Source organism: Trachemys scripta, chromosome 10 (assembly GCF_013100865.1).
Source record: "Trachemys scripta elegans isolate TJP31775 chromosome 10, CAS_Tse_1.0, whole genome shotgun sequence".
Lineage (NCBI taxonomy): Eukaryota > Metazoa > Chordata > Testudines > Emydidae > Trachemys > Trachemys scripta.
This window is the reverse complement of record NC_048307.1, coordinates 37,779,682-37,844,793: the sequence shown is the minus strand read 5'-3', so window position 1 is coordinate 37,844,793 and position 65,112 is coordinate 37,779,682. Positions and strand designations below refer to the sequence as shown.

Genomic DNA, 65,112 nt, shown 5'->3' with positions numbered 1-65,112 from the left:
GGGAGACTGCCACCCGTAAGTGGGGTGGCAGGGGGGACGCAGGCCCGCCCACTCCACTGCGTCCCAGCCCGGGGCTCTAACAGCGGCAGGCAGCCTGCTGCTGCATCAGTGGGGATCCTGGCCGCAACACACTGACATCGGCTCTGGGAACCGACTAGGTTCGGCTGCCCCTGGGCTACTTCCTACCTCCCCCTCTCGCAGTACCTGCATCTGGTCGGTGTCCTCCACGGAATCAAGCACCATGGGCTCCTCAGGGTACTCGGCGAGCGATAGGCTTGGCAGCTCCTCTGGGTCGCTTCCCTCCAGTAGGCTTAACAGCTTCTCCGGGGTCTGTTCGTCCTCAGGCCTTGGCTGGTATGGCCAGTCCTCAGGTCGGTCACAGGCTGCAGAGGTCTCCCGAGCAGGAGGTAGGCCCCCAGCGTCTGGCTTCTCTGGCGGCCAGGCAGCTTCTGAGCACTGGGATGCAGCTTTTATACTTCCGGTCCTGCGTTTTGACCTTTCTGAGGCGGGCGCAGGCTCCAGTGGCTCTGCCCACTTTGGCATCCAGAGAGGCTCGTCCCCCTCTGGGGCGGCTGGGAGCCAGGCTGCCTCACTACAGTCCTCAATGCATCAGGTTTATTTTTTGTTAGGTTCTCTAATAATTATTTTGTTGTTGAGTTTTGTTATTAATACATTTGTATTGTTAGTTACGTTTTCTTGTATTGTTAATTCCACTTTCCTCTATGCATCCTGGTTCTACTTCCCCAAGCTCTGAAGGGTAGTTCATGGGACCCCATAATCTGTACAACTAAATTTTAGTTTAAGTAGCAGCAATTTCATCACATTCTCTGTTACTCCCTTCCAGTTCTAGGAGATGGGATGGGATATCTTCCAAATCAGTTTAACCTTGCATGACAATTGTGGTACTCCTACAAATCTTATTTGTTGTGTGTTCCTAAGGGTTAGGGTTGACTTTTATTGTTTGATGGCTATTGCAGCATCAAACTTGGGCCTCATTTTGTTTGTCAATGTACCCAATTATTGTAATAGTGATGGTTTTATTGTATTCCCAAATATTATGATTGAGATTGTTTGCATTTGTGTTTATGTTATATCTGATGTTTAGTCAATTGTAAGGGTTTTAATTATATTCACCTGGTTATGATTGTTTGGTTTGTTTGCAACAGATCACCTGTGGCCTACAATGACAACAACTACTGTAATGATTATAGATCAAGGGGTGGAATGCTATAGGAGCAGCAGTGATCTGTATGCTATGTATAACTTGTATGCTCAAAAGGTCTGTTACACTTCCCCCCATTTTTGTCTCTTCTCCTTCTTTGAATACCTGTGAAGTGGCTTTCCCCCTCTCCCTGCCTCCTGGAATGCTTGTGGGATGAATGGGCTGCTTGAACAGCAGGAAGATCAGAAGAGCTCCCAGATAGACAAAGTGTCTGGAACTCTAATTAGGCAGCGATCACATACCCAGTGCTTGGACACTGTCCGAGGTGGAGTGTGACCAACCAGACGTGGCCAAGTCATCTCTAGTTGCAGGCCATGAGGAGCAGGTCCTTAAAAGGGGAAGGGGACATGTGCTCAGGAGTGCACTCACAAGATTGTACCTCCCGTAAAGGCCCTTCGCCCGGACTGCCTGGGCTGTGGTTTGCCACGTTGCATTCCATTGTGCCTCGGGATGACTTACCTTCATCTCACCGTCCATCGCTGCGCTGTGGGTCATTAGTCCTCCCTAAGCTTACTAGCTGGCCCAATTTCAGGTAACATTACCCTGCATTCTCCACCCGTAATGTTACCCAAAATTTGGCCAGCTGGTAAGGTTAGGGAGGACTAATGACCCACCAGAGTTTGACAGAAAGCAGCACGTTTATTATACTGATAGCTGAGCTCAAAAGAAGTGGGGATGTCTTCTCGCTCGGGCTGCTTTGCCTTTTTTTCCACCTTGCCCCACAGTGGCATACTTAGCAGCGGCGTCCTTTTCTCCCTGCAGTGGGTTTCTAGCCTACCAGTTTTTACGCAGACTCGAGCTGGACCAGCTCAAGAGACTACCGGGGGGCACCAGGGGACCCACTCTTGGGTCAAATCCTCCACTAAGCTGCCTGCATTCTCCACCAGTAATGTTACCTGAAATTGGGCCAGCTAGTAAGCTTAGGGAAGACTAATGACCCACCAGAGTTTGGCAGAAAGCAGCATATTTATTATACTGATAGCTAAGCTCAAAAGAAGGAAGGAGGGTTACACTCACACTCGCATACACTCCCAGGACAGGCATGGCACTGGAGATGTCAGGATCCTTCAAGATAAGTGTCCCACAGCACAGCAATGGACGGTGCAATGAAGGTAAGTCTTCCTGAGGCATGATGGAATGCAATGCGGTGAACCACAGGCCAGGTGGTCCGGGCGAAGGGCCTTTACGGGAGGTACAATCTTGTGAGTGCACTCCTGAGCACATGGCCCTTCCCCTTTTAAGGACCTGCTCCTCATGGCCTGCAACTAGAGATGACTTGGCCACGTCTGGTTGGTCACACTCCACCTCAGACAGTGTCCATGCAGTGTCCATGCATTGGTGTGTGATCGCTGCCTAAGACACCTTGTCTACCTGGGAACTCTTCTGATCTGCCAGCTGTTCAAGCAGCCCATTCATACCTCAAGCATTCCAGGAGGGAGGGGGAGGGGGAAAGCCACTTGGGAAATGTCAGCCTTCTTGGGAAAAGAGGGAAAGACCTTGGCTGACATGCCGGGTCTGTTGGGCTTTGATCCAAGAGCCCCACGCCTGGGGGCTGCTCCCTCACCTGATGAGTGGGCAAAGGCTTTGGGGCAAGCATTAGAAAAGGTCGTGCAGCCCCACCCTGAATCAAGCTCCTATCTTAAACTTATTTATTTTCTGGGGGTCTCACCCCAATACCTGGGGAAAACGGGTTTGAACCCTGGCTGGAACACACCACTGAAATGCTGCAGGAGGGAGCAGTACCTGATGCTGAAAAGAGATGGCGTTTGGTAGAGTGCCTCAGGAGTCCATCACTAGATGTAATTTTCACCCTGAAGCTCAGTAATTCTGGAGTCAGGGTGAAGGACTGTCTAGAGGCCCTTGATCACACCTTTGGGAAAACTGAGGGCTCGGAGGATATTTATTGCAAGTTCCTTAATGCCAGACAACAAAAGGGTTAAAAGGTTTCTGCCTATATACAGAGGTTGGAGAAATTATTACAGAGAGACATCATAAGGGGAGCAGTGACTGTTGAGCAAATGGACCGGACTAAATTGGCTCGGATTGTGAGAAGAGTTCAATATCAGAACCCAATCCTACTCCACCTTCAATTAAGGGAACAACAAGAAAATCTACCGAGTTACTCTTGGCTTATAAAAGAGGTCTGAGAGGAGGAGGAGAGGCAGGCAGCTGGTGAGGTTTGGGAGGTTCAGTCACACCAGACAACTGGCACAGCATCCATGCAAACAACCAAGCCATTGATGGTGAATCTCCAAGAGGAACTTACCCAACGAGTGCAGGTCCTGACCCAGAAGGTGGCTGAACTAGAGAATACAATCGATCCAGCAAAGACTTCAAGGTACAAGGAACCCCCGGCTGCCATGATCCTGAAGTCTACATCTGAAAGCAACAAGGGAGAGGACAGTCCTTCTTCTGCTACAGGTGTGGCCAGGGTGGACACACTGCTGCAAGGTGTCAGAATGAAGAGAATCCCACTCTAGTATATCAAAAGCTGTCTGATAGTGAAACTCACTACCCAATCCACAAGCTGGAGTTCTTGGCCTTGAAATGGGCCATCACTGAGAAATTTCGAGACTACTTGTATGGTACTCAGTTTCAAGTGTGGACAGACAACAATCCACTGACTTATGTGTTAACAAGTGCTAGGCTGGATGTTACAGGGCAGAGACGGGTGGCCGCCTTGGCATGCTATGAGTTCAGCATTCAGTACCGATCAGGGAGAAGCAATGTAGATACGGTTACATTGTCCTGGCATCCACAGGCATCGGAAGTTGCTGTGATACTTATGGATGGAGTGAGAGCTATTTGCAATGTGAGTTGTCGAGAGCCAGAGGCCTATGAGAGGCTTCATGGGTGTGTTGCAGAAGCTCTGGGTCTGCCCCCTGAAAGCATGCCATGTGAATTATAGTGTTGGACCAATCTCCGTTGCCCATGCTCAATGCGGCTGACTGGCAAGAAGCCCAACTGCAAGATACTGAAATTCATGATACACTACTTGCCAAAAGGCAGGGGTGAAGCCCCGCTGCGATTATCCCACCTAACCCCGAGTATAAACTACTATTGAGAGAATGAAACAAACCAAAACTGATTCAGGGTACAGAGTACAGAGCCCTGGCCATGAGGGCCCTGCATGATGACTTTGGACATTTAGGAACTTATTTGTAGTAGGTTCTGTTGGCCCCAGATGGCGGAAGACATTCGTAGGAAATGTGAGACATGCACTCGATGTGTTCAGTGGAAAACTCTGCCCACTAGAGCTGCATATCTGAAAAATATCACCAGCAGCAAACGTTTGGCGCTGGTATGCATTGACTTCCTGTCTTTAGAAGTGGACAAGAGGAATGTTGGGAACATTTTAGTAGTGACTGACCATTTTACATGGTATGTGCAGGCATATCCCACACGTGACCAGAGGGTCACCACTGTTGCTTGAGTGCTGTGGGAGAAATATTATTCAGTGTATTGGTTCCCAGCTTGGATACACTCCGACCAGGGGCGGGACTTTGAGAGTCACCTTCTGAAGGAGGTGCTGAGGATAGCAGGAATTTAAAAGTCTACAACAATGCCTTATCACCTGCAAGGTGATCCTCAGCCAGAGAGGTTTAACTCCGTTAGATACGTTGGGGACTTTATGGCCAGAGCAGAAAGCACTGGAGACAGCATGTTGCGTTTCTGGTGCATGCCTACAATGCCACAAAGAACAATGCTACAGGAGTCACTCCATATCTCTTGATGTTTGGGTGAGAAGCAAGATTACCCACTGATTTGAGTTTTGGCATATCAGAGGATGGAGATAGCCATGAGACTCATCAGCAGTATGTATCCCAACAAAGAGAAAAGCTGCAGGATGCTTATCGCTTAGCTATGTCTGCAGCTCAGAAAAACTCAGACTGTAACAAGCATTGGTATGATGTTAGGGTGCCTTCGCAGGAGCTCCAGTGGGAGAATAAAATTCTGCTGTGAAATTTGGGTATTGCTGGCAAACACAAGATAGCCAACAGATGGAAAGCAATACCTTACCTGGTGGTGAAAAAACTGGGAGATCTGCCAGTCTACAAGATTAAACCCGAAGTGGGGTCAGGGCAAATAAAGACAGTACATAGAAACTTTTAGTCCCTGTGGGGGAGTTGGTAGGCCCCCCTTACGAAGTGGACCACAACATGGCAACTGGGCAGAACAAATGTGCTAGACCAAAGCCACCATCTAACATGGACAGTGGGCCTCCTGCGGCTAACCTACCCCTACTCAGCACATCTGAGAGTGAGTCTGAGGAGGAAAACACTACCATGGTGTATCCTAGAATGGAAACGAGATTTCAGTCTCGATCAGCTGAACCGAGGGAGAGCGCCACTTCTTTAGCCCTAAACCCCATGGCGGAAGTATTTAGGCCCATTGCTGGCACACCTGTGCCACCAATGAGACCGCCCTGCAATGATACATTTAGGTTATTGGACAGTGAAGACATACAGGTGGAAAGTGTCCCGGATACCTTGGGCCTTCCACTATTAGAATCAGAGATGCAGGGGTCTATGCCAGTAGCCGAGGGATCCTCAAAGGAACCCGTATCATCTCTTGCCCAAGAAGATGTCCCCCCTGCCCCTGCAATGCCCACTCTCAATAGGCAGGACAGGGTTATAAGGCCAGTAAGCCAGTTAACTTATGATGTACCTGGGGTGGCTAGTGAAGAACCAATAAAACTTAGTTCACAAGCTTGTGGAAGCCATAATGGGTTTCCTGAGGCCCTTTGGGGGAAAATAATGAATTTGATATAATATGGAGTGTGATTTATCGGGATGACAAATTCTTGGCTGGGGGGAGGATGTAAGCAGAGTCTGAATGAGCTCTCCCATGACATCTAGTGGTGAGCTGTGAAAAAAGACTTCAGAAGCTGATATAGTTTGCATGGACACACCCTCCATGCCTATGTGCTCAGCATGATAGGATTGCTTGCCCAAATGATCACTTGTGGCTGGTGTTGGATCCCCAGTCTCCTTGTTACTGGGGCAGGAGTAATAAAGGGTTATCCTTATTGTGTGAACCAAGGGCAGCAGAACTGTACCTGGCATACCCTGATGGAGGGACTCACCCTCAATGGAATGGCACTCGCTAGGCAGGGAACATGGGTTCCAAAGCCCCATGAGTTGAGAGAGGGTGGGGGTAGGTACCAGTACTCGGTGGTGCGGGCCCTGCTTAAGGATTCTAGACAACATGTGACCCATCCTCTCTCCATGGTACAATAAAAGAGCTAATTTAGATTCAATTGAGAGTCTAATTACATGCTGCAGAGCTGAAATCACTGATCCCTAGGTCTAAGTATTAGACCTACTTTGGGACAGTGTCTCTATTGCAAGAGACTGCGCGGTGTGCACCAGCAGTGAGGCTTCTTCCCCCCCCCACCCCCGCCACTAACAGCTGAAATCACTGAAAGTTATGTTAAGTGGGGGGGCCCTGAAAACATCTTGGTGAATGGCCAGCCAGGCATCTAGTGGAGAGGTGTGGTAACAGATGGCTTGATGATCAACAGATGGCTCAGGCAGTGGTGCTATAAGGAGGGCTTTGGGATGTATGGCCACTAGGAAGCATTCATGGACAGAGGACTGTTCTCTCGGAATGGACTTCACCTGAGTAGGGAGGGAAATAGACTTCTAGGATGAAGGCTGGCACAACTGATTAAGAGAGCTTTAAACTAGGAATTTGGGGGAGTTGGATGGGAAATGTCCAGGTAATCTCACGCCGGATATTAACATTGAGAGGGAAGAAAATGAAGTAAGAAAGGATACAGCCATGGGTAGGAGAATGAACATAAGGAAGAAGGGTAGTGTAGATACCAGTCTAATAGGTGATACTGACAGTAGAATGTCTGTGCCTAATCGGGTAAAGAATGTGAGAGAAGCCAAACAGCAAAAATTAAGCTGTTTGTACACTAATGTGAGGAGCCTAGGTAACAAAATGGAGGAACTAGAGCTATTGGTGCAGGAAGTGAAATCAGATATTATAGGGATAATAGAAACATGGTGGAATAGTAGTCATGACTGGAGTACAGGTATTGAAGGGTATGTGCTGTTTAGGAAAGACAGAAATAAAGGCAAAGGTGGTGGAGTAGTATTGTATATCAATGATGAGGTAGACTGTAAAGAAATAAGAAGTGATGGAATGGATAAGACAAAGTCTGTCTGGGCAAAAATCACATTGGGGAAGAAAGCTACTAGAGCCTCCCCTGGGATAGTGCTTGGGGTGTGCTATAGACTGCCGGGATCCAATTTGGATATGGATAGAGACCTCTTTAATGTTTGTAATGAAATAAATACTAATGGGAATTGTGTGATCATGGGAGACTTTAACTTCCCAGATATAGACTGGAGGACAAGTGCTAGTAGTAATAATAGGGCTCAGATTTTCCTGGATGCGATAGCTGATGGATTCCTTCACCAAGTAGTTGCTGAACCAACAAGAGGGGATGCCATTTTAGATTTGGTTTTAGTGAGTAGTGAGGACCTCATAGAAGAAATGATTATAGGGAACAACCTTGGTTTGAGCGATCATGAGCTAATTCAGTTCAAACTAAATGGAAGGATGAACAAAAATAGACCTGTGACTAGGGTTTTTGATTTCAAAAGGACTAACTTTAAAAAATTAAAGAAATTAGTTGGGGAAGTGGATTGGACTGAAGAACTTGTGGATCTAAAGGTGGAGGAGGCCTGGATTTACTTCAGGTCAAGGTTGCAGAAACTATCAGAAGCCTGGATACTAAGAAAGGGGAAAAAACTCATAGGCAGGAGTTGTAGACCAAGCTGGATGAGCAAGCATCTCAGAGAGGCGATTAAGAAAAAGCAGAAAGCCTACAAGGAGTGGAAGATGGGAGGGATCAGCAAGGAAAGCTACCTTATTGAGGTCAGAACATGTAGGGATAAAGTGAGAAAGGCCAAAAGCCACGTAGATTTGGACCTTGCAAAGGGAATTAAAACCAATAGTAAAAGGTTCTATAGCCATATAAATAAGAAGAAAACAAAGAAAGAAGAAGTGGGACTGCTAAACACTGAGGATGGAGTGGAGGTTAAGGATAATTTAGGCATGGCCCAATATCTAAACAAATATTTTGCCTCAGTCTTTAATGAGGCTAATGAGGAGCTTAGGGATAATGGTAGGATGACAAATGGGAATGAGGATATGGAGGTAGATATTACCACATCTGAGGTAGAAGCCAAACTCGAACAGCTTAATGGGACTAAATCGGGGGGCCCAGATAATCTTCATCCAAGAATATTAAAGGAACTGGCACATGAAATTGCAAGCCCATTAGCAAGAATTTTTAATGAATCTGTAAACTTGGGTGTTGTACCGTATCACTGGAGAATTGCTAACATAGTTCCTATTTTTAAGAAAGGGAAAAAAGGTGATCCGGGTAACTACAGGCCTGTTAGTTTGACATCTGTAGTATGCAAGGTCTTGGAAAAAATTTTTAAGGAGAAAGTAGTTAAGGACATTGAGGTCTATGGTAATTGGGACAAAATACAACATGGTTTTACAAAAGGTAGATCGTGCCAAACCAACCTGATCTCCTTCTTTGAGAAGGTAACAGATTTTTTAAACAAAGGAAACGCAGTGGATCTAATTTACCTCGATTTCAGTAAGGCATTTGATACGGTTCCACATGGGGAATTATTAGCTAAATTGGAAAAGATGGGGATCAATATGAAAATTGAAAGGTGGATAAAGAACTGGTTAAAGGGGAGACTACAATGGGTCATACTGAAAGGAGAACTGTCAGGCTGGAAGGAAGTTACTAGTGGAGTTCCTCAGGGATCAGTTTTGGGACCAATCTTATTTAATCTTTTTATTACTGACCTTGGTGTGACGAACTGGGACTGTTCTTACTGTGGTCTTTAAATGCTGACAGGGGAGTGTGGCTAGGATAGTCTGCACTGGGGGATGGGAGACTGACCAACGGAGAATACCTGAGCATGTAACATGAGAACCAAGGAAGGGGTTAGAGGCCAGGTGACACCTTTGCCCGGGAAACTGAACAAAGGCTGTGGGAGGGGTCGCTGAAGAGAGGGTTTTCGGGAGCTGGCTGGTGATATGGCTGGGAGGGAGACGGGGCTCTGACCTCCCAAGGGAGCTGGGGTGCCTTGGGACCCCAAAATGGACCTAACTAAGGGGGGTCCTGTTGTCTGTGCCTGCAAGACCTGTCTTGGACTTCTATTCCTGTTGTCTAAATAAACCTTCTGCTTAACTGGCTGGCTGAGTTGGTGAATCGCAGGAAGCTGGGGGTGCAGGGCCTTGTGTCCCCGCCACACTCTGTGACACTTGGCACAAAAAGTGGGAATGTGCTAATAAAGTTTGCGGATGACACGAAGCTGTGAGGTATTGCCAATACAGAGAGGGATCGGGATATCCTACAGGAAGATCTGGATGACCTTGTAAACTGGAGTAATTGTAATAGGATGAAATTTAATAGTGAAAAGTGTAAGGTCATGCATTTAGAGATTAATAACAAGAATTTTTGTTATAAACTGGGGACTCATCACTTGGAAGTAACAGAGGAGGAGAAGGACCTCGGAGTATTCGTTGATCACAGGATGACTATGACAATGTGATATGGCTGTGAAAAAAGCTAATGCGGTCTTGGGATGCATCAGGCGAGGTATTTCCAGTAGAGATAAGGAGATGTTAGTACCGTTATACAAGGCAATGGTGAGACCTCATCTGGAATACTGTGTGCAGTTCTGGTCTCCCATGTTTAAGAAGGATGAATTCAAACTGGAACAGGTACAGAGAAGGACTACTAGGATGATCCAAGGAATGGAAAAACTGTCTTATGAAAGGAGACTCAAAGAGCTTGGCTTGTTTAACCTAACCAAAAGAAGGCTGAGGGGAGATATGATTGCTCTCTATAAATATATCAGAGGGATAAATACCAGGGAGGGAGAGGAATTATTTAAGCTCAGTACCAATATGGACACAAGAACAAATGGATATAAACTGGCCATCAGGAAGTTTAGAATTGAAATTAGATGAAGGTTTCTAACCATATGAGGAGTGAAGTTCTGGAATAGCCTTCCAAGGGGAACAGTGGAGGCAAAAGACATATCTGGCTTCAAGACTAAGCTTGATAAGTTTATGGAAGGGATGGTATGATGGGATAGCCTAATTCTGGCAATTAATTGATCTTAGACTATTAGCGGTAAATATGCCCAATGGTCTGTGATGGGATGTTAGATGGGGTGGGATCTGAGTTACTACAGAGAATTCTTTCCTGGGTGTCTGGCTGGTGAGTCTTTCCCACAGGCTCAGGGTTTAGCTGATCGCCATATTTGGGGTCGGGAAAGAATTTTCCTCCAGGGCAGATTGGCAGAGGCCCTGGGGGTTTTTCGCCTTCCTCTGCAGCGTGGGGCACGGGTCATTTGCTGGAGGAGTCTCTGCACCTTGAAGTCTTTAAACCACAAGTTGAGAACTTCAGTATCTCAGACATAGGTCAGGGGTTTGTTACAGGAATGGGTGGGTGAGATTCTGTGGCCTGTGTTGTGCAGGAGGTCAGACTAGAAGATCATAATGGTCCCTTCTGACCTTAAAGTCTATGAGTCTATAAGTGGCCAGAAGGGTGGCGGGTGATGAGGACCAGAGCAGTGCCCTGCAGAGGTGCGGCAATCAGCTGTTGGGGTGACGAGCGAGTGCCCGAGCAGTTGAGTGTGTAAGGTGCTTCCTTACGGACCCCCCGCTCCACACAGGGTGGGAGGTGAACTCTGCGGATGAACCTCTGAACTCTGGGGCTGCACTGGCCAAGGACAGCAACTGTGAGTGGGGTACAGAGAAGGGATGGGCACGTTAAAGGGATTTTTGGGCTTCTGGACTTAAAATCCTGAGGGGAAAAGGACACTGCCCAACTTACTTGGGGGTGGGTCTTTTGCTCATGGTTTGTGTTTATGAATCCTAGTTGCGGTGTTTTCCCAAATTAATGCTGAGTTACTTACCGCCTTTTATTAAAAGTTTTTGCTACACTCAGACTCTGTGTTTGCGAGAGGGGAAGGATTAACCAGATCAGCTACAACATCACCGGCTCATTCACCTGCACGTCCACTAATGTTATATATGCCATCATATGCCAGCAATGCCCCTCTGCTATGTACATTGGCCAAACTGGACAGTCACTACGCAAGAGGATAAATGGACACAAGTCAGATATCAGGAATGGCAATATACAAAAACCTGTAGGAGAACACTTCAACCTCCCTGGCCACACAATAGCAGATGTAAAGGTTGCCATCTTACAGCAAAAAAACTTCAGGACCAGACTCCAAAGAGAAACTGCTGAGCTCCAGTTCATTTGCAAATTTGACACCATCAGATCAGGATTAAACAAAGACTGTGAATGGCTATCCAACTACAGAAACAGTTTCTCCTCCCTTGGTGTTCACACCTCAACTGCTAGCAGAGTACCTCACCCTCCCTGATTGAACTAACCTCGTTATCTCCACACTGATATATACCTGCCTCTAGAGATTTCCATTACTTGCATCTGAAGAAGTGAGGTTCTTACCCACGAAAGCTTATGCTCCCTATACTTCTGTTAGTCTCAAAGGTGCCACAGGACCCTCTGTTGCTTTTTACAGATTCAGACTAACACGGCTACCCCTCTGATACATGAGTATGACACTCACCACTATTCCCTTCTTTGGATAGGTGCTGGAAGTACAGGTGCTGGGGTACTGCCTCACCCACTGGCTTGAAGTAGTAATAACAACCCAAATACATGGTTCCCACCAAGAGCACCCCTACTATAAAAATTGTCCTAGCACCACTGCATATGTGGACAAGCTATTCCTTGCCACAGCTCAGCTGAACCTATTACTGTCTTGTAAAATCAAAATGGGCTTTCTCAAGTCATTCAGTAAGAGGCCCCTTCCCTGTTAGTACTGACCCTGTGCTCCAGGATAGTGGTAGGGGCACTATACAGCTGGAGATACCAACTTTATCCACTTGCACAGAACTTTTCAGCTATATTTGTTGATGTGCTTTACAAAGGTAGGTAAGTCTCATACCTATTTTACTGATGGGGAAACTGAATGATGGAAACATTGCCCAAGCTCATTTTGATTTTACATTTTAGCACTGTGCCATGTTATTGGGTCAGTACTCAATAGTGCTACTTCCTGACTCACCAACTTCCCCTCCTGCATCATCTGAATTGTCTGTGGAGGTCTGCAGACCAGTTTCTGACACAGCAAGCCCCTGCTTATGTTATGAGCACTAAGGAGATTGCCACCTAAAGCGAAGTGTCTGCAGAAACCCCAAATGAACAAGACTACACAATGTTATTAGAGCATCATGTATGCAGTCAGACAGATTACATCTTTACATAGAACATTAGTGTCGCCAGATGAAACATTCCCTCCCCTTTTCTAGGGATAGGCCCTCAAAGTTATCTTTTGCTATGCCTCAAGAGTATCAGAAGATCAGTCTCTCTGGTGAGCTTGGCATCCTTTCTCTTTTCTTCACTGCAGCCTTGCCTTCCCATCCAAGGACATAGCAGGTGTGATTCTCCACTGCTTTGCACTTTGTGCTGCCATTTGGAGATGCCAAGTGAGAATGAAACACTACCAATCTGAACTGGCAGTGTTGTACACTCACTTTGCATAGATGTAAATGACAATACAAGACAGTGGAGAGGCCTTGAACAATTTTGCATTGTGTAGCATGGGTGTCTGCAGGTGTAAGTCATAGTACACAGATCCTACTTTCCTTGCGCAACATTTCTTATGGCATCTGTGATTCTGATCAGGTCTTTTATTAACTCTCTTCTTTTAAGCCCCTTGTCCAAATCCACTTCTCTGTCCACTATAGACACATTTAGCTTCCCATGTGACTGAATATTCATCTTATCCTTTCCCTTGTGCTTCCCCACCACTCACCCCTGCAATGTTGTCAGCTCTTCCTCATGTTCTCCTCTTGACAGGAGGCCTTGATTGTGCAAAGACTTGCTTGTCATGCTTAACTTTAAGCATTTGAGCATTCCTTTTTAAAGTTAAGAGTGTGAAGCTTTTTAGGACTGGGGCCCTAGATTGTAAGCTCTTCAGGACAGGGAATGGATTTTGATTTGTTCTGTGCAGTGGCATGCACTTCTATGGTCCTATAGTAATAATAAATAAAATAGTAGTAATAATTAACAATAATTAACTGCTACATCTATAGCTAACTGCAGCTACTCTGTTAATGATCAGATTGGGTGCCATGGGAGATACCATGGACACAGTGGCATCAATTAGTGTGTGTATTATATATTTTACTTTTGTAGCTATGTTCTTGATGGTGTAGGCTCCTGTGTCCACTGATGAGGGAATGCTGTCTTTAGCAGAACCAATGGTAAGCAATGTTGTCTAGAGGTTGGAAGAAAGTGGGGTGGGGAAACTGGTAGTCAGGGCTCCTAGGTTCTAGTCCTCTGTCACTGACTCACTTTATGACCTGGAGCAAGATGCTTAAGGTCTCAGCTTCCCCATCTGCAAAACGGGGTAATAATAGCATGCTGTCAGAACTGGCTGGTGCTTGTAAAGTGCTGTGCTCTGAGATCATCAGGTGGTGGAAGGTGTTGTGTAAGGGCAAGGTATCATTGCCTGCCCTGCGCCCCAGCACTTACACCCAAATTAGACAGCAAGCCCCAGGCGCTGCAGAAGGAAAGGTGTGCTGGTGGGTGGGTGCGCTTTACTCCCATCTCTCGCTATGAGCGGAGGGGAGGGCAGATTACCCCAGAGCTGCCCACTGAAGGGCTTCTTGCACCTCCCTCTGCTGCATGTGGCACTGGCGACAGGCCAGCGGCTGGGTTAGCGAGCCTTCGGGACCGAGCCAGTCTGACGAGCCCCGCGTTTCTGGCGTGGGAACGGTGGAAGAGCCCTGGGGAAGCTCTGTCCCTGAAAGCGTTAAAGCTGCGCTCCTCCCCTCGCAGTACAACCCTCTCCGGGGACCTTCCCAGCAGCCTTTGCTGGCTCTCCCCCGGCCAAACAAAGAGCGCAGGAGCTTTCAAACTGCTGCAGCTCCACGCCGAGTTGGGTACCGGAGAGGGGCCGGCGGGGGCCTCGCTAGTGGAGCCCAGCCGGGCTGGCAGCGGCTCAACGTGGCCTGGATCGTTCCCACTCGCCGTACGTAGACACGGGGATCGGACTCGTGGTGCGTGTGCTTCCCTGGTCGAATGGGGCGCGGCTAGGGTAATGGGGAGGCGTCTCCAAGTCACGGGCACTGGCCAGGGAACTGCCTGCCTTGCTGGCCGCGCCTCGGGCTGTGTGCCATCTAACGGTGGTATTCCTGCGCGCTGGCTGGGACCTCTGGCTCCGCTCCCTGTAGCCCCGGGTGTCTCCTGAGTGCGGTTTGGTGGCTATCCGTGGGGGTCCCTGCTGCTGCCCTGGTTGTAGATAGCTGAGGGTCAGGTCTCTGCGAGCCGTGACATAGCCAGATTCACGTAGCGAGTCAGTGTCAGCGCGGGGTCAGAAATCAGAGGGGGGAGTGTGGAAGGAGCAGGAGGTGCTATTTGCTAATTCGGCCTCTGTGGCTTCATACCCATCACTTCATCTCTCTGTCTCGCTTGTCCTAGCCATAAAATATGAGCAACAATACTGACTGCTACCTTCTTCATAGAGGTGGACAGAGGGTGGTGCTGTTAAGATTTGTCAGTGCACAGTCAACAGGTGGAACTTGGATGTTCTGAAGGCAAAAACTATAACTGGATTCAAAAAAGAATTAGATAAGTTCATGGAGGATAGGTCCGTCAATGGCTATTAACTAAGATGGTGAGGGTTGCTACCCTATGCTCTGGTTGTCCCCCCATCCATTCCCTGCATCTGGGATGGGTCACTAGAGGATTGTCCTGTTCTGTTCATTCCCTTTGAAGCATCTGGTATTGGCCACTGTCAGAAGACAGGATACTGGGCTAGATGGACCACTGGTCTGACCCAGTGTGGTGGTTCTTATGTTCTTAATGTTTGTAGAGTGCCATAGAAGTGTGAACTATGACTGTGTCATGTGACCAGGTGCTTTGTTTCTATGTCTGTCTTTTTAGTTAGAGGGTATGCCATCACTGGCATGGAGATGCTTATAGAGAAGGGTCTCCTAAAACTATAAAGTACCTAGGTGATCAGTTAGCTAATGCTTCAATTGCACAGCATACCGAAGCACTCAAGTTTGATTGTTGTTTATTTTATTATGAAGTGGATGGTGGAAAGATGCACTTGCCCAGTACATGGCATTGTTCTATTTGACCATGCAGCACCGTGCCTGTTGCACAAAGATTGAATCCTGGTGCCATCTCATCATAAAGTGTCTCATTGCTTATGGTTTCCATTCATTGCGGGCACTTTAGGCTCTGTTTTTGTTTAAATTAAGATCAGAGGTGTGTGACTCTCTCCACGTGTGCTAATGAGGTGAGCATTTGGCTTTATGGGATGTGATCGCCTGTCATGCTGGCAGTAAACAAACTGCAAGGTGGGGAGGATTTTACCTATGTGCTCTGGAAGCTGGAAACCTTTCATCTTAATTGCATGTGTAATAATGAGACCAAATTGTCACTGGAGGGAATTGAGATGACATATTTGCAACGACTGCACACCTGGGTATTAAACACGTAGGTTTGAAACTGTAGACAAGAATTTTTTCTTGGTTTCCCTCTCCCCTCATTGTTCCCTTCCGAAAATAACATAGACGCTGTCAACTTGGTGAAAAATCAGAATTTACCTTGAAGTTGTAGCGTATTTTTATCTTGTAGACTCTGATCCTCTGGATTTTGATCCACCTACACCATCATGGTTTAAAACTGATCCTTGCAACACAGTCTTGCTGCTAGTTCAAAAACAAACAAACCTGTAACTTCTAGTACTGTACATGGGTGAGAGTGCATCAGCATCAGTTTGTTTGTGTAGGATCTGGGGGCTTAAAAATGTGCAGTGATGCATGGTTTTTCAGTGACATTTATAAAGCATGCCCTGCCTCTGTATGAATATGCTTGCTAAATATTAAACCTCTTTATCCCAACACAAGGAACAAGAATTACATTTTCTTTAGACATTTGCAGGACACACAATAAGTCAGAGGTGTGGGGTGTGTGGTTTTATTTTTAAATTCTCCAAGCTGCTTCAGAATCACGTGCTGGTGGGGGAAACTAGGAGGCTTAAAGCTATAGTAGCATTTTTAAGATAGGTCAGTAGTAGGTAGTCATTCTCCCTAGGGCACTCTTGGGGCTTGTCTTCACTACCCGCCTGGATCGGCGGGTAGAAATCGATCTCTCGGGGATCAAATTATCGTGTCTCGTTGGGACACGACAATCGATCCCCGAATCAATGCGCGTACTCCACCAGCACAGGTAGGAGTAAGCGCCGTCGATGGGGGAGCCGCGGCAGTTGATTTGCCGCTGTCCTCACAGCGGGGTAAGTCGGCTCGGATACGTTGAATTCAGCTCCGTTATTCGCGTAGCTGAATTTGCATATCTTAAATCAATTCCCCTCCAACCCCCCCCAGTGTAGACCTAGCCTCAGTCAGACAGACATAGTGGATATGCTGGATCGCTGGGACTTTTGGCCCATAACCTCTTGTGTCTCAGGAAATCAACTTCTTTTGGCAGGAATTTTGCTTTCTTTCTAACCTGTGATGTTAGATGGCCTAACTTTAAGATCAGTGGTTCTTACTGAGCAAACAACATTTTTCACACTTGTGTAAAAGCATACAAGGTAAAGATCATAACACTTAAAAATACATAACACACCTTTTTTCTGTAGTCTCAAGATGTATCTCACCTTCTGTTTAAGGATCTTAGTGCTTCAAAACCAAACTATTTTAGCCAAACTTCTTTGAAATAGGGAAGTACTATCCTCCATTGTACAGACTGTGCAAATGAAGCACGGAGAAATTGACTTGTGTAGACATAGATCTTGCTGGGCATGAGTAAACTTGCATATAGCTTGATTTGAGTGCAAGATTGTAAATAAGGGTGTGACAGGCTGTGTGCTGGAGATTTTCAGGCTAATTGAGATAAATGGGAACAGTGTGAATTGATACACATGAAATGTAGATAAGGTAAAAACATAAGTTATTAGTCCTTACATGATGTGCAAAGCGATTGGTCCTTACATGATCCATATGATGTCCAAACCAATTAGATTCAAAAAGTATAGATGTTAGTAGCTAGGAAAAACATATATAAACTGTGTAGTGTGGGGTCTAATTTGGAATTGTGGCATCACCCTGTACCTAACCCTGCTCAGCAAGGGAACAGAGCTGTTACATGCCTAATAAAGTAACCTTAGTGATGATCTGGAGTCGAGGTGAGTGTTTGGATCACAGAGAACTGGATGGAGCATTCTCCCAGAACTGGATGAGGTGTTCTGGGTAAGCCAAGTGGAAAAGATTTTGGAGGGAATCCTAACAACTTGTCAAAGGCTAGAGAGAGAGAGATACTGTGGCAGAGTCAGGAATGGAACCTATCTTTCTTCCAAGTATTGTGCCTTAGCCAGAAGTCTCTTCTTCCTCTGACATACTGAAGACTGACAGAAAAGTGATATTGTTTGTTATGATGCTCTCCCTTAGCAGAGAGTGAGTCAGCATGGCTCAGATAATGGCACCATCTTCATTCAACCAGCCAACTGCTCTTCTGATAACCAATTTCTCTCTTGTAACAAACCTGCTCCTAGGCCTTTTCCTAAAGCAGCTACCTGAATAACTAATTCTGCAGAGAAAATCAGGACTCTGTAACACACAATGTTTGCACAGACTTCTCTTTAGGGTTGGATGGTTTCCATTTTGTTAGCTCTTTGTCTCCACAGTATGACTTGACTAAAAACTAGCAGTGGAGAACTGTGCTAAAGAATTGCCAGGGCCACGCTACCAAACCCAGAAAGGATTTCATGTCTGTTCTGTAGAGTCTGTACTTGCAAATGTTCTTGACTAGCTTGGACTGTTTTTCATGTATAGTTTCACCAAGATTTGGTTTAGGACATTGTGGCACTGACAGGCCAGCTCAAGCCAAAGGGAATTCACTTGTGTATGAATATCAAAGAAATGTTAAGTGTAATAATATGCATAGACTAATTCACTCGTGTTAATTGAGATAAAAGGAGATGTCAATTGTATTGTTTTCGCCTATCTATATCTTGTTGTTTGCTATCATATTACAATTACACTAGGTATATCCTGTAATTAGATAATTAGATCAAAGTGTGTGGTAGTGAACATCAGAAGGTATTTGATGTATAAATGTCATGAAAACTAATGAAGGATTGTTGTTTGCTATTAAAAACATTTGCATTTATGTATAATTCTGTAACTAAAATTACTCCTCAAAGAAATCTTGTGAAATATTAATGAAGGACTTAATGGCTGTACCAGGAAATGCTAATTTCAAAGCAAGGAGCCAGGTAGTGAGTAAAAACACTTGTCAGAGTGTTATCTGCGGAAATAAGATATAAATACGGATTTAAAGAAATGCTCTTTCATCTCTATTTGGACTCTTACAGGGAAGATACCAAATGCAAAGTGGAGATCCCCTGAAACAACTGAGTTCCCGGAAAAGATTTTCGGGAAACTGAGGGTTTAAATGATAGCAGTTGATATAATAGACTTACAAACTTAGACTCACCTGGTAAAGTATTTTACCTGCTTTAACCTCTAACCCTCTCATTTCTTTTTCTTAGCCAATAAATATTTAGTTAATTTACTAGAGAATTGGCTGCCAGCGTTATCTTTGTTCTGAGATACAAAGTATCAATTGATCTGGGTAAGTGACTGATACTTCGGGATTGGGAGTAACCTGATTTGTTATTGACCACTGTCGGAAGACAGGATACTGGGCTAGATGGACCTTTGGTCTGATCCAGTATGGCCGTTCTTATGTGATTTTCAGTTTATGTGACCATTATCACTAAGGCCAATTTGTCTGAGTGTCAGGGTAGGTTGGAGTGCCTAAGGGGACTGTCTGTGACTCCGTGGTAAGACCGGTATAGTGATCCAGGAGTGCACATTTGTTACCGGCTTGGTGAAATCTGCTAATAGAATATACCACCAGTTTGGGGTGTCTGTCCTGTTTTCTAACCCTCTGACCTGAGATTGGCACTCACAGTTGTGAGCCACTTTAGACAGTGTGACAGACTGATATTTTATCTCTTCCTGAGCCAGTGCACCTTTCCCTGAAACACCGTCTACCCAGCTTGCTGGATCCTTTTGATTTCTTTCTCCAGATACAGCACTTAATGTTTTCCAGTCAGTACTGTAGACGAAAACATCATCCACGTAAGCTGCTAGGAAATCCCCATGCCCCTTAAAGACTATGTCCAGCAGTCTCTGAAATAGGGACAGAGCACCAAGTAACCCAAAAGGCATAATCGTAAATGGAGCTGTTACACTAGGACTTGTGCTGTTGCCCAGTGCTACCAAAGACTGAGTTGCTGTCCTGAGGTGCATTTCTATGCAAGCATGACCAGTCCACTCACCTCCATTAGTGGGAGGCTTTCCCAGGTGTGTAGTTACTCAGAAATTGATGATAATGTTTCATTTTTTAAAGTGTTTTTTCACCCTTCTGTTTGCCCTTATGGCTCCCAGTCCTGCAGATGGATGTACGTGGTGGGGATCCTTACTTCCCACATAAAAGCCTGTTAACATGGCTCTGCATGGGTACAGGGTTTTGCCTGCATGCACCTGATTGCATGATCAGGCCTTATCTATTTACAACTGAAATGCAACTCTATGGAACATAGCCAGGTAGGTGAAAGAGAGGGGTATTTTGGTCAAATACACTGTGCCAAAACTCTGCTGTTAAAAAGGGCAATGGGACCTTTAATATCCATGCAAAGTAGACAAGACCTCTGCTTTGTAGGATTTGAAAGACCCACTCAGTGTAAACTGCATGGAGTTCTACTCTGGAAACGAGAGCTGTGTCAGCCCTGCTCTTTGTGTGATCATGGTCAGGAAGTGGGCTGAGCGGCCGTTTCAGGGAATATCATATATATTTCTATATGATACTAACCTGTTTTTTCCAGCAACATATTTGATTTCTGGCTTACAATGTATGTCATTGGCCGTGATGAGATTCAGATGTCAAGGGGAGTCGGAACACTGGAATGCAAACATCGCCTAACATCAGACAAAGTGTCCTACATTTAACAGTAAATGCAATCGCTAGTCAGCGATGCTTCCCCAGCCTCCATGAATAAGTGGCATTGTCTCTAACAGTGGGACCACAAAACCAAACTGAGGGGAGATTTCTAATGGAAACTCCAGCAAATTCAGAACTTTTGGGAAGCTACCTTCTTTTTTAAAAGATTCTTTTTCTCTGTTCAAAAAGAGAAAAGCTAAGAAGTTAATGAACCTCTGGAAGGGTCATGGTGGAAGAATGTAAAGGTCTCTTTAATAAATGTGTAACTCAGTCAGTTATGTTACATAACCTTTGTGCCCCGAGCAGCCACAGCGCTGTCATCAAAAACGATGTGGAGAACTCGGCCCTTACAAATATGTAGCTTGTTTGGTAAAGGAAAGCTGGAAGCATGCAGAGGGATCAATGTAAACAAATGCTAAACAGAAAACAAGGCAGATCAGAGCTGTTAAAGTACAGACTTGAAATACCTAGGTTATTAGCTGCTGGAAATACCTAGCTGTTAAAGTGCAGACTGGAAATATCTAGCACTGGAATGGGTTACCTAGGGAGGTGGTGGAACCTCCAGCCTTAGAGGTTTTTAAGGCCTGGCTTGACAAAGCCCTGGCTGGGATGATTTAGTTGGTGTTGGTCCTGCTTTGAGCAGTGGATTGGACTAGATGACCTCCTGAGGTCTCTTCCAACACTAATATTCTATGATTCTAAGATTGAAAAAATTGGGTTTGTTTAGTCTGGAAAAGAGAAGACTGAGAGGGAACATAACTGTTTTCAAGTACATAAAAGGTTGTTACAAGGAGGAGAGAGAAAATTTGTTCTTAACCTGTGTGGATAGGACAAGAAGCAATGAGCTTAAATTGCAGCAAGGGAGGTTTAGGTTGGACATTAGGAAAAAAATTTCTAACTGTCAGGGTGGTTAAGTACTGGAATAAATTGCCTAGGGAGGTTGTGGATTTTCCATCATTGGAGATTTTTAAGAGCAGGTTGGATGAACATCTGCCAGGAATGGTCTAGATAATACTTAGTCCTGCCATAAGTGTGGGGGACTGGACTAGATGACCTCTCGAGGTCCCTTCCAGTCCTATGATTCTATGAATATCTAGTCAGGAAAGAGAACCTGTTGCTCTCCTGGGCAAGCCTGTTTTCCTCTCCTGAGCAGGAGCAGTAAAATAGCCAGAGTCTTGCTGTGCAATTTGTATAGTGCACCTACAACTAGCCAGAATAAAATGGGATCTACAATCATTCACCTCCAGTTTGTTGGTCTGAATTTTGCCCAGTTTAGTAAGGAACCAAAAAATGTTACTATCTGACAGCTTTACAGTGGCTTTTGTGACATGGATCTGTGGGGCTCGTTCCAGTATCTAGTGCACAAGAGCCCACATTCATAAACCACCATCACAGAACCAATTACTGTAGTCCTGTTAATCTTTGTACAAAGGCTAAGGTCTAATGGACCATGGAGAATGCCCTAGCCTCTCCTCCTTAGAGGCGTACTCACCTCATCCCTGGAGAATATTGATAGGGCTGTATGGAAAGAGCTTGCACTACTGTTGTCTGTGCTGCACTCTTTCTGGAAAGGACTCCAATCTCCAAGGATGTCATGTTGGCAGCTTTCACAAGCAGAAAGTCACTTGAAACTACAACCAACTGATCATGACCTTGAATATTCCTGGTCAATGGGAAATCTAAATGCTGACGTAATTACTTATTACAGGTGCTGGTAAAACAAGAGTGGTCCAAAGGTGTCTCCAAAGAATGGATGCCTGAACCATCTTAAGCTAGCCCCAGAGTGAATTCTCCATAATGTGTTGGGAGGGAGAGAGATTCCTACCCAGGTACATTTGGCTGAACAGAAGTGGAACTAATGGTAAAGGCAGGCAGCTCTCATGCACTAATGACAGGAGAGCTGGGCCCCTGAGCGGGATGGTACAAAGTGGGAAGCTTCTCCAAGGAATTAGGAAGCTGTGGAATTACCAACTCTACTGTCCCTCCTCATTGTTCCCTGTCCCTGTTCATGCAGGGAGTCTGGATAAATCCAATGCATGAGATGTTAGTGGCTCAGTCAAGACCATGAGTTATCCTGCTGTGGGGAGTTCTTGCTGATTGACTGGAGTCCAAAGGCATCTGCCAGTGTAAGAGGTGTGAGTCCTGTAACAAGGGGAGTTAACTAGATGGTGCTAGAGCATACTTCTGCGATTGGAGTTCAGGTCTTGGTTAGAAAATACTTGAACAAAGCAACTGTTCCCCTGTCTAGAGCAGGGGCTTTTGACCGTGGGGTGTGAACTGGTGTTAGGGGTTTGCAGCCATTCTGCTCTTCTCATATTGCTAAAGGGCAGGGAGGTCCGAGTTACTGGGGAGGGATCGTGGTATGGCAAAGGCTGACCGTCTCTGGTCTGAAGCTAATAACAGCATGTAAACAAATCCTTGTACCCAGAGGTACGTTTGGTCTCCCTCAGCTTTCCAGTGAACAGGACCTAGTGCATACAACAGCGTATGGATAGTTTTTAGTTGTAAACAATTCTGGATCAGAATATATTGTACATCTCTTGAATCTGGTTTATTCCTCTCGGTCTCAAAGGGGGGAGTAAAACTCAGAGGGACATGGTGACTGCTCTGAAACTAGATTCAAGGAGACTCCATTTTTCCCTGTGGCTTTCCCTGGATAGTTTGCAATAATCGCTGTGCCTTCTTGGCAGACCAAAGGAACTGCTTTAATACACACACATGCCAGTTTGGCAACAGCTCATGAAAAGAGCTGATGTTCGCTTTGTGGCTGCCACGTGAAGTAGTTGCCTTAGAAATGTCCATGATGATGAAGTAGCTTGCTAATATCTCTTGCTTGGAGAAAACCAGGTATGCCCTCTAAGCTGAGTAGTGCTACAGAAATGCTGGGGGGAGGAGGGATGATGGAAATGACTCTGAAACCAATGCTTAAAAAAACCAACCCTAGGTGCTGCTAACAACAAAGTGTCAATACATTAGTTCTGGGTCTTATCCATCCTTGCCCCTCTCCCCTCCACTTCTTGCCTTGCTCCCATGTGTCCCACCTGCTCTGGATGCCAGGCTGTCATAATGAGCCTGGGTTCTCCATCATTCAGGCAGCTAAATTACAAACAACCCTTTTTAAACAAAATAACAGCAGTAGATCTTATCAGAATTCCCTGCAGGCAACAAGCTGGCTCAGATAACACTGGCAGAATAGCCGGTTGCAGGGAAGGCAAAGCTGGGTGCCTGCTACTGCTGTTAATTGTGATAGCAGTGTACATGTAAGTGCATGCACCCCCTCATTCCCTTTCTTCCCTTCCCACTGCCAGCGCATCTGACCGCCTAGCCTCAGCAGTCTGGTTTTGTGGCCAATGTGTGGGAGATGGATTCAGGTGGGAGTCTCAGATTCATATGATCTGGGCCCTGTGGTCTGAGGAGGACCCTTGGAGCAGCAAGCAACATGTTGTGCAACTGGTCCCTGTCCCAGCAGCACCCTGTGCCTGAGCCAAAGCCCACTGAAGTCAGCGGAAATATGTCCATTGAGGATAGTGGACTTTTGAATCATTCTGAGAGGAGAAGCTGGGTGTAGGGAGCTTCTTATAACAACCCTGGGTCTCCCCAAGATGGGAGCTGGAGGCGGGGTGTGCAGGGGAGATGGCCAGCGTCTGGGAGTTGTATGGCTATCTTGGTGGTAGGGCAGTGCAATTTAATTGTGGGGTATCTTTCTTGATGTGCTTGAGGTGGGGCATACAAAGCTTGGTGGTGCGTTGGTCCAGTATAGTCTTAATCAACTCCTGCTCAGATAAAAATCCAAGCCTTGCACTCTTAATTTGAGGGCACCCAATACTGGTGACTTGGGGATTTCTCCGCACCCAATCTCACCTCACACTGCCTCTGTAGGTGAACCCCTTGCTAGAGTATTTCCTCTTCCCCTTCACTATGTGATGGTTTACTCTGCTGTTTTGGGAATTACCCCTAGAGTCCCTGCCTGAGACTGTTATGATGGGTATATGGAAGATCTACACTTGCCTTTGAACTTATATGCATCTGAGATCCTTTCTACTACAGTTGATAATTAGTTAACAGTATGTTTGTTTTCAAAGGTGAAGAATTGAACAGCTTGATAATCTAAAGGGAAGGCTCTGAAGCAGCACACAGTGATGATTTGCTCACTGAAGGTGTCTTGTGGCTTAAAGGAAAAGGGTTAAAGAGCTCCAGCATGACTCTGCCTCCCTGCTGTGACCTGCCTGAATGACCCTGCCATACTTTCCATATGGAATCCTGTCAGCTGGCAGTGCTAGTACTGAGATTTACTGGAGAGTCTGATGAGAGGAGAGCCAGGCAACCGGGTGCTAGGGGTTCTGCTGACTGTGCTCGTCTGAGCCAGGGCAGTTCCATGCCAGTGATTAATGTAAGCAGCTGCAAAAACATTGATTAGGGTTTGAGCCACAGCTGTCGGGCTGGAATTCAACTGACTTCTGAACTGGCCAGTTCCAGCAAGTAGGGTACCACATGCACTCAAGAACCAAAATCTGAACTCTGCCACTACAGCTCCTGGCTGGCATCCCAACAGCTAGTGGGGTCCCCCACTGTCTTCTCTCCCCCAGCCCCAAAAAAGGGTGTTCACATACTCAATACCAAACAGAGTGACCAAGTCCCATCTGATATGACAGGCCCGGGATGCCCAGGCTAATTGAGCTTGTTAAGGTTCTGGGATAGCACAAACAATTTTTAATAGTGATGTGACACCTGGTAAATAGCACAGGGGCTTCCTAGTGGATGGGAAACATTCCTTGCTGTTTGTAAAGGAGGTTAGAGGATCTTTTTTTTTTTTTTTTAAACAACTTTCAAAGAAGAGGCTGCACAAGGGTTCTGACTCCACTCCATCCCTTTTTTTCTTCTTTTGCTTATAGGATGAAGACAGCTAGCTGAGCCCAAGGGAGTTGATCCACAGTTTGGTATGTGAGACATATGCCAACCCTCCAACTGGGACACTAGCAAGTTGGATTTAGCCTGCCACTTACCCCCTCAGTGTGACCGGCCCAGGACATATGGGTTGCCACTCTCGTTCCAATGGGCTGGAAGTTGAATCTCTTTCCACTTTGACAAGGGAGACACTCCACTGCTGTGCCACTTCCTTCCTGTTCCTCTCCCACAAGGAGCTGCAAGCCTGAAAAGAGTGGATCCTTCTATGTCTCTGATGACCAGGACAGCATCCTGCAGCCGCTATCGGTCTGGAGCTGTGGTGACTCCAGAAAGGGCCATGGCTACTATAGGCAGCCCTGGGACACAAAACTAGCAGAGGCTTAACCTCTTCACTTGCACGGCATGCCCTCTTGTGCCACAGATACTACCTCTGATACTACCCACCAAGTGCCTTGTCTCCTTAACTGGCTTCTGGGACGGGAGTAATGTCACTAGGGTCCTCGTGGGAGGAACATGGCTCAGCTGGCTGTGCTAGCAGGAATCCCGACTAAGGATGTAGCTACAGAACACTAGCACAAAAAAACAGATTGGGAGGGGCTTTGATCCATGCCCCTTGTCCTGCCGAGTGAGCGATGGGCCGCTTGGATGACCATGCCAAGAAGCGGATAGTGGAGCTGCGCAAAGCCGGGCTGAGCTTCCGCAAAATCAAGAAGGTCCTAGAGCTGGACAATATCCGGGTGACCCCGCAAGCTGTCTACCTGTTCCTCAAGCGTAAGAATGTGGAGCCGGCACAGCCTCCAGGAGCCTCCCATTTCCAACCAGCTGGAGGCCGGGGGAGCAGGAGAACGGCCATCAACCGGACTGGCTGGGAGGATGAGCAGCTCTGGAACTTGCTGCAGGAAAATGAGACTGAACAGAACAAGCAGACGGAGCCCAGAGGCAGCAGGCAGCCAGGTCCCAGGACCCCAGCACTCCCCGGAGGAGCCACCGTGAGCTGCAAGGAGCCACACCTCAATGATAACCAAGACTGCAAGGATGGCATCAAAATAGTCAGCGTGACATCGCTGTGGAAGGATAGTGGGCAGTTTGGGAAGGTGCCTACAGTGCCCATGGGCCCATCTCCAGCGGCACAGCTATCCCCTATTAACAGTAAGGCCTGGCTTTCTCATTCGTTGTCCATTAGTCTTGGATAGGCCTCTCCACTTCTCTAAGCAGCCTGGTGAGTTGCCAAGCAGTACCAAGGGTCTCTGCTCACATCCCTGTTTTCCAAACCCAGGCAGACTGGACAGGACTCTTAGGCCCTGGAGCATAGCTGAGGTGGGGGGAAGTGCATGGTGGAGCTGGAAGGACTTAGTCCCTATAGATAGAGGGGTCTCACTTCTCTGTGGGGCTCGGGAAAGGCTGGCACTCAGTTCAAGGGTCTCACTTGAAAGTGCTTCTCTCTCTGGTTACTCTGTCAATCCATCCAGGTGACAACTGCTCTGGGATTCGGACCTCAGCTGTGGATAGCCACCCGGCTCCACTCCCATCAGCCACGGCGCAGCAGCAGCCGAACACCAGGGGCAGGATGTTCTTGTCGCCTGCCAGGAATCCAGCCTTAATTGTGAAGAAGAAGATTGTGGACAGGGCCATCCACCTCCAGAAAAAGGTACAGGGCTGGAAGAGGCAGACTGGCCGTCCTGTGGCTAGAAACCCCTTCTCCAGCCCAGCAAGACTGGGGATCTGCTCAGGCAGCGACCCATCAGGTTACAGTTAAATTGGCCTGAAAGGGCTGGTAACACTCCCTGCGTCCCCAACTGGAGAAGGCTCTGTGGGAACCCAGGCTCCAGTGCGCAGAAGGGACAAGGAGATCCTGGGCTTCTATGAGGTGCCCTCTCAAGTGACCTGCTCTGTGGAGTTGGGTGGGGAGGACACAGGGCCAGCTTGTGGGGAATGCAGCTGTCTTCATGCAGTCTGATGGACTTGGTGACTTGGGCCCAAGGCTCCCCTCCCCCTTTGCCTCAGCAAGTTGGATTTTTGCCCACTCAGGATCCTTGAGGTCTGTTTGTGGCTCTGTGTGGCCTTGGACAAATCATTTCCCTTCTCTGTGCCTCAGTTATTCCTGCTTAGCAGAAGGGGAAAGGCTGCCCTCCCCCATGCTGGGGGAAGTCCTTTGAGGGCTTCTGTCGGCAGGTGTCCTAGGTACTCTCCGACCCGCAGGCTCCACTGGTACCATTCCATAGCGTGGGTGGAAGCTTCCCCAGATGCATTCCCCCCACTTTGGACACTGTGACAAGGACTTTGTTACTGGTGGCCCCAGACCCATCCTGCACGACAACTGGCAATACCTGTGCCTCATCTAGAAAAGAAGAGCAGGAAAGAAATGAGTTTTTGGGCTGAGCACTGCCAGCCGGACCAGAGACCCATGCTCTGTGGACTTCTAAAGAACAGGTTTGGTCCCCACAATTGCTCCAGACCCTGGCCCAGATGGTAGCATCTGTTCATTCTGAGGTCTGTGCTGGAGAGGAAAGGGGAGGACTGAGGGACAGTAGCAGAGCTGAGCAGGGAGGAGAGAGACAAGGATTGCAGGAGGTGCTGCAGGGTGGCAGTGAGATGCATTGGCAGAGCTTAGGGGAGGGGAGAACCCAAGAACAAAGCTGCAGGTCAGGACTGAGCCACACTTGGACACTAATTTGCACAACTGAGCTCTAACAGGCACTCGTGAGCTCTAGGCTCACTTGCAGTGTAATAAGGAATATTGAATCCTGTGCATGGCTGATGCTTGTAATTCTCCGACATTGACCAGGCAACCATTCACAACGGGCACAGTCCATCTGATTCGACAGCTGTCCTGCCCTTCTTGGTGGGAGTGCAGCCGGCCAAACAGCCTCCCAGGGCAAACCCATCTGTCATGGCAGCCTCTATGAGCCGCAGTGCACATGTAAGTAACCTAAGATGCGCACAGTCCGTAGGCACTAGCCTATCGACTGAACAAACAGTTGCCATGGACACCAGGATGAATCACCACAATACATTCTGGCTGGCTTGTCATGCTTCCTTGGGACAAAGCCGTAAGTGGCATGGCCACCTGCTCTTAATGACTCTGAGTGGATGCTGATCTCTGCCAGGACTCAAATGTCAGGATGCAGAGATAGCATGGGGAAAACGTACAAGGCTGAGGGGGCAGATTGAGTTAACATTTACTGTCCCGATGGCAGCATTTCTGAGGTAAGTAGCAGAGTAATGAATAACAGCCAGGCAGAGGCAAAGCTGGATCTGAGAGGAGCCTGGTGTTCTTTATCTGCTCCGCTGCTAGGCCCACCCTGTTCTACTGTTGCTCAGATGGCCAGCCCAATCTGTGCCCTGCCCAGGAGTCTTGCTTTCAGAAGTGAACGTTGCTGATTGGGGAAAGAGGAGCATGTGGCTATGCTAATGAGGATCCCTACTCCAAAGTGTCCCATTAGAAGCTGTTAGTGCACCCCATTGGGTATTTGGTCCTGGCTTCCTTTCCATGGAGCACTGCCTCAGCCCCACTGTGAATCTGGCTGAAGGCCCACATCTGCACTAGAAGTTGTGGTTGCCCTCCTCCAGAAAGGTCATGTATGTAGGCTCCATGTTAGCAGATCAAGAGAGTCCCACAGCTGCTTTTCTCCCTCACCAGTGAGGCATTTCCTAGCAGGCCTGAGCATACAGTCCTTCTTGCTGCTTTCTGAAAGGCATCGTCTCTTTCAGTTTTGAACACTGCAAGACTACTACAGAGGGGCCAAGCTGAAGGTGCACTGGCACAGCTGGGTGGTGGGCAGGGCTAGAGTAGCAGTGGCAACATACAATGGTAGATAGGATTGGAGGTCAGATCAGATCACAGAGGGATGCAGCTGTCCGATGTTAGCTGGCCTCATCTCACATGCATACCTGCTAACTCTTGAATGCAGAATAAAGAGGTCTGTGCTAAGCTGGTTCTATAGGAAATGGCCCGTCACTGCATTTCTGATCTTTCTTCCAGGTCAAAGATGCCAGCACTCAAACGGGCTTGCTTAACTCTGCATGTTCTCCAGGCAATCAGAACCCTGTGTGGGGTGGGCAGATGCTGGCCCCCTCACCCATCCCCCATGCCATTGCCGAGAAGCTGGATGCTGTACACACACAGGTGCAGAAACTGACACATGCAATGCACGCGGTGCTAGAGAGGCAGTGCCGCATGGAGCGCCAGCACGAGCAGCAGCAGCGTTTCCAGCAAGAGGTGCTGATGACGCTTCAGCAGCTCAGCTCCACCGTGAGCCATGGGACAGTGCCAGGAAACGAGCCCTGTGTCCCCTTCAGCAGCATGGCTGATCCCTCGCCCCCTGTGCCAAACTTCAGCCAATTCAAGATGGAGCTTATCTGATGAAAGGCTGATGCTAACATTCATGAGCCTGGGCATAAGAGTGGCCTGGAGCTAGCTCTGGACAAAGCAGCTGGCATGGGCCACCCTAGCCAAAATATAAAGGGATCTCAATCAGGCAGCTGCAGCTGAGTGAAGAGAAGCAGGCATTAGCACTTCATAAACTGCAGCTCTAAGAGCCTGGCTAAGGCCCTGCTACTGCAAGAACAGAAGACTGGGTGGAGGAAGGCCACCAATAACACCAAGACTCAGTCTGCTTCAGCCTAGTTAATCCAGCCCTGCTGCCCCCAGGAAGAGGCATGTACCAATGGGAGGCTGAAACATGTTAAAGGAAAGCCTTAATTCTGGTCACTGTATACAGCAAATGAAATACTGGTTTAGCCCCCAAGGCCCAGGTCCAAAGGATATGGAACTCCAGCAGCTTAGAGAGGCTGGCTACAGCCAAGCACCATGTTACATAGAAGGAAAACATGGTGGCAGGCATCACTCTCTCCTTGGCAGAGCAAGCATTTAATGCTTACACAAGGAAGGGAGCGTGAGCATAGAATGTTCAGGAGCTTGGGTTTTGGATGCTTTGTGCCCTTTCTTTCAGAGTGGTATGTGGAGAGTAAAATAATCTCAGTAAAGTCTATACACCCACTGCTCTAGAAACAGACTGGGCTCTATGTGGCATGTTGGCTGTTTTTCATACACCAACCTCCCTATAAGAGTATGACTCCATGGTAATGAGACACCAGCTGCAATCACACCTATCTATAGCTAAAGTACTGGAACAGTGAAGCCAGGGCAGTGCATGCTGCAGGGTAGGCTAGCTGCAGGGATAATAAGCCAGTGTTCCAGGCAACCTTGTACCCCTACATCAGCTGCACTCATGCCCCAGGATTGATGGAGGATGGAGGATTCTCCTGCAATGACCAAAATTTATGGAATAAGGAGCAGAGGTAGGAACTGCTCATTTCATTGCACTTCAGGCCAAGTGCTAGTAAGTCCTCTCCCTGTCCCCTGATCCCAGGGAAACCAAGGATAGCTGTGGCAGTTGACCACAACTTAAACAGCCCCATTCTTCCATTGCTGCATTTGTGTTGCTGTACAATAAAAAACATCTGAGCACAACACAGGGAACATAACACGGGGTGGAGTGGGACTGTGGCATGGGGCTCATTGGGTACATAACGCAGGGTGGAGCAGGTTTGTTGGACGGGGTGGGATGGGTACATAATGTGGGGTGGACTGGGAATGTGGCATGGGGCCTGTTGGGTACGTGACGCAGGGTGGAGCGGGACTGTGGCTCGGGGCCTGTCAGGTACGTAATGGGGGGGGAGGGGGGTTAGAGAAGCAGGTCTGTGGGACGGGGCTGGGTGGGTACATAATGGATAGAGCGGGACTGTTTCTCGGGGCCTGGTGGGTATGTAACATGGGGTGGAGCGGGTCTGTTGGATGGGGCTTGGTGGGTATGTAACACGGGATGAAGCAGGAATGTGGCATGGGGCTTGGTGGATACGTAATGCGGGGTGGAGCGGGTCTGTCACATGGGACTCAGCGAGGGTGCAATGCCACTGGGAGTGGGACTGTCGCACGGGGCTGGGCGGATACATAACGGGGTGAAGCGGGACTGTGTCATGGGGCTTGGTGGGTACGTAACATGGGGTAGAGAGGGTCTGTTGGATGGGGCTCGGTGGGTACATAACACAGAGTGGAGCAGAGTTGGACATGGCTGGGCTGGTACATAACATGGGGTGGAGCAGGTCTGTGGCACGGGGGCCCTCAGGTATATAACATGGGGTGGAGCAGGTCTGTAGGATGGGGCTTGGTGGGTACGTAACACGGGGTGGAGCTGTTGAACCAATCTAGAGGAATGTCTCCATACCCCGCATCTATCATCGGGGTTTGTTGTTAGTCCCTTTAAAAAAAATAACCAACTAGGATGTGTGGGTGAAAACAACCAAGGTATTTATTAAACCATCAACAGTTCTAAACAAGGTAAACCAAAGGCAAACTAAATGAATAGGAACACATGTAAAGCAAGGACCCCCACAACAGGTGATATAAGGTAAGTAAAGGACTGACAGTATGCTGACTGTGACTGAGGGTAAGTTCCCTCCCCTAGAACGGGACCCGGGTAAGAGGATGTAGGATCAGTGGACCACTACTATATCTTGCAGCTCTGAGGACCCTCATGATGACAGGACAGCTCTGGACTTCGTCCAGGTAGGTGGAACCCACAGGTAAGGAGTGGCCCTCAGGAGCAGGCGATGACAGCTCTGCCCCAGCGATGACTCAGCTTGTACTCCCCCTGCGATGTCGTGGGTGTGTATTTGTCCTCCGTGAAAGAGTGGCAGCTGGTGTCACAGTCTCACTCTCTGCATGCAAGTGAGAATTACCCTCCCGCAATCAGATGAAAGAGCGTGGTACTCAGCGTACTCCTCTGAGACAATCTAGAGAACTGAGATGGCTGCTATGCTTTCCAACAGTTGCAGCAGCAGCACCTCCAGACTCTCCCATTCAGAAGGGTAGTTTCTTCCTTCTGCTGTGCAGGCCCTTATATGCCCTGCGCAGCATCTACTGGGCAGATCATAGGTCACATGGTTTGCTTGGTTTCCCGCCTTTCAGTAGAAAGGGCAGGAAACTACACCGGGGGTGGGGGGAGAAGGACAGCCAAGATGGATTCCCAGTTATTTGGGCATTCAAGATGGCACACCTAAGATGTTAAGCACCAAAGATTTTCCCCTACATTCCCTTCCTTGCCAGCAAGGAACCCTATATCGGGATTTCTGATGCCGACACAGGATTACATGGGGCACATTGGCACACCTAGACTTGTGCCTCCGTTTACCAAACTTATGTTGCGACCACCTGCATTGCAACACAAACAAAACAGACAAAGGATGTGCAAGCAAATGTATCTGACACTTTGTTGGGGTCGGAGAATAAAGGTCTCCACCAATTACTAATTGTGGCAAACTTCTTAACCCTTTTTAGGACTGCTTCTGTTTGATTGGACAAGTGGTGGACGATGATTAAGATAGAGCTACCCCATTCCATCACTTTATCCACATGCCTAATTAACTCAGGAGGCTCCATTAGTTGGCTAATGAGCAAAGTATAGAGGCCCAAACTGACAGGCTTGACACGATCATACATGTAAAATGAAGTCCTGATGTTTCTGGATGTCATTTGCTCTGATTGAAAATCGATATTACATCCCTTAATTGTTAACAGATAGCATAAACACAAATTTGGATACACCTTATTATTGATGACATAAAATGTGTTTACCACCAGAGACTTACAGGTACTGCGGAGACACACGCAATTGTCATTGATTACCACCACCTGAGAATGTTCTGATGTCTTGGGATGCAGCTTGTAATGACACCTGCCTTCATCTGTGCTTAGACAGATGTGCTGCCCTAGGAATACTTCCGATGGGCACAGGTACCCCTGATTATCTTCCCATAAGCATGAGCTGACATCTATCACATGATAGTCTGTCCCTTCTCGGATTACCCAGTGGGGAAGATCTGTAGGCATCATAATGGTGCCATTTGCTATGATACCAAGAGGGAGAAGCGGGTATGCCCACTGGACAGTGCCGTTCATAATTGTTAAGACTCGAGCTGTGGCCACCTTTGTGTGCGGGTCATACATAAAGTCAAGGAGCTTCCACCAGGCATGATGAACCTTGAATGGAGAGACATCCTTACGCATGATGTTCCTTAGGTCTATAGCAGGGATCGGCAACCTTTCAGAAGTGGTGTGCTGAGTCTTCATGTATTCACTTTAACTTTAGGTTTCGTGTGCCAGTAATACATTTTAATGTTTTTTAGAAGGTCTCTCTCTATAAGTCTATATATATAACTAAACTATTGTGTATGTAAAGTAAACAAGGTTTTCAAAATGTTTAAGATGCTTAATTTAAAATTAAATTAAAATGCTGATCTTACGCTGCTGGCCCACTCAGCCTGCTGCCGGCCTGGGGTTCCGTTCACCTAGGTCGGCAGTGGGCTGAGCAGGGCCTGTGGGACCCTGGCTGGCAAGGGCCAGGACCCCAGACTGGGGGTGCAGGTGGGAATGTGGGGTGTGTGTGTGCAGGAGCTCCCGTTTGGTGCTCAGGGTGGGATGTGGGGGTGTGTGCAAGAGTCAGGGCATGGGGTGTGGGGGGGGCTGGGTATGTGTGGGGCTGCAGGAGTCAGAATGGGGGCTGGAGGTGTGTGAGGGGGTGCAGGGGTCAGGGCAGAGGGCTGGGTGTGTGTGTGTGGGGGGGGTTCAGGGGTCAGGGCAGAGGGCTGGGATGCTCACGGCAGCGGGCTGGAGGGGATATGCCCCATCCCCACCTCTTCTCTGCCTCCTCCCCGGAGCAGCGAGCACACTGCGGCTCCGCTCCACCCCCCCCCCGCAAGGGCGATCCACTGATTGGCAGCAGGGAGGGGGAGGGGCAGGAAAGCACCACGCTGGGGGAAGAAGTGGGGGAGGGGGAAGCTTGGCTGCCAGCATGACCAAGCTTCTGCCTCCTGCCCCTGCAGGAGAAATTGGTGGGCGGGGGGGCTGAGTGGGATCAGGACCCCGGTAGGCAGCAGCGTGCCATCAAAAATTGGCTCACATGCCATCTTTGGCATGTGTGCCGCAGGTTGCCGCCCCCTGGTCTATAGGTAGGGTTCCCTGAAAGCTTGCCCTAAGGATACTGCTGGACACGGTTTGTATCCATCCTCGTACCTCTGTACAAGCAAGGGCCCAAGAGAGGTTACCCTGCAGACCTTCGACACCCTGCAGGATCCTGGCAGAGTCCTGTTTTTGGGCACAGTACCAGTCCTTGATGACAGTGGACAAGTCGTACCCAAGGTCACCAACCTTATTAAGAGCCTCAGAAAGTGGGTGGTTTAATGTGGCCACTTCCCAACCTAAATTGCTAACCCTAAGGGTTAGGGACCCCATTTCTATGGAGCTTACGAGCCCAAGTCCAGCTCCAACTCCTCCCATGTCTTAGCGGCAAGGTCTCACCTCCTACGACCCCAGTACCTGGGCTCTGCACCTCACACCTACGCTTCCCAGCATAGACTGCAGATCTCACAAAAGGCAAGCATTTAAGTTCTATGCTACTGACTAATACCTGCAGATTAACACTGACTCTTTTAACGGAATACTGAGGATCTGAGATGTCTTAAATTCTCGTTTACCACTACGGGTCCGATGTAACTGACCCGTGGGTGAGGTATGATGGTCACCTCGACTGAACAGCCCCATAAGGTCCCACTATGTGCCAAGTACCAGACTCACTAGAATCGGTGGTAATTGAGATGTTTCCATAGCACTTGCTTATAAATTCGTTTTGGGTCTGTGCAGAGCAGAACCCATTAACATTGTGTTATTACAAAAATGTGGCAAACTGCCACTACAATTAACCATAATACTATTAAATGAACGGTACGGAGTATGCATCCTGACCCGTAACTTAGGAAGCACAAACTGAGCACTCGAGATACGAATAGTAAGGAGCCCCTCCTGGATGCTTGATGACAAATTAATAGAAAAAACAGATGCACTTTGCTGGGCTGGTGGTAAAAGGCCCACCAGAGCATCTGACTAAGGGATTGGTAACCTCCTAGACACATGCCTTTGGGATCTGATTTACTTGTTCCAATGGCCCTGTAGCCTGAACAGATGTAAGATAAGACCCTGGGGCTTGCCCCATGATAGAATCATAGAAATCTTCTGTCTCCAAGACCCACAGCAAAACGCTTTTGGGGCCATCCACATACCCCAAAACAGTTAGTGGCTTCACCTCCTTAGTCTGACGATGGCCATGAAAATTCTTATAAACTTTTGACTTTCTAATTTAGGTGTTAAGGATGCCATCCCCTAGTCACAATAAAAGTGATCCCCCATTTTAACGAAAAACACCCCCTGTATATTATTTACAATGGTTACAAGAAGTATAAGTGCATGCCGATAGAAGAGATGGTGATGGTGGGATTCCTATGCACAAACACAGGGAAAGACATAATTAGGATGTATCAGATTTGGCAGTACCTTTCCAGGATTTCATCTGGCTAGAATGAAACCATTTAGTTTTCTTTCCTCATTTCCCTGGAATTTCCAGTTGGTACACGCAAGGGCTAGTCTTATTGATGGTAAGGGCTGGGCCTACCCACTGTGGACTAAGAGCATGGCCTTGGTCTGAGTAGTATTTATACATAACTCAGTCCCCGATCTCCTACTCTATTAGCTTTATGTGCTCTACCTGCTTATCCATCCCATGTGCATTGGATTTTAGTCGCACGGCTACCTGGTGGTGTATAGGGGTTGGCCTCCTACCCACCAGAGTTCCGGAATCCCCATTGCTCTTCTGGTCATGGCTTCATGTGGTGTGAAACCATGACTTGTTACCATTGATCTCACTGCCATGAGGATCAAGGGGAGCTTAATGTCCCATTCTTTGCCTTGATGGTCAATGATCTTCCTCAGAGTGGTCTTAAGGGTTCAATTAGTGCATTCAACGATCCCCGAGTTCTGAGGATGACCGGCTATTTGGAACCTCTGCCTGATCCCAAAAGCCCGGTAAAGAACCTTGGTCATCTCACCTACAAAGTGAGGTCCCTGGTCTGAGTTGACTACAGGGAGACCGAACTGGGTGAAGGTCTCATTTAAGAGGACCTTGGCAGTGGTGGCAGCAGTGCAATTCCGGGTAGGATAAGCCTCAACCCATTTAGTAAAGACATCTATAGCCACTAGACAGTATCGATTCCCACACCGGTGCGAGGAAGAGGTCCAATGAAGTCTATCTGCAACCGGCACCATGGGCCCTTGGACAGGTGATGCTGTAGTGGGCCTTTTACAACACGGCTATCCACATTGTTCTCAGCACAACTTAGGCAGGACTGGATGTGCATAGCCACGTCTCTATTTAAGTCCGGCCACCAGGCCACACGGACGATCCTATCCGCAGTCTTGTCTGCACCAAAATGACCCTGTTATGTGCAAGGGTCACCATTTCCTTACAGAGGCACGATGGAAGTACCGAGACCAGGAGGGCCTCTTTGGAGTTCTTCCTTAAGGCCATGATCAGACGATGTCTGTCCTTAAATATAGAGTAGCCTTTATAGTTCTCCTTCTGCAGAAGGCTTTGCACATCCAGATCCTGCTGTTGCAGCTCCTTGATGTCTACCTGTGGATTTAGATCAACACCTGGCTGCTGTATTTTCATCACAGGCAAGGACGGTGTTAGGGTCCACAGATGCTCTTCCCCCAGGAGTGCCGCTTCTTTAGCCAGAGTGTCAGCCTGATGGTTCAACCTAGAGGCTTTGGTGGAGTCTTTACGGTGAGCCTTTACTTTACACAGGACTGTGTCTCCCTCGCAGTTGGTAGCCAGCTCCCATGCATGTCTCAAGTACGCTGTGTACTTATTTGGCTTTCCGTCGGCAGATCTCATGCTCCAGGCATCCAGGATGTAAGTTCTCGCACCACCCATTCTGAGTTGGAACAGATGCACAGGTGCTTGCTCCTGTCCTCCTCATATAGTACTGGTACTATTGCCACCACTTCCACAGCTTGTGCCGAATGGGGCTTGACAGTTTCTTGCAGCACTTGCTGGGAAGAGGGCTGAAAAGCAGCATACCCAGTCCTTGGGTGGCCATCCTGGTATTAGCTACTTCCATCCACGGACCAGATGGTTAAACCCTGCTCCTTTGCTTTACTGAAGCTGGGTTCGATGGTGACACAATGACTGGGTCTGGTGCTGGAAGCGGGCACTCATGGTCCTGGCCTTCAGTCAGCAATGCATACAGTAGTATGCTCAACTGGGGTGATCTCTGCACTGTGATGTCTCTATTCAGGAGGTTGAGGGTCCAGTTGTCCAAACAAGGGGATGACACCTGCCTCGTTCACCCGACCAGAGAGGAGGTACCTTACTGGGGTGTAGGAAGTCCTGAGGATGACGGGGAACATCCCCACCAGGTACTCCCAGTGGCCAAGTGCCCAAACTAAGGCGAGTACCTCCCACTTGCAAGCACTGAACTGCCTCTCAACTTCACTCATGACTCTGGAGCCATAAGCCAACAGCTGCAGCCCAGTCCCCTGATCCTGCAAGAGGACTGTGCTGATGCCACTATCAGATGTTCCTAGTTGCAAATAGGAGGGACAGTCAGGTTTAGGGTAGGCTAAGGCTTTGGCCAGAGCCTGCTTCAGCATGGTGAAAGCCTGCTGATGGCTTTCCTCCCATTGCCATTCCTGCCCCTTCCGAAGTAACTGCTATAGTGGCTTAGCTATCTCTGCGTACATAGTTCAGCTTATCAGTAAGAAGGAGCAAAGCTTGTGCCCATGGAAAGCAACAGTTTAGTGAGGAAAGCAGGACCCGGCCCAGACAAGCAAGCAGGAATATTTCAGTAGCACAAACGGCACTGACAATTGTAAACAATTGATAAGCTTATATGGTTAATGCCCGCTGTAACGGCGCCCTCCTGGCTCCTCCACAAAACTCAGTCATAGACCACCTCAAGTGTTTGCACCAGTGCTCTTTTATTCCTTTGTGCTAGTTCCCACCACCAGCTATATAAACTTTCTTCAGGCCAACATCCTGCAGGACTGCTAGCTTTCCCTACCAGCAGGGACCTAGAGCCATATGCTCCTCCCCTTCCTGAGTCTGCCCCCCCTGCCAGCTGTATATGGCTGGCTGGCTAATTAGGCCCACAGGTGCTGATGCTCAGGTAATCAGGGCATGGTCTCCCCTGCCAGCCCCAACTAATCCCCTTAATTGAAGAGGGGCTAACAGGAACCTGGCCAGGCTCTCCTGTGATTGGAGAGCTGGACTTGAATGCGACTTTGGTGACGTGGTTATGAAGGGCGGTAAACGCAGATGCAGCAGCCAGGACCACTTTGAGTAGTAGCTCCTTGGCCTGTTGAACCCGTGTGTTGTCTAGGTATAGGTTGTTATACCACCGAGGAGCCGCTGTCATTTTAGCGAACACACGGCCGGGGAGGTGCACATCACCTAGGGTAAATGAGTTAGTAATCTGAAGGCACATGGAAGCATTTGCCTGGCACTGTAATGGTCTGTACATGTAATAAGATGCAGCGGTGATGAAACACCACTGAGTAGAGAATACTTGTACAGCAACTTCACCATCTGCAAGAGGAAGGACATTCACAACAACAGAAGAGGACGAGGTCATAGGGCGAAGGGTAGAACAGGAGCACATGATGTAATTGTCTGTTCTGTGCAACAGTCCGAGGTTGTCATCAGTGTAGCATTGTCAGGGGATGGTGTCAGGTATCCAGACAGCCCTACTTTGTACACCATATTATTAGCCACATATTCAATAGACTTGAAACAGAAAAAAGAAGAAAACACATGAGTAGAAATGACAGAAGGATACACAAGAAGGAAATTGAAGGAGGAGGGTGAGTCTGGAGGAAGTAGAGAGGCTACTATTAGTTGTGTAGAGATGCCAGCAGTGTGGGCAAGGGCGGGGGAGGAAAGGGTATGGGATGGGGGGAAAACCCAGGCATACATCTAACATATCTTCTTTTGCAATGTTAAACAGGTTACAAGACAGCATATCACAAGCATGACCTTTAGCTTGTGACTTGGACAAGTTGACTATAGCATCTGAGGTTTTCTTAATGATTTTGAAAAATCCTCTATGGCTACATCAATTGCAGTCAGAGCATAACATAACCCAGTGTTGGCATGTCTAAGGGCTTGGGTGGTTTGGCCTTTGACACAACATTCTATGATCATAGAATATCAGGGTTGGAAGGGACCTCAGGAGGTCATCTAGTCCAACCTCCTGCTCAAAGCAGGACCAATTCCCAACTAAATCATCCCAGCCAGGGCTAAATAAATTAATGGAAATATCCTATCTCCTTGAACTGGAAGGGACCTTGAAAGGTCATTGAGTCCAGCCCCCTGCCTTCACTAGCAGGATCAAGTACTGATTTTGCCCCAATCCCTAAATGGTCCCCTCAGGGATTGAACTTACAACCCTGGGTTTAGCAGGCCAATGCTCAAACCACTGAGCTATCCCTCCCTTGTATTCTGAAATTGGGGGTCCTAGCTGTGTGTGCCCACATCCCCTGAAGCTAAATACCCAGTTACAGTCCAGATCCGGTGAAATGCAGGAAGGGAGCCAAAGACTGTTCCCAGGCTGTGGTAGCTGAATTGAGACCGTGGAGCCTGGATGTTTTTGGAGACAAGCTGTAACCACAATAGGTCCCAGGTGGTCCAGTCTGGGGGCAAGCCAAGTGTCTGGTTTCTTTACCCATTCACTGCTGCCTCCTCTAGGGAGTTGCACATACTGGCCAGCTTTGAAACAGATATCTTGGGTAACATGTACCAAGGGCAGATCCCAGGAGGCTGCATCAGGTATGTTTGCCAGGAGGATTAACGTGGGGAGTCACATTTGTTACCTAAAAGGATACAATATAAACAAAATGAATTTATGTATATATTTTAATTCTGGTTTTATGAACCCATCTTGGAATTTCTTGCACTTTCACAGAGGTATTTGTATGGACCAATACCATGACCTGATTTCCCTCCTGTACGTCCGCTCCAGAGGGGGTCTCTGGAGGGTCCTGGGCTTAAGAGGGTGCACTTCTACAAGGAACCAGTATGCCTTGCTGAAGTAAAGAGTAAATAATATTACGTCCCGTGTCCGTGGCCTCAGATTTGAGGGGGTATTGCTTGGTAGGTGGAGGAAATTGACTGGTAACTTGGATGGGTGGGCAATGATGAGCAGGCATTGAACTGCAAGACAACTTATTTTCTGCCCAAACAGAGGGGAACCTGGAACATAATTATTGAAAAAGGATTAGATGTATCTCAAGTAAGAGCCACAGATTTGGCAGTGCAACAGAAAAGAGAAATGTATCATTGTGGAGGGGGATGGCATGAGTACGCATAAGTTTATCAGTAACTGTACTCTGAGCAAGATTGAGAGTTGCTGCAAGGTCACAGAGGACGTCCATGACCAGAATAGTCCCCTCTGCATTTGGAGCTATATAAGAGGATTGGGTCCAAAATAATAGATTAGATTCTACAAGAACAGGATAGCTTTTATAAGCCATGAGTTGTGCACCTCCTACCCCTGAAATAGAAATATACTGTTTAGTAGTGGGGAGGGGGAGGTCAGTAATGGAAACAGACGCTTCCGTGTCCATGAGAACTGTGCATGGCCGGGCCCAGACGCTTCCGTGTCCATGAGAACTGTGCATGGCTGGGCCCTTATCCATGCTTGTAAGTATGGCCTCGGGGGATTTATACCTAGCGGGTCATGGCATTTAAAAGCCTGGCCATTTCCTCTTGTGAGTAAGGGTTGGCAGTCAGTTGAGACACCTGGTGGGGCTGTTGTTGGTTATCCAGGGTTATTCAGTTTGGACACCCGGCTGCCCAATGTCCGGTCTCTCCACACACAAAACACTGGAAGGGGGGACAGTGGGGGCAGTACCAGGACTAGGTCAAAAAGGCAGTGAAGTACTGCAGGGATTCAACTGGCTGTGATTCTGTCCCTGACTAGGCTTTTGGGTTTTGCACCTGCGGTTTTTTTGGGTATGCCCAAGATGCCCACAATTATAGCAGGCTACATTATCTTTTGCTCTTACCACAGCAATGCGAGTAGCCTTGTTCCTTATTTCTTTAGCTTGTCTGGCTTCGCATTCAGAGGCCCACATACAGCTGGATTCATAATCAGAGCCTGGCTTCACTCCCAAATTAAGGGCTGTTTGCAGGTGGGAGTTAAAACCTTCCTTTATCATCTTTAAAAATGCCTGATCCGTTTTCTTTGGGTCGGCAATGCCTGCATTGCTGGAGTACATCTCCCACTTTCTCTCACAGTACTGAGAGGCCGGCTCGCCCTTGCCTTGTGTGCAGCCCACGATCAGTCCCCAATTACCAGCTCTGTTTCCCAAGGCTTATTGGACAGCCTTCTTAAACTCAGTGCAGGAAAGGGACATACCATTTTTAGATTCAAATTTAACAGATGCCCAAATGCCATTTCAGTGCCCTTCTGTAGGGATCTTGGCCCATGATAGATCAGGGCATTTAGCTTTTGTTAAGATATAATGATCCCTGGGATGTAACGTATAGGTGGTAACCATCTGGCTTATTCTTTTCCAGAATATCGAATTTGGGTCTTTGGGCTTTAAATCAGGGAGATCTTTTAGTAAGCCCCTCATTTCCTTTGTGCTGAGAGGAGTGTACTTATAAGTATTATGAGCCACTCTGTTTTCACCTGTCCCTGACCACCGAGTGGTCACTTGGGGAGGGGCCAAGGGAGCACTGGCACTTAATTTTGGGTTAAAAGGTGGGGGAGTAGGAGGAGGGGGCCAATTATCTTGATCTTTCCCCGTGTGTGCCAGGTTCCAATTTTGAATTTGTTTCTCAAGGTGTTTCCAATTAATTTCATGTTGGTCTTTATCAGTATCGCTGCTTGAGTCAGGGTCAGTAAAATTACCCTTCTGCTGTATGCTAGCAACAATACGACATGCAGAGAAGTTGTTTTGTTTTAGTTTTGCTTTTAGAGCCTTGTTTTCTACTTCAAGCTGACTTAGCTTGTGGTTGAAATCTGTCTTTTGATTCAGCTCTGTTTCCCTTTCATAAAATCAATGAGTCTCCCTTCTGTAGAGGGTAACATTGGTGCACTCTGGGGCATGACAACGAGTCTTCCCCTCCCCCCTCAGTGGAGGGTATTGTTGATGCATTCTGGGGCAATTCATAAGACATTGTATCCCAGCTTCCTGAAACCCACTTAAACAGCGCTTCAGGGGAGACTGACTGAGCACACCCTTGTACTCAAGTTTACTGCAGCACACACTCTGGTGCTCAGTACCTGGCAGTGCAGCCTTCGCCTCCAGCGATCCCTGCACCCCAACAATCACTGCAGCCCACACCCTGGTGCTCAGTACTTGTCCACAAACACAGTCCCGTTCAGTTCTTGCCTGTGGGCCCTATATGTGGTTCGTATTAAAAAAGGGGTGTGGAGGGGTGCCTTGGGGAGTCCCAAACCAAAGTGTGTGCTAGAGGTGGTAAGTAAAAAGGTACTCACCTCTATCCCTGGTTGTGGGAAACTCTCTGAGGATTCCTGATCACACCCTGCTCGCAGCGCCAAAACTGTTAGGCAAAAAGATACTTTTCCCCAAGAATTAGGCAAGCACAGACAATACTGAAGGGGGTTTATTTACGGTACTGGGAAGACTGACAAGCAGCTTCAAAAATATGGTGCTGTAGTGGTCAGTTATATACATTTTCTTATCAATTCATTTGCATTTATGTGTACATACAGAGACAGACATTGTTCCAAGTCAAGAAAGAACCCTGAACAAAGATAAAGATAAGAATAGTACGTACATATAGAGGTCATCCTAATTACATCAAACATCTATGGCTACCTTGCGGGAGAAGGAGGCGAGGTGGGGGGTGGGGGGTAGGGATGAGTGCTTACAGATATCCGGTGGGCTGTGAAGGGAGGGTTTATTCTTTTCTAAGAACTAAGTTACTGGGCAGGCATTAACCATATAAGCTTATCAATTGTTTACAATTGTCAGTGCCATTTGTGCTACTGAAATATTCCTGCTTGCTTGTCTGGACCGGATCCTGCTTTCCTCGCTAAACTGTCGCTTTCCATGGACACAAGCTTTGTTCCTTCTTACCGATAAGCTGAACTAAGTTATCATGTATTGACAGAAACTATGACCTTGCTTCTCAGCAGTTTCTGTCTTTTCTGCTGGCTGAATTTTAACTCTTTCCTGACAGGCTGACTTGTCCGAACTTCCCCTTGATGATCACCAATGTCATGGGCCTGCCCCAGGCATCCAGGTGGATGGGCGCGTTCCTCTGGGGCTGCGGGGATGCTCGGCCCCATCATATCAGGTCGAGTGTCGACGGCACAGATGTTGCTGCAGGCTGCTCCTTCTTTTTCTTTTGAGCCAGGTGCTGCAGCAGCTCCTCAGTCAATAACCCATCAATGTCCTCTTTCTTTTCTAACTGGTACAGTTGCTTCCAGATCAGGTTGTAAAAAGACTTGGCCTCCTTAGCCAAGTTGCTGCTTGCCAATCTGGATATCTTGTGTGGAAGGGCAGGACTTTTGGTGGGCCGTGAGCCTTTGGAAGGTCGAGGGCTTTTGGGGCTATTGCGGGGGCTGTTCTGGTTGCTAGATGGATGCTGCCTGGTATATTCCCGCTTGCCGGACGTGGTCACCACTGAGACCCTTTTCTCAGAAGCCAATGGAAAGGCCTCTCATTGCAGCTCATGGGCTATCTGAAAGTGGTCCTCTAGGTCTTTTAGAGAGGTGGTTTGTTGACCATTCCCAGGGCAGTCCTTAAAGTGGGATTTAAATCCTGCAAGGCTGCCTCAACAAACTCCAGCATGTCGCAGGACAGTGCCCCTGCCAACCAAAACAGAAGTTTCTTTCTGTTTAAGTAGTGTTCTGGACATTCCCCTGGATGCTGCCGCTCTGAATAGTATCTCCCAATCAGATTGTGATGGGGAAAGAAAAACCTCATCATGCCCTCGTACAGCTGCAGGCAAGAATCAACATCCCCCACCTGCATCTGGCATGGCAGGGCTCTGAAGTCATCCCCTGCCATACTCTCCCTGATTAGGGATGCAGCATCCTCCTTTAAAACCCCAGGCAGTGAGCAAAACTGTGCTAACCAATCTAGTGCCATATCCTGAGTAAGGGGTCCCAGAGTTTTCCCCACTCGTTGAGCTTGCTTAGGTGTATATGCCTTCAGCTCGTGCCTAGTTTCAGGAAGTCTAGCCAACCCCAGCCCATAGCTCAAGACAGTAGTCATGACCGGTGCCATGGGTAATTTCGATCCCTCCTTGCTAGCCTCTTGTGGAGGAGCTGACGGCGTGTGAGAGCCACCAATATCCCGTAAGGAAGCATGGCAGAATTCTTCTTCAGAGAGGATCGGGCTACTACTAGCACTCACGCTGGTCTTAGGTTTGTACACAGGAGTCGTATTCAAAGCTCGTAACATACTCCTAGTCCTTCTTAGCTTATCTCAGAGCTTGTCCCTTTCCTGAAGACAGCAGTTGTGCTCAGCCAGTTGTCCTTGGCTTGAGCGCAGCTCCTTCAAGAGCTCCCAGATTGCTGCCTGCGACTCCCCTTGTAGAATGTGAGCTGAAAACAACTCCTTCTCCCGCTTACCCAACATCTCACTTAGGTCCTGGACTTTGAGCTCCACTCTCCCAACTTGTGATGTCAAAGTGTTATTCTGGGTCACCAAGCCCTCCGCCTTAAATCCCAGCCTTTCATTTTCCAAAACCCTTGCTGACAGTTGAGACTCGAGATCTTTGATCTGTGCGGCTTGTGTGGTGCTGTATCTATCCAGCTCCACACATGCCCGATAGAGTCCGTAGATCAAGACATGCTTCTTCAACTTTTTAGAGGGCTTAGGTTTCTCCCCCATAAGGGCTTCCCAGCTGCAGGAAAGCTCTACTAATGCCTCTGCACCCTGGAACAAATCACGAGCCCAGGAGTTTTTACCCTTCCCAAAAAGGTGAACACCAGACCCTAAAGAATCTTTATTATGCGCCTGTATCCAACTGCTTCTTCCGTAGGCCCGCGCACTCATTGTGGCAACAGGAATAGTCCTTGTTCCATGAGCCTCAGCCTTTCGAGCTGTTCATCTACTGCCTGGTCTTGGCAGAATAAACCCACACTAGGCGCTTTGCCGCAGTGTGACGGAAAACTGTAATTCGGTCTCAGTAGCAGAGGGATATAGCGATGACACGAGCTGAGGGATCCTCAGGCCTACAAAGCAAAACTGACTCCCGCTTGCTTTGCCGCTTCCCTACTGCTACCAGTGTGCAGAGTTAGGCCTAACTAGATATGGTGGTTGCCGGGATGGCCTCAACCCACCGCCCGCCTCGCTGATCGGTCTCCGTGGGACACAACGGTACCCTGCTGACAGACCACCGCGGTCTTGCCCATGAATTCCCTGACCAGTGGCCGTTCCAGGAGTCACTCGTACTTGGTCATGGCAAGCCCACTCAACCGCCTTGGCCGAGAGTCCCTTTTTAACAAAAATCACTTTGACTCCGCAGGGAATCAATCACCCTATGGCAGCCAGCTATCCAACTGTGGGTTGTGGTGGCATTACTGCCGTCAGGCCTTGCAGCCTATTCACCGATCTCTGTCCCCACGTGCGCTGTGGCACAGAGACCCAACCATGCAACCATTGGGTTGCAGTCACAGTCAGCAAAATAAAAAGGGCCAAAACAAACTAAAAATGGGGTCCTGCCGTGGTCACCAAACTGTTGAAACCAATCTAGAGGAACGTCCCCATACCTGCATCTATCATCAGGGTTTGTTATTAGCCCCTTTAAAAAAAATAACTAAGTAGGATGTGTGGGTGAAAACAACCAAGGTATTTATTAAACCATCAACAGTTCTAAACAAGGTAAACCAAATGATTAGGAACACAGGTGTGACGTTATTGACACAAACTGGGACCGTATAGATGATTGTTGCAACCAAGGTCCTGTAGTGGCACCAAATCTTGTATAAAGGAGGTCAAATAAGGCGTCTAAGACAAGGTTATGATCTGCTGGTTATAATTATGCTATCTGTATGCATGTATCAATTTTGTAGTTGAAATTATGAATATTGGTTATGTACTTGTATCTCAATGTGTTTGTCAGCTTCTTGAGAAAGGAATTTGCAGATTAAGTGCCCAATCAAGAAACACTTAACTGACAATGGACCTTGGGAGACTCCAATCCACATGAGAAATCTTCCTGGGAACATTCAGGTAGCATGTGAGCAATGGCTGCTCTCCCTGTAAAGTCATGCATGGACATGTGACTTGCCCATGTGACTCCAAACTCCATCTTGCTGCTCTGATTTTCCACAGTAAGAACAAAGGGGTGTCCTTTCACCTGGCAGAGGATATAAAAGGCCCTGAAAACCCTTCCATTTTGTCTTCAATCCTGCTTCTTACCTCTGGAGGAACTTTGCTACAAACTGAAGCTCTGAACAAAGGACTGAATGACCCATCCCAGCTGTGGATGTACTCCAGAGGCTTGATTTGAACCTGCAGGTTATTCCATCACTGCTACAAGCCTGAACCAAGAACTTTGCCATTACTGTATGTATTAATTCCATTTAACCAATTCAACTCTCACCTATACTTCTTTCTTTTTATGAATAAACCTTTAGATTCTAAAGGATTGGCAACAGCGTGTCCCGCCAGAGGTAACATCGTTATAACAGGTAAAACAAGAAACCCCTCCTCCCCCAACAGGTGCTATAAGGTAAGTAAAGGACTGGCAGTATGCTGACTGTGACTGAGGGTAAGTTCCCTCCCCTAGGACAGGACAGAGGTAAGAGGATGGAGGATCAATGGACCATTACTATATCTTGCAGCTCTGAGGACCCTCATGATGACAGGACAGCTCCGTCCAGGTAGGTGGAACCCACAGGTAAGGAGTGGACCTCAGGAACAGGGGATGACAGCTCTGCTCCAACGATGACTTGGCTTGTACTCCCCTTCCTATGATGTCGTGGGTGTGTGTTTGTCCTCAGTGAAAGAGTGGCAGCTGGTGACACACTCTCTGCATGCAAATGAGAATTTCCCTCCCGCAACCAGATGAAACAATGCAGTGCTCAGTGTACTCCTTTGAGACAATCTAGAGAACTGAGATGTCTGCTGTGCTTCCCAACAGTTGCAGCAGCAGCACCTCCAGACTGCCACTCAGAAGGGCAGCCCCTTCCCTCTGCTGTGCAGGCCCTAATATGCCCTGCTGTTACTGGGCAGATCACAGGTCACATGGTTTGCTTGGTTTCCCGCCTTTTAGCAGAAAGGGCGGAAAACTACAACTGAGGAGGGGGGAAGAAGGGCAGCCAAGATGGATTCCCAGTTGTTATTTGGACATTTCAAGATGGCGAACCTAAGACTTTAAGCACCAAAGTTTTTCCCCTATAGAGCGGGTCTGTTGGATGGGGTGTGTCGGGTACATGATGCGGGGTGGATCGGGACTGTAGCATGGGGCCCGTCGGGTATGTAACTTGGGATGGAGCAGGTCTGTCTGATGGGGCTGGGCAGGTACGTAACGTGGGGTGGAGCGGGTATGTCGCACGGGGCTGGGCAGGGATGAAATTGGGAGGTTTGGAGGGAGGTTGTGGAATCTCCATCTCTGGAGATATTTAAGAGTAGGTTAGATAAATGTCTATCAGGGATGGTCTAGACAGTATTTGGTCCTGCAATGTGGGCAGGGGACTGGACTCGATGACCTCTCGAGGTCCCTTCCAGTCCTAGAATCTATGAATCTATGAATCTATGAAATGGCACCTGGAGCGGATCTGTTGCATGGGGCTGGGCAGGGATGCAATGCCACGTGGAGCAGGAGTGTTGCACAGGACTGGGCGGGTGCATAATGTAGGGTGGAGCGGAACTGTGGCATGGAGCTGGGTGGGTATGTGACGTGGAGTGGAGCGGGTCTGTTGGATGGGGCTGGGCGGGTACGTAATGGGTGGAGAGAGACTGTGGCACGGGGCCCATCAGGTACATCATATGGGGTGGAGCGGGTCTGTTGCACGGGGCTCAGTGGGGACTCAATGCCGCCTGGAGTGGGTCTGTGGCGTGGGGCTCGTCGGGTATGTAATGTGGGGTGGAGTGAGTCTGTAGGATGGGGTTTGGCCAGTATGTAATGAGGGGTGAAGCAGGAATGTGTCATGGGGCTTGGTGGATACGTACCGTGGGGTGGACCGGGACTGTGGCATGGGGCCTGTTGGGTATGTGATGCGGGGTGGAGCAGGACTGTGGCATGAGGGCCATCGTGTATGTAACTGGGGGTGGAGCGGGTAACTGGGGGTGGATGGGGCTGCGTGGGTATGTAACAGGGGTACAGCGGGACTTTGGCACGGGGCTTGTCGGGTACGTAATGACGGGTGGAGCAGATCTGTTGGATGGGTCCCGGTGGGTACGTAACACGGGGTGGAGTAGGAATGTGGCATGGGGCTTGGTGGGTAAGTCATGCGGGGTGGAGTGGGTCTGTCGGACAGGGCTCAGCGGGGTGAGGTGGAGCGGGTATGTTCAGTGAGCCTCGGCGGGTTCGTAATGCGGGGCGGAGTGGGTCTGTTGCACGGGGCTGGGTGGGGACGCAATGCCACCCAGAGCGGGACTGTTGCACGGGTCTGGGTGGGTATGAAATGCGAGGTGTATCTGGACTGTCACACGGAAATGGGCGGGTACGTAATGCGGGGTGGAGAGGGTCTGTGGGACGGGGCTGGGCCAGTACGTAACAGGGCTGGAGCGGGACTGTGGACGGGGCTTGTTCGGTACGTAACACGGGTGGAACGGGACTATGGCACCTGGCTCGTCGGGTATGTAATGCAGTGTGGAGTGGGTCTGTCGGATGGGGCCTGGAGAGTATGTAACGGGGTAGAACTGGACTGTGGCATGGGGCTGGGGGGTTATGTAACATGGGGTGGACTAGGACTGTGGTACAGGGCCCATCAGGTACTTAACAGGGGGTGGAGAGGGTCTGTGGGCCGGGGCTGGGCTGGTACGTGATGTGTGGAGTGGAGCTTGGGTACGTATCATGGGGTGGAGCGGGTCTGTCGGACGGGGTTGGGGGGGTACATGACACTGGGCGGACTGTGACTGTGGCACGGGGCCTGTTGGGTATGTGATGAGGGGTGGAGCGGGTCTGTGGCACGGGGCCCGTCAGGTACCTGAGGCGGGGTGGATCGGAACTGTGGCACAGGGTCCGTTGGGTACGTAACGCGGGGTCTAGTGGGTCTTTCGCACGGGGCTGGGCGGAGATGCAATGCTGCTTGGAGCGGGACTATCACACGGGGCTGGGTGGGTATGTAATGCGGGGTGGAGCATGTGACGTTGTGCAGTCTATATGGTTTTATAAAAATATAAGTGAATGTAATGTAACTGGGATATGCTTCATGCAAAAGGTCTCTTGTAAGGTATCATTACAAAGCTCATAATCTACTAAGTGTGATCATCCTATTTGTAGAAATGTACCACTCTTGTATCTAAAACTAGAAATATAAAACATAACTCTGAGGGCCTATTGTAATTATGTAAAGTGTGGGCCATTAAGGATGGTTTGGAATCTTGATGACTCCCATTGTCTGCAGATGGCTGTGTTTACCTGTGAGTCTTCCTGTATATGTGTGTGCTGGCAAGTGAGTAATGAAGTCTTGCAGTGACATGTGATCATGTCACCTGAACTGGAATCCATCTTTAACCTGGTGCTTTTCCAGTGGGGGGGGGGGGGTGGAAACCCAGAGGGACAAAGGGTTCCCGCCTTATGCAAAAGATATATAAAGGGGTGGAAGAGAACAAGAGGAGAGAGGAGCCATCATGAAGAATCCCCTAGCTATCACCTGAGCTGCAACAAGAGCTGTACCAGGGGAAAGAATTGTGCCCAGGCCTGGAAGGTGTCCAGTCTGAGAAAAAACTTACTGAAGCATCTCGGAGGGTGAGATTATCTGTATTCAGTTTGATTAGGCATAGATTTGCGCATTTTATTTTATTTTGCTTGGTGACTTACTTTGTTCTGTCTGTTACTACTTGGAACCACTTAAATCCTACTGTCTGTATTTAATAAAATCACTTTTTATTTAGTAATTTACTCAGAGTATGTAAAAAGAAGAACAGGAGTACTTGTGGCACCTTAGAGACTAACAAATTATTAATACCTGAGGGAGCAAACAACTGTGCATATCTCTCTATCAGTGTTATAGAGGGCAAACAATTTATGAGTTTGCCCTGCATAAGCTTTATGCAGGGTAAAACGGATTTATCTGGGTTTAGACCCCACTGGGAGTTGGGCATCTGAGTGCTAAAGACAAGCACACTACTGTGAGCTGTTTTCAGGTAAACCTACGGCTTTGGGACAAGTGATTCAGACCCTGGATCTGTGTTAGAGCCAGACAGGAGTGGCTGGCTCAGCAAGACAGGGTGCTGGAGTCCTGAGCTGGCAGGGAAAACAGAAGCAGGGGTAGTCTTTGCACATCGGGTGGCAGCTCCCAAGGGGGGTTCTGTGATCCAACCCGTCACAGAGCGGGACTGTGGCATGGGGTTGTGTGAGTATGTAACACGGGGTGGAGCGGGTCTGTGGGATGGGGCTGGGCCAGTACGTGATGGGTGGAGTGGAACTGTGGCATGGGGCTCATCGGGTACGTTACGTGGGGTGGAACAGGTGTGTCGGATGGGGCTCATCGGGTATATGAGGCGGGGTGGAGCAGGAATGTGGCATGAGGGTTGGTGGGGTCATAACGCGGTGTGGAGTGGGACTGTCTCATGGGGCTGGGTGGGTACGTAATGCGGTGTGGAGCAGGAATGTGGCATGGGGCTGGGCGGGTACGTAATGTGGGGTGGACTGGGACTGTGGCATGGGGCCCGTCGGGTACGTAACGGGGGGGTTGAGCAGGTCTGTGGGATGGGGCTAGGCCAGTACGTATCAGGGGTGGAGCGGGACTCTGACACAGGGCTCATCGTGTACGTAATGCAGGGTGGAGCAGGTCTGTTGGATGGGGCCCAGCGGATATGTAACATGGGTGGAACAGGACTGTTGCATCGGGATGGGTGGGTACGTAACGTGGGGTGGAGCGAGTCTGTGGCTCAGGGCTCATCGGGTACGTAACGCAGGGTGGACTGGGACTGTTGTACAGGGATGGGCAGGTACGTAACACAGGGTGTAGCGGATCTGGCGTATGGGGCTGCGTGGGGATGCAATACAGCCTGATGCGGGACTATCGCACGGGGCTGGGTGGATATGTAACGTGGGGTGGAGCAGCACTGTTGCACAGGGCTGGGTGGTTACGTAACGTGGTGTGGAGCGGGAATGTGGCATGGGGCTGGGTGGGTATGTAACGTGGGTTGGAGCAGGTCTGTCAGATGGAGCCCAGAGGGTACGTAACAGGGGTGGAGCAGGACTGTGGCACAGGGCCCGTGGGGTACATAACCGGGGGTGGAGCGGGACTGTGGCACGAAGCTGGGTGGGTACTTAACACGGGGTGGAGCGTGTGATGGGTTGGATCACAGAAAACCCCTTGGGAACTGCCAACTGATGTGCCGAGACTTCTGCCCCTGGTTTCCCTGCCAGCCTGGGACTCCAGCACCCTGTCTTGTTGAGCTGGACAAGCCAGTTTGCTCCAACACAGACACAGGGTCTGAATCACGTGCCCCAAAGCTGCAGACTTAACTGAAAGCAGCTTACAGAAGTGTTCCTGTCTTTAACACTCAGATGCCCAACTCCCAATGGGGTCTAAACCCCAAATAAATCCATTTTACTCATAAATTGTTCACCCTCTATAACACTGATAGAGAGGTATGCACAGCTGTTTGCCCCCCAGGTATTAATACATACTCTGGGTTAATTAATAAGTAAAAAAGTGATTTTATTAAATACAGAAAGTAGGATTTAAGTGGTTCCAAGTAGTAACAGACAGAGCAAAGTGAACTACCAAGTAAAATAAAATAAAACATGCAAATCTAAGCCTAATACAGTAATAAAACTGAATACAGATAAAATCTCACCCTCAGAGATGTTTCAATAAGTTTCTTTCACAGACTGGATGCCTTCCTAGTCTGGGCACAATCCTTTCCCCTGGTACAGCCTTTGTTTCAGCTCAGGTGGTAGCTAGGGGATTTCTCATGATGGCTCCACCTTTGTTCTGTTCCACCCACTTATATATCTTTTGCATAAGGCGGGAATCCTTTGTCCCTCTCTGGGTTCCCACCCCCTCCTTCTCAATGGAAAGACACCAGGTTAAAGATGGATTCCAGTTCAGGTGACATGATCACATGTCACTGTAAGACTTCATGACCCACTTGCCAGCACACACATATACAGGAAGACTTACAAGTAAAACAGAGCCATCTACAGACAATTGTCCTGGTTAATGGGAGCCATCAAGATTCCAAACCACCATTAATGGCTCACACTTTGCATAATTACAGTAGGCCCTCAGAGTTATATTTCATATTTCTAGTTTCAGATACCAGAATGATACATTTATACAAATAGGATGACCACATTCAGTAGATTATAAGCTTTGTAATGATACCTTACAAGAGACCTTTTGCATGAAGCATATTTTAGTTACATTATATTCAAACTCATCAGCATTCTTTCATAAAATCATATAGAGTGCAACATCACAGAGCGGGTCTGGGGCTCAGGGCTCATCGGGTATGTAAGGCAGGGTGGACTGGGACTGTTTCATGGGGATGGGCGGGTACGTAACGAGGGGTGTAGTGGATCTGGCACACGGGGCTGGGCAGGGACGCAATGCGGCCTGGAGCGGGACTGTTGCACGGGGCTGGATGGATACGTAATGAGGGGTGGAGCGGGACTGTCATACGGTGCTGTGCGGGTACGTAACGCGGGGTGGAGCGGGACAGTGGCACAGGGTTGGGAGAGTATATAGTGTGGGGTGGAGCAGGTCTGTAGGAGGGCTCGTCAGGTACGTAATGCTGGGTGGACCAGGACTGTCGCACGGAGATGGGCGGGTACGTAACACTGGGTGGAGTAGATGCCCAAAACTCCATCTTGAGCTGTAATTCTACACAGGGGAGAGAAGGGGTTTCCACCCACAAGAGAAAGTCTATTTGAGCCCCTGGAAACCCCTCCCTTGGGTCTTCAGCTGGCTCAAGAGATGGCCTCTCCACCCCAAAGGATGCCTGAAAGAAACTGGAACAAAGGACAGTAACTATAGGGGTGTGAGTGATTGCTGGACCCAGATTAGAAGGAGGCTAGTCTGTCAAACAAGCTTATTGGAACATCTCTGACGGTGAGATTTACCTGCATTTAGTTTCCTACTGTATTAGGCTTAGACCTGCATGTTTTTGTTTTATTTTGCTTGGTAATTTACTTTGTTTTGTCTGTTATTACTTGGAACCACTTAAATCCTACGTTTTGTATTTAATAAAATCACTTTTTACTTATTAATTAACCCAGAGTAAGTATTAATACCTGCGGGGGGTGGGGTGGGTGGGCGGGGCAAACAGCTGTGCATATCTCTCTATCAGTGTTATAGAGGGCGAACAGTTTATGAGTTTACCCCGTATAAGCTTTTACAGAGTAAAACGGATTTATTTGGGGTTTGGACCCCATTGGGTATCTGGGTGCTTGAGACAGGAGCACTTCTTAAGCTGTTTTCAGTTTAGCTATAGCTTGTGGAGGATGTGGTTCACACTTGGATCTGTGTGTGCAACAGGCAAGTGCGTCTGGCTTAAACAAGGCAAGGTACTGAAGCTGGCAGGGAAAACAGGCTCAGAGGTAGTCCCAGCACATCAGGTGGCAGTTCCCATGGGGGTTTCTGTGACCCAACCCATCACAGAGTGGGTCTGTCGGATGGGGCTCATTGGGTACGTAAATCATGGTGGCGCACGTCTGTCGCACGGGGCTTGTCAGGTACGTAACGCAGGGTGGAACAGGTCTGTCAGATGGGGCCCACCGAGTACGTAACGTGGGGTGGATCAGGTCTGTCAGATGGGGTTTGGTAGGGACCCAATGCTGCCTGGAGCGGGACTGTCTCACAGGGCTGGGCCGGTACGTAACGTGGAGTGGAGCAGGACTGTTGCACAGTCCTGTGGGGTACGTACAGGCCCTATGGCATGGGGCTCGTTGGGTACGTACCGCGGGGTGGAGCGGGACTGTGGCACGGGGCTGGGTGGGTATGTACTGTGGTGTGGAGCGGGACTGTGGCACAGGGCTCGGTGGGGACGCAATGCCACTTGGAGCAGGTCTGTTGCACGGGGCTGGGTAGGGCTGCAATACAGCCTGAAGCGGGTCTCTAGCACGGGGCTCGGCGGGTAAGTAACTCGGGGTGGAGCGGGTCTGTCGGATGGTGCTCGGCGGGTACGTAATGCGAGGTGGAGCAGGTCTGTCGGACGGGGCTGGGGGCATACATAACGTGGGGTGGAGTGGGACTGTGGCACAGGGCTGTGACGTTATTTATATGAACTAGGACTGTATAGATCATTGTTGCCACACTGTTATATATTTGCAGCAAATATTGTACAAAGGTTGTTGTGTGAGGTTTCTATGACAAGGTTATGATTTGCTGGTTATAATTATGCTAAGTTGTATGTGTGTATCATTTTTGTATTTGAAGTTATGAATATGAGCTACGTACTTGTATCTTAAATGTATTTGATTCCAAGTAGCCTCAGTGAAGCATTTGGTTAGCTTCTTGAAAAGGGACTATTCTCAGTAAGTGCCCAATCAAGAAACATTTAACTGACAATGGACTTTGGGAGACGCCAATCCACATCTGAGCTTTCCTGGGAAGGTTCAAACTAACATGTAAACAATGGTGTCGGCCTGCAAACTGAGTCATGCATGGACATGTGACATGGACATGTGACTTGCCCATGTGACTCCAGACTCCATCTTGCTGCTGTGATTTTCCACAGTAAAAACAAAGGAGTGTCCTTCCACGGGCAGAGAAAAGGCCCTGAAAAACCCTCCATTTTGTCTTCAATCCTGCTTCTGAGCTCTGGAGGAATCTTGCTACAAACTGAAGCTCTGAACAAAGGACTGAATGACCCATCCCAGCTGTGGATGTACTCCAGAGACTTGATTTGAACCTGCAGTTTATTCCACCAGTGCCTAAACCAAGAACTTTGCCATTACTGTATGTAATTGATTCCATTTAACCAATTCTAGCTCTCATCTATATCTTTTTCCTTTTATGAATAAACCTTTAGATTTTAGATTCTAAAGGATTGGCAATAGCATGATTTGTGGGTAAGATCTGATTTATATATTGACCTGAGTCTGCGGCTTGGTCCTTTGGGATCGGGAGAACCTTTTTTTTCTTTTACTGGGGTATTGGTTTTCATAACCATTCGTCCCCATAACGAGTGGCACTGGTGGTGATACTGGGAAACTGGAGTATCTAAGGGAATTGCTTGTATGACTTACGCATAGCCAGTGGGGTAAAACCAAAGTCCTCTCTGGCTGGCTGGTTTGGTGTGCCTTAGAAGTGGAGAAACCCCAGCCTTGGGCTGTAACTGCCCTGCTCTAGGCAATTTGTCCTGAATTGATATTCTCAGAAATGTCCCACCAAAGGCAGCATCGTTACAGGGGCTGGGTGAGTACGTAACCCGGGTTGGAGCAGGAATATGGCATTGCGCCTGTCGGGTATGTAATGGGTAGAGCGGGACTATGGTACGGGGCTTGTCAGGTACGTAATGGGTGTAGTGGGTCTGTGGTGAAGGCCTTGTTGGGTATATAATGTGGGGTGGAGTGGGTCTGTTGCATGGGGCTTGGAGGGTACATAATGCGGGGTGGAGTGGGTCAGTCGGACGGGACTCGTCGGGTACGTAATGTGGGGTGGGTCTGTAGGACAGGGCTTGGTGGGTAAATAATGCAGGGTGGAGCAGGACTGTGGCACAGTCCCAGCGGGTACATGATGCAGGGTGGAGCTGCTCTGTGGCACGGGGCCCGTCGGGTACGTAACGGCGGGTGGAGCGGGTTTGTTGGACGGGGGTGGGCGGGTATGTAATGCGGGGTGGAGCAGGTCTGTCGCAAGGAGCTTGGCAGGGATGCAATGCTGCCTGGAGTGGGTCTGTTGCATGGGGCTGGGTGGGTACATAACACGTGGTGCAGTGGGTCTGTCGGACAGGGCTTGGCGGGTACTTAATGCGGGGTGGAGTGGGTCTGTCGCATGTGGCTTGGTGGGTACGTAACGTGGGGTGGAGCGGGTCTGTCAGACGGGACTAGGCAGGTATGTGACGCGGGGTGGAGTGAGACTTGGACAGGGCTCGGCGGGTACATAACGCGGGGTGGAGCGGGAGTGTGGCACCGGATTGGGTATGTAATGGGTGGAGCGGGTCTCGGGCACGGGGCTTGGCGGGTATGTAACGCGGGGTGGAGTGGGTCTGTCAGATGGGGCTCGGCAGGTACGTAATGCAGGGTGGAGCGGGTCTGTCGATGGAGGTTGGTGGGTATGTAACGCAGGGGGGAGTGGGACTGTTGCACGAGGTTGGGTGGGTACGTAATGCGCGGTGTAGTGGGTCTGTGGCATGGGGTCCATTGGGTACGTAATGGGGGATGGAGCGGGTCTATTGCACGGGGCTGGGCAGGGATGCAATGCTGCCTGGAGCGGGTCTGTCACAGGGGGCTCAGCAGGGATGCAATGCCACTTGGAGCAGGTCTGTTGCACGGGGCTGGGCAGGTATGTAACGGGGGGGTGTAGTGGGTCTGTTGGTGGGGCTGGGCGAACACATAATGGGTGGAACGGGACTTTGGCACGGGGCCTGTTGGATTCATAACAGGGGTTGAGCAGGGTTTATTTGATGGGGTTCGGCAGGTACGTAATGCAGGATGGACCGGGACTATCGGGCTGGGCGGGTACGTACCGTGGGGTGGAGTGGGACTGTTGCATGGAGCACGTCACGTACGTAACGCAAGGTGCGTACTCTGACAGGAATGTGTGAGCGCAGTAGAGGAGTATGAAATACGGTAACCCAGGACTTTGAACACTATAGTGTTTGACTGGTAGAAGGCACAAGTAGCATGCCACATCTGCAATCATCAGTTAGGGAGCTCATGCTATTTGGTACTGAGTTGTTCACCTAGTGGAGGCAAGAGATCCCATCTGAAGAGGGACCAGAGGAAATCTGCTAAACAGCCATCCTCTCCCCCTACCACTCAGCTGCTCCAATGCGTGCCTCCTCAGGCAGCTCTAGGTACTGCAGGACAAGGAATGAGAAGAATGTCTTGCACCAAAGACCCTGCTTGAAGCATAAAACAATCTTACAGGGTTAGGGGTTAGACAGAGGTGGGCAAACTTTTTGGGTCGAGGACCACATCTGGGTGGGGAAATTGTGTGCAGAGCTGAGGCAGGGGGTTGGGGTGCGGGAGGGAGTGTGGGGTGTGGGAGGGGATGCAGTAAGGGGCTCAGGGCAAGGAATTGGGGCAGAGGAGGGGTGCGGAGTGTATGGGGGGCTCAGGGAAGGGGGTTGGGGTGCTGGAGGGGTTGGGGTGCGGCAGGGGGTTCAAGGCAGGGGGTTTGGGTGCACAGGGGTGCAGCAGGGAGCTCAGGGCAGGGGGTTGGGGAGCAGGAGGGGTACAGGGTGTACGAGGGGGCTTAGGGCAGGGAGTTGGGGGGTGGGGTGCAGGAGGGGTTCGGGCTCCGGCCCGGCGCCACTTACCTAAAGTGGATCTGGGGTGGCAGCAGTGTGCACTGGGGCCAGGGCAGGTTCCCTGCATGCCTGCCCTGTCCCCGGCCCCGCACCTCTCCAGGAAGCACTGTGGCCCCTGGGGGAGGGGAGCGGAGGGCTCAGCATGCTCTGCCCTTGCTGCGCCTCCAGGTACCTCCCCTGAAGCTCCCATTGGCTGCAGTTCCCTGTTCCCAGCCAATGGGAGCTGCGGGGGGCGGTGCCTGGAGGCAAGGGCAACGCATGGAGCCCTCTGCCCCCCCGCCCGGGGGCCACAGGGATGTGGTGCCGGCCGCTTCTGAGAGCAGCGTGGGGCCCAAGGCACCATGAGGGGCAATCCTGTGGGCCGGATCCAAAACCCTGAGGAGCCGGAGCCGGCCCATGGGCCACAGTTTGCCCACCCCTGGGTTAGACACAGTCAGGCTAGGGCCCTCATGGGGCAGAAATAACAGATTCTCAACCAGAGAAGTTCTACCCAGATCACATTAGAAGCAAACTTTATGTATCAATCACATGCAAAACCATCCCATCTTCATATTAATGCATTTAGGCTTGTAAACCTGTGGCCCCTGCTACACTGTCATCAGAATGGCAGGGCCTTTGAAAGGCCTAGAGCATCTAACATGGAATTGGAACAGAAAGGATTAAGGAAGATTGTTTATCCACTGGAGTAACAAATTTTATTCACATGTACAGCAGCAATCAGGCCGAATAAGAACTGAGCTCATCTTCTAGGATAAGCCAGTCTGTCCTTCTGTTAATCTTTTCCCCAGCTGACTAGAGCTTGGGACAGTTCCTGTTCCCCTGCAAGCTGCCACCACTTGATTTACCACCGGTACCAAATTTGTCTTGGGAGAAGACTAGGGAACAATATTGTCGTCTCCTCACCCAGTCTGGCAGCCCATCCACAATGGGGACAGCCATCCTGCTGCAGTTCAGGGCCTTTCAAGCTCTGCATCTGCCACAAGCCCATTTCTTAAATCTTTTAGTCAGTTGTAGACCACTCAGAGTTTAAAAAATAACCCAGGCACTTTAAATGTAAAGTTACATTCTCGCTGTAGAGTGGGTCTGTGCAACTATCCTGGTGTCGGGGAGGGTACTGGACAGACAGCTCGCTCACCTTGAGATGCAAGCCCCACCCACCCCTAGAATAATGGATCTTGCCAGTGACATTTTTCCTGGAAGGGTTAGAAGTCTGCTGCCATCTGTCTGCGGTCATTCATTTCTATGGCGGTGTAATTCAGGGAGTGTCTAAAAAATGGGTGAAAATGCGAGAAGGTTAGTTGCTTTGCTCCTTCATAGAGGGTGGATAAAGGGAGAGCCCCTAAGCATGCAGCCCAATACAGTCAGGGTCTCATGTTTAACAATTCTGTAGCCCTGGCTTTAGACTTACTATAAAAGCTAACCCAAACCTTCATTTAAAAATAACCTTCTAGTCCTTATAGTTATGCTTCCAACTATGAACTAAATGCAGCTAGTGGACAGTATTGTCTTCCCAAGTCTGCAGACAAAGCTCAGAGGTATCCACTATCCCCATTCAGCTTATGAGTGTTGACTCTGAGGCCTTCTAGTGGCAATGCACATAACATTATTAGTTTCAAGAAATTCAAGTTGAGTATGTGTCTGACTGATTTTTTAGGAATCAATTTTTAAGCCCCCACAGGCTATACCTAAAGTTCCTTTTAAAGAAATGTTAAAGGGTTTTTCTAATCCCCTATTCAGATTTAAGTATTTTTTCAGCCCATGGTAGACTGGGAGAAAGTAAATTGATTAGACGGTGTCCTATCAAATATACAAAATAAAAGTATTTGAACAAATGGGGAAGAGTTAGTGAGAAAAGAACTTCTCTGCTCTAGTTACAAATAATGTTTAAAATTCAGTATTGTCAAAGCTTTCAATGTGGATAACATCAGCAAAGCCATCCAAGAGCCTATCAGTGATACCACACTAACACCCAGGAGATTGAGACTCTTGGCAGCAGCCAGAGACAGGAACTAGTTGTTTGGGGGACTGACTCTAAGTGGGAAGTCACATCTCTCCTGCCCTTCAAGGGACAAGAGGCAACTCCTCTCTAGTGCTAAGAGAGTCCCCTCCCCATCCCAGGGCGCCAGGAGCCCCCACACTTCTCTACCCTGTCACCAGGGCCTCCAGCTTCCCCCTGGCCAAAACATAATGGCAGAAGTTATCAGTACAAGCATTCTGAGCAGCAGAAAACAGACTGAGTTTAACATGGCACCCATGGAATTCTATACACTGATCATATACTGACTTCATGAAAACCTCCATTACAAGATGACCTGAAACTGATGGAGGAGCTGCAGTCTGCTGCACCAGGGGATCCCCACCACTGAATTTAGGTCCAGTCTCTTGTGGAGTGCACAGGTCTTTCGGTAGAGCATTAAGCCCCACACTAAGGACAGGATCATTGACGCATGATGGGGTAGGGTAGGGAAGGAGTCACTCGTGGCTGCCCCTGGTACATAAGGCAATGGGTAGACATGATGATTTCTTACCTTTTGAAGTAAGAGACGGCTACAGCAACTAGTGTGAGTGTGAGCAGGATAGATCCCAGGACAAAGAGGGCTATTTCCCAGGCTTGGAAGGAGGCTGTGGGAAAAAGGAAGGGAAGACAGGTGGAGATTTGGCTGAATTATGTAAGGTATTGCTCATCTAGCAGATACTGCACTTCAGGAGAGTAAGGTTCCTTATAGTGAACACATCAGTGACCTATACAGCCTTGTCTTTGCACCTCACTGGGCTCAAATCCCTGGAAAAAGCTCACGACACAGCATTATTGTTTTAACTGTAACCCGCTTTGAATTGCTGTTGGTCCTAGGTGGTGTATTGTTTTACTGGGGTGCTGCAAGCAAAAGATGTGGCGGTACAGCCCCACATGGAGCTCTCCCCCACATTTTGAATCCTGTAAGATCAGGTATATCCCAAGGGCTACAATGAAGCATTGCTGTGCCATCACCAAATAGGACAACGTTTCATGCGGAGGGAGGGTCATTGATTGTGCTCTTTGGAGTGCATGCCATTGGCTGCAAGGCTATTGAGCTGCTTTGGCCACCTGAGGCTAGGGTTTGCTGAATGTGAACTTACTGCAGGTTAGACAGTGCGGGTTGTGACTAATTCTGTAACCTAGCAAGGCCTTGTATTCTATTCAGGGCCTTATACCGTGCCCAGTACCGGGTTTACCATGTCGCCAGGCCCAGAGTCAGAAGGGGCCCCAGCCGGATATGCCGGCCAGGAAAGCTGCCCCCACCCTTGCTCCACCCTGCTCTGCCCCCGCCTCTTCCCACCCCTGCTCTGCCCCAGCCCTGCCCCTGATCCGTCCCCACCCCACCTCTTCCCACCCCTGCTCTGCCCCAGCCCTGCCTCTTCCCACCCCTGCTCCGCCACAGCTCCTCCCCCACTCCATCCCTTCCCCTGAGAAACGTCCCGGGGACTGCAGCAGGGGTTGGGCGCGCCCTGCACTTACCGGGCGGTGGGAAGTGGAGCGACCCGGCCCCAGCCCGCTCCGCGCCACTGGTGAGTGCTGGGGGGCAGTTCCCCCCTGTCCCCCCAGTCCCAAGGCTGGGAGCCAGGGGAGCAGAGCGGAGTGAGCTGGGGCCTGGTCACTCCACTTCCTGCAGCCCCGTGAGTGCAGGGTTGGGCCCACCCTGCAGTCAGGAGGCAGGAAGTGCAGCAACCCAGCCTCAGCCTGCTCTGCCGGCTCATGCTGGGGTGGGGGGTGCGGTTCCCCCTGCCCCCCAAGCCTGGGGAGGAGATGAAGCGGTGGGGAAGAGAAGGGGATGAGGGAAGCGGGGCAGGGGAAAAGAGGCAGTGAGGGAGGAAGGAAGGAGGTGGGGCAGTGGGGAAGGGGCATGGGATGGGGAAGAGAAGGGGGCAGGGGAAGCGGGAGCAGGGAGGAAGAGGCAGGGTGGAAGGAAGGGGGTGGGATGGGGCAGTGGGGAAGGGGGCGGGGGCAGGGGAAGCGGGGCTGGGGAAAAGAGGCAGAGGGAAGGAAGGGGGTGGGATGGGGAGGAGATGAAGCAGTGGGGAAGAGAAGGGGATGGGGAAGCGGGGGCAGGGGGAATGAAGGGGGTGGGATGGGGAGGAGATGGAGTGGTGGGGAAGGGGCATGGGAGGGGAGGGGAAGAGAAGGGGATAGGGGAAGCGGGGGCCTAGCATGCAGATCCCCTTGGCAGCAGCTGGGGCTCCCCTGTTAAGCAGGCCCATCAAACCCTCATCCTGACAAGCCTCACCACCCCTGCATCTGTACCACCCCGATGAGCTCCCCCCCCCCAGACACCCTCCCTACTGAGCCCAAACCACCTGCACCTGGACCACCAACCAAATGAATCCCACCTCCCCTGCATCCAGACACCTCCCACCCAACTGAGCTCCAACCACTTTCACTTGGTCCCTCCTGCAGACTCCCATTGTCCCTGCACCTGGAACCTCTCCGTGCATCCAGATCCCCCACTGAGCTGCCTGCACCCAGACTTCCCCCCACAGAACTCTCTTACCCCCATTTAGATCCCCCCACACTAAGTCCCTCTGCACTTGGATCCTGCTGCCAGGCTGAGCCTCCCTGCCCACATCTGGTGTGCCTGGGCAAAAGGGGCAAGGCCCCAGGGTGTTTCTGTGGCAGGCCTGGCCCTCGTGCTGTGTCAGGGTCAGGTTCAGCTTCACTGCCAAGTCCCTGTCCCAAGGGGGCGGGGGAGGCTGCAGGGTATTCTCCCACCTCCATGCAGCCAGTGGCCTGTGCTCCCCACTGCCATGGTGGAGCACATTTATTTATTGTAAAAAAAAATATTGCAGAATTTTAAAATATTATGCACAGAATTTGATGCAGGATTCCCTCAGGAATATGGGGCGCTGTATAGCTGCGATGGTGGGACTGTGAAGGGGGTGCTGGACAGTAGGGGATCTGTGGGTGGGGGAGCTGGGCAGGGGGTATGGTGTGCAGGGTGCTGTGCAGTTGTGGTGGAAGGTCAGCGGAAGGGGTCTCTGGGCAGGGGGAGCTGGACATAGCGGGTCCGGGGGCATTGGGCATAGGAATCTGTGGGGGAGGTCTCTGGGTGAGGGAGTGCTGGGCATAAGGGCAGGGCACTGGGCAGGAGGGCCGTGTGGAAGGGGCACACTGGCAGTGCAGGGCTGGGTGGGGCCAGTGTGCATCTAACAGTTGTGGGTTTGTAAACAGTGCCCTTGTGCTGGGCTGAGGGGGGGCAATTTCCGCTACATTGCGCCTCATTGCCCCCAACCGGCCCCTCGCTCTGCAGACCGCCCCCATCACATGCCCTATTTCCCCAATGGGGGGCCCACAAATATGTTTGGTACCAGGCCAACAAAAAGTTAATCCAGCCCTGACCATGCCCATCATCAAGGTAGCATAGGGTTGCCAGATCCCAACTGTGAAAAAATGGGATGGGTTGGGGGGTAATAGGCACCTATATAAGAAAAAGTCCCAAAAAACGGGACTGTCCCTTTAAAAATGGGACATCTGGTAACCCTAGGGTAGCAGAGTGCCTTCCAGCAAGGCATACAGTCCTTCACACTGCTCTCTGAAAAGACTGGTCTTTTTTAGTTTTGCACATTGCAAGACTACCACAGAAGTGACAGGACTAGCACATCACCGTTAACTTCAGAGAAGCTGAATCGTCTTACTTCTCTATGGCCAGGTCCCATTGGCTTCTACTAGACCCGTTTGTGGAGATGAGGGTCTAGATGTCACCTGCTTTAGATCACCCCCCTCATCCTTGTTCAATGCCAGCTCTGTAGAATATCCACCATGGATATTCTACAGAGCTGGCATTCTAGACCCAGCACACTCGAGCTTGTGGGCGAATCATTGTACCAATTTTTCCTTTACTCACAGCCATTCTGTGACGCTGACACTGCGTTGTCTGGAGCGACACACTCTTTGTTTGTTTTAAGTACTCTCCCATCCACAGAAAAGGGATGAGGGCTGGCGGCGAAGTCCCTGTGCCAGTTTAGAATTAGATGCTGCTGCTCTGGTGACTTGGCCCACACCTGACCTGAAAGCTGCAACATGGAGTCTGTGCAGGTGAAGTTGAGCTCTGCTGGAAAAGAAGAGATTCTGGTTCAGTTTGGATGGGTTGCCTTTCTCCTCCCCACCCCCATAAATCTGCAAAATTTCTATCTCGGTTCAAAAATTCATGAGATTTCAGCACCATCAAATCCAAACCAGTGTGCTGCAAACGCAAACCCAAACCCTGGCCCCCAGCCCCATCAATGCACTACCTCCCATCAGCCCATCTCGGATTTCATTCTGGAGAGGTGGTAGGCTAGCCCATAATCAGGTTCCCATTCCGAACTCAATTTTGTGCCCTCTCTGTTTGGTTCAGTGTAGAAAGGCCAATAGGGATACATCTTGATAAACTGTCATGGATAGAAAGTAGTATCCAAGTTACCAGCTTTACAAAATAAAATATGAGTACTTCACTTCCTGAAAAGCAATAGTTCTTACATGTCTCCAGAGCTGGCTTGGTCTACCTGTTCAGATGTGACAAGTAACTTTGGGTGCCTCTGTTAAGGGGAGGCCCAATCCCTGAAGCCTTCACAGGGACCAATTTCCAGAAAGTGCTGAGCACCCACCATCTGGAAATTGGGCCCCTCTAAGGTGTTTCAAGGAGGGCACCCAATTTTTCTTCTGCACATTTAGGCGTTTGAATTTATTTCATGGACTCCTCAATGGGATAGAGTCTATAGGACCATTTCTGCTCATGTACGATGCTTGTTTAGGGAGTCATTCAACACAGATTTTTGAATGCCCCTCTCCCGGTTATATTGCATTAACTTTCACCACAGTTCTGATGAGCTTTACCATGCACAAAAAATTGGGTTCAGGTAGATGTTTTGGCCAAATCCAAGCCAAAGTTCAGAGAAGGCATTTAGCAGAAGCCTGATAACAAAATACCTGTTCCAGGCTAAACAGCTAGGAGCAGGGGTGTTTCCCAGGCACAAGTAGCAGTGCTTTACTGCCATTAGAGTTGGTGGGAGTTAGCCACAAATGGCAGGTCACTTTTCAGACCTCCTGCAAGGTGCTGGTACTCTCCCTGTGCTTCCTGCAGCATGGCAGAAAGGAAAGAGACTAGTTTTCTCCATCCTCCCTGCAGCACTGGCCATTTCTTGGTTATGAGCAACTCACATCAGACCCTCCTCCTCCCTCATGTTCCTCTCCCCAATGGCAGATCCTGCCTCTCGCTACTTCCTTTCCCACCCACCTTGTGTTGGCCAGACCCTCCTACTTTATCACACTCAGGAATTACCTCAGACTGCCAGTGCAAGAGGTCTCTAAGTGAAGCATATGTTTTGGGAAGGGTCCATTTCCTTTATCACCAATGGCTGCCTGTTCATTGCTCT

The 65,112-nt window shown here is 49.2% G+C and overlaps 2 protein-coding genes across 8 annotated transcripts in view; one reads left to right on the top strand and one right to left on the bottom strand.

Moving 5' to 3' along the window:
- The first annotated feature begins 14,172 nt into the window (after window positions 1–14,172).
- LOC117884088 lies at window positions 14,173–30,812 on the top strand. Of its 5 annotated transcripts, none has more exons than XM_034784193.1 (6): window positions 14,174–14,352; window positions 24,425–24,732; window positions 25,235–26,396; window positions 26,717–26,895; window positions 28,033–28,167; window positions 29,230–30,810. In XM_034784193.1, exons 3-6 carry the CDS (start codon window positions 25,880–25,882, stop codon window positions 29,608–29,610), a joined length of 1,212 nt encoding a protein of 403 aa, XP_034640084.1. In that variant the 5' UTR covers window positions 14,174–14,352; window positions 24,425–24,732; window positions 25,235–25,879; the 3' UTR covers window positions 29,611–30,810. The 5 variants fall into 5 exon arrangements, with proteins under 5 accessions (XP_034640085.1, XP_034640084.1, XP_034640082.1 ...); XM_034784191.1 differs by having other exon boundaries at window positions 14,174–14,380; XM_034784192.1 differs by lacking the exon at window positions 24,425–24,732.
- A 27,409-nt stretch (window positions 30,813–58,221) lies between these two features.
- LOC117883678 overlaps window positions 58,222–65,112 on the bottom strand; it is a 30,067-nt gene continuing 23,176 nt past the window's right edge. For 2 of the 3 annotated variants that reach the window (XM_034783263.1, XM_034783264.1), the window contains exons 12-14: window positions 63,603–63,809; window positions 60,255–60,348; window positions 58,222–58,992 (exon numbers count right to left, since the gene is read on the bottom strand). In XM_034783263.1, coding sequence (XP_034639154.1) covers window positions 58,929–58,992; window positions 60,255–60,348; window positions 63,603–63,809 — 365 coding nt within the window. In that variant the 3' untranslated portion in view covers window positions 58,222–58,928. The remainder of the gene's footprint in view (window positions 58,993–60,254; window positions 60,349–63,602; window positions 63,810–65,112) is intronic. The other variant, XM_034783265.1, reaches the window with a different exon arrangement.

What these genes read in the sequence shown, in the direction of transcription:
- LOC117884088 (XM_034784192.1), top strand. Translation starts at nt 25,880, where the DNA reads ATGGGCCGCTTGGATGACCATGCCAAGAAGCGGATAGTGGAGCTGCGC. An exon ending in ACAGCTATCCCCTATTAACA is followed by an intron (nt 26,397 to 26,716) that starts GTAAGGCCTGGC and finishes CAATCCATCCAG; the next exon opens with GTGACAACTGCTCTGGGATT. An exon ending in CTATGAGCCGCAGTGCACAT is followed by an intron (nt 28,168 to 29,229) that starts GTAAGTAACCTA and finishes TCTTTCTTCCAG; the next exon opens with GTCAAAGATGCCAGCACTCA.